General features: G+C 46.5%; 2 protein-coding genes across 3 annotated transcripts in view; one reads left to right on the top strand and one right to left on the bottom strand.

Moving 5' to 3' along the window:
* Positions 1-22,933, top strand: part of ADCY7 (adenylate cyclase 7) — a gene marked incomplete at its 5' end in the record, with an annotated part of 26,165 nt that extends 3,232 nt beyond the window's left edge. Inside the window, 22 exons of one of the 2 annotated variants that reach the window (XM_079722988.1) lie at positions 643-792; positions 1,092-1,240; positions 2,281-2,392; positions 5,701-5,828; positions 7,230-7,388; positions 7,606-7,738; positions 10,862-11,050; positions 11,417-11,451; positions 11,969-12,052; positions 12,196-12,268; positions 13,529-13,626; positions 14,566-14,650; positions 15,046-15,171; positions 16,015-16,113; positions 17,133-17,326; positions 18,695-18,782; positions 19,157-19,312; positions 20,008-20,154; positions 20,718-20,822; positions 21,211-21,325; positions 21,935-22,059; positions 22,261-22,933. In XM_079722988.1, coding sequence (XP_079579114.1) covers positions 643-792; positions 1,092-1,240; positions 2,281-2,392; positions 5,701-5,828; positions 7,230-7,388; positions 7,606-7,738; positions 10,862-11,050; positions 11,417-11,451; positions 11,969-12,052; positions 12,196-12,268; positions 13,529-13,626; positions 14,566-14,650; positions 15,046-15,171; positions 16,015-16,113; positions 17,133-17,326; positions 18,695-18,782; positions 19,157-19,312; positions 20,008-20,154; positions 20,718-20,822; positions 21,211-21,325; positions 21,935-22,059; positions 22,261-22,407 — 2,697 coding nt within the window. In that variant the 3' untranslated portion in view covers positions 22,408-22,933. Of the gene's footprint in view, positions 1-642; positions 793-1,091; positions 1,241-2,280; positions 2,393-5,700; positions 5,829-7,229; positions 7,389-7,605; positions 7,739-10,861; positions 11,051-11,416; positions 11,452-11,968; positions 12,053-12,195; positions 12,269-13,528; positions 13,627-14,565; positions 14,651-15,045; positions 15,172-16,014; positions 16,114-17,132; positions 17,380-18,657; positions 18,783-19,156; positions 19,313-20,007; positions 20,155-20,717; positions 20,823-21,210; positions 21,326-21,934; positions 22,060-22,260 lie in introns of both variants that reach the window. The other variant, XM_079722987.1, reaches the window with a different exon arrangement.
* Positions 22,934-28,133: 5,200 nt separating this feature from the next.
* BRD7 (bromodomain containing 7) lies at positions 28,134-66,507 on the bottom strand. The gene is made up of 17 exons (XM_079723895.1): positions 66,238-66,507; positions 65,636-65,844; positions 53,095-53,224; positions 52,691-52,748; positions 49,427-49,571; positions 45,494-45,604; positions 40,876-41,060; positions 39,756-39,879; positions 39,021-39,096; positions 36,427-36,534; positions 35,542-35,677; positions 33,310-33,421; positions 31,666-31,722; positions 29,481-29,592; positions 29,036-29,179; positions 28,682-28,825; positions 28,134-28,371 (listed from the first exon to the last, which is right to left on the bottom strand). Exons 1-17 carry the CDS (start codon positions 66,284-66,286, stop codon positions 28,316-28,318), a joined length of 1,956 nt encoding a protein of 651 aa, XP_079580021.1. The 5' UTR covers positions 66,287-66,507; the 3' UTR covers positions 28,134-28,315.
* Between the last annotated feature and the right edge of the window lie 3,807 nt (positions 66,508-70,314).

The raw sequence follows: 70,314 nt of genomic DNA, 5'->3' as shown, positions 1-70,314 counted from the left end.
TTTCTTTGCTGGCCTGGGGTACCCCGGAGGCTCAGCCCCTCCCTCGAGCCCTGACCCCCGGGCCTCCTTCCTGGGTCCAGAGCTCTGCTGCTGGGTGAGGCCCTGTTCCCGAGGTTTCGCTCGTTCAGCCCAGAGCCCCATATGCACCGGGTCGGACGCCCCATCTGGTGTCTTTTGCGTTGAGTGATTATGAAGTTAGTGGTGACGCGCAGATGTGTTTTCCTCCTGACCAGGCCTGGTGTCCGGTCTGGGAGGTGGGGGCCAGAGCTCTGGGCAGCCAGCCTGGCCCTGTGCCTTCCGTGACTGCCCTTGGCGCTCCCTCTGGGCTCTGTGAGGGGATGTGCTCCTGCCGCCCTGGAAGCGGCTGGCTGCTCTGGTCTCTGGGGCCTGAGCCCTTCTGCACCAGGGAATGTCTGGCGGATGCTGAGACAGGCCTGAGTCCTGGTCCTGGGGTCTCAGTGACCTACTAGGAGACCAGTGAGTCTGGACCTGTTTCCCTGCCTGCCCACCCCAGGGAGGCTGCAGCCCAAGTGGGTTGGGCGGCCAGGGATCGGGGAGGGGGTGCTGTCACCAGCCCAAGGGGGCCGATGTCCTGGGGCACGGGCCAGGCCTGATGCTGAGCCCGCCGTGGCCCGCCCGCAGCTGCTGGCCAATGCTGTGGTTTTCCTGTGCGGGAACCTCACGGGCGCCTTCCACAAGCACCAGATGCAGGATGCCTCCCGAGACCTCTTCACCTACACTGTGAAGTGTATCCAGATCCGTCGTAAGCTGCGCATCGAGAAGCGCCAGCAGGTGGGGACCCGCCTGACCCTGCCCGGCCCCCCGGCTGTCTCCCAGGCCCCACGCCCTGCATCCTTTCTCTGAGGATGTGCCCACTGAACAGCACAGTGAGGCACCTGGGGCACCTGGCCAGACACCTGTGCTGGCGTCATCCCGGGGGCTGCTGGGGACACGGGAGGGTGTGTGCCTGCCGGGTTGGTAGCAGGGTGTAGGCCAGCAGCGATGGGGCACGTGGTGGGCAGAGGGGCAGGAGGGCAGAGAGGATGGAGACCCGGGGCCTGATGCCGCCCTGCCTGTGCCCCACGTGCCAGGAGAACCTGCTGCTGTCCGTGCTGCCTGCCCACATCTCCATGGGCATGAAGCTGGCCATCATCGAGCGGCTCAAGGAGGGTGGGGACCGCCGCTACCTGCCTGACAACAACTTCCACAGCCTCTACGTCAAGCGGCACCAGAACGTCAGGTGGGCGGCTGGCCGGGCCTGTATGCACAGTGTCTCCCAGGGCGGCCCCAGCAGGTGGCCCGCTGCCCTCCTACCTGTAGGCCCAGGTCCCAGCCCGCACGGGGACTGGGGAGAGGTAAATCCAGGCCCCTCCCTGGGCCTCAGTCTCCCACTTGTTCCCCCAACGGGTGGGGGCAGATTAGATTTGTACTGGGGGAGATCCACTGCCCCTTAAAATTGTCAAACTCTGTGCACGAACGTGACTGTTGGGAAGAAAGGGGTCTTTTCAGATGATTCTCAAAGGGGCACAGGCCCCCCAAAAGGAGATGAAGCCCCACCCAGGTGACCGCCAGGGGCCCCCTCAGTCCTGACACCTGTCTTTGACTGATTTGAAGGGGCTGCAGAATCTTACTGAGCGGCGCTGACCTGAGTGAAGCATAGATGTGGGCGCTGTGAGCTCCACCCTGGTCCTCTGCCTGCAGGCTCAGCATTACCCCCGAGACTGGCCTGCTGCCTCTGGGTTGTGGATGGTCCAGCACTGTAGACTCAGGGGCGGGGAGATCTGATGCGAAACGCAGCTCTGGCTTCCCAGCAAGTCTTAACCTCCCTGGGACTCAGTTTGCTCATCTGTAGAATGGGGTTCCTACGAGGGCAGCGTGAGGACTAGATGTGTGAAAGCGCTGGGTGTGGAGCTCAGCTGGAAGGAGCGTGCAGTCATATCTTACCAGGGCTTTAGCTCTGAAGTGTGCGCAGAGGTGAAATCCAGGTATAGGGGAGGGGAGAAGTTCCCAGGTGCCCGAGAATCCACCTGTAAGGGCTCCATTCAGTCATCTGTGGTGAGGCTCTAAAGGGGTTGGGGGTTCCGGAGGGCCCCCGCAAACTGGGGCTTTCTTCATTTTGCTTTGATGTGAAGCCTCTGGAACTTTAATTCATCCTTAGGGTGGGGGGTTTCTCTCCCATCCCTGGCGGCAGAGGGCTCGCAGGGGTGCTTGGGTGCGGGGCTGGCAGATGCTCAGGGGCTCTTGGCCCTGACCCTCCTGCTGGCCCCACCCTACCCCCAGCATCCTCTATGCTGACATCGTGGGCTTCACGCAGCTGGCCAGCGACTGCTCCCCAAAAGAGCTGGTGGTGGTGCTGAATGAGCTCTTCGGAAAGTTCGACCAGATCGCCAAGGTGAGCCCACTGGCCTGTGCTGCCTCCCCTCCGCTGATGGTAAAGGCAGGAGCCCTTCCCACTGCATCCACGGGGTGTCCTGTGTCCAGCGCTGTGCTGAGATGGGTGTGGGGAGGCCTGGGCTGAATTTTAGCATTCAGTCAGCAAAGCTTTCAAGTGCCCCATGGTCAAAGTGGAGGTTGAGCCAGGATCCTGTCCCCCAGAGTGTGAGGCCTCTGGGGAGACTGTCAGTGCACACTGGGGAATGCACTGGGCTTCACCAGCTTAGAGGGGGACTCCAGAAGGCTGCCTGGAGGAGGAGACGGCTCCATCCTCACTACGCAAGCTCAGCAGCCTCAGCCTCAGCTTCACCTGGGAGCGTGGGAGGACTGTGGAATGCCAGGCCTCACCCAGAATCTGCCTTTTGACAAGATCCCAGGGTGAATAGTCTGCACATTAAAGTTTGAGAAACCTAAAAAGAAACTGAAGAGGCAAGGGAACCGTGTTATGGGCAGAGGGAACAGCATATGCAAAAACCTAGAGAAGAAAGAAAGCTCTGTGTGCCCATGCAATGCAAGTGGCTCGGTGTGAGTGGGACAGAGTGCGTTGGCGGGGAACATGGTCACAGGGTCAGACGTTCAAGGACTTGAGGGCTGAGGTGAGGAGCGGGATTTGACCTAAGGACCCTGGGGAGCATAGCAGGTGCCAAGCAGGGAGGGCATTGGGCAAGGAGAGCCTCCAGGGTTCAGCCAAGGCGGGAGGGGTCTGGAGACCAAAGAGGGCTGAGCTGAGATCTCACTGTTTTGTCTTCACAAGCAACACCCAGCTCCAGGGGTGTGTGTAGGGGGCTGGGGAGGAGCCTCAGTTGTTCATTAATTTACTACCTGGTCCGGGGACCTGCTGAGTAGCAGCCCTGGGCTGCCCTCAAGTTGCTCCCGGGCTACGTGCTATGTGGTTGGAAGAGGGGTACAGGGGACAGGACTGGGGGGTGCTTATTTAGCCCAGCCTCAGGTGGTCAGGAAGGCTTCCTGGAAGTGGTAGCCGCTGAGTAGAGACCCAAGAGTAAGATTTAGGGCAGTGGCTCTCCGTCCTGGCTGCATGTTTGAATCACATGAAAAGCTTAAGTAACATCCCAGTACCCATGCCCGCACCCATGAGAGTTTTTCAGAGCCTCCCGGGTGACTCCATGTGCAGAGAATCGATGGTTTAGAACTTGATGGGAGCAAGTTCTGGCCTCGCACTCAATCTTGGGAGGGACTGCCTCACCAGGAGCGGGCTCCACCTCAGGAGGTGAGCTTCCCGTCACAGGAGGTAACCAAACTACAGTTGGACACCACTGGCCAGGGGTGCTCTGGAGAACTGTCCCCCCTGGGTACTGTGGACTGCGTGACTCTGAGGGTCTGTTTAGCCAGGAACCTTGCTTTAGGAGCTTCCTTCCTTCATGATTTCTCTGGTGGAGGTTCCTAGAGGTTGGGCCTTACGTGGGCCCAGGCTCCATCCTCACTACACAAGGCCGCAGCGGGCTCTCCCCCTGCCACGAAGCCAAGGACCTGCCCTTGCCCTTTTGGACACAGCCCGCTCTCCATGGCAGGCCCAGGAGGCAGCCTCATTATACAGATGAGAAGAGGGAGGCTATGGCAGGTGCCAGTCTTCAGGCCAGAGTGTCCAGTCCCTGGGCAGACACAGCAGGAAGAGCTGGTCCCAGCCTTTTCTCCTATCAGCAATCAGATTCCAGAGCTGTAACCTCCTCTCGGAGGTGTCCGCATTGCGTCTGGGCTCAGGCACCTTCTGTCCCAGCACACTCACACAACTCCGCCAGTTTGTAAGTCTCAGAGGCGCGGGGAAGAGCAGCCTGGGGAACGTGGCCTCCTGTAAATCCCTGACAGCGGGGCTGGATCCAGACTGTTATCCTGCGCCTGGCCCTGGAGGAGATAAGGGCAACGGTGCCCTGAGCCAGTGCCTGGGTGTCCCAGCCCTCGCCAAGCTTCTGCTGCTTTCTAGGAAAGCACTGTCCTCACCCAACTCCGTTAGGCCATTCAGAACTCAGCATGTGCCAGACCGAGCCCACAGGGAAGCAGCTGGCACACACTCAGATGGGTCATTGGAGGAGGACTTAGGAAGGGGACTGCTCACAAAGGCCTGGCAGGTAGGGGACCTCGAGGGAGGGATGGTGCCTGGCCTGGTCATTGGCGCTGGGTGGTCACCCACAGGCCTGGGGGGCATGCCAGGGAGTGGGCACTGGATCTGCAGACAGAGGGTACCCTGGTTCTAGGGGCCAGCCCTCTGGGAAAAGGCAGGAGGGAGCTGGGGCAAGGCTTCACTGGAGCCCAGTAGGCAGCTTCTCCTTCCTGTTCCCTAAAACCCCACCCTCAAGGCCTTGATATGTATGGCCACCTTTGCTACGGGCTTATGGAGGGTCAAGTAGCTGCAGCACCACCTCAGATGGAACCTCAGACAGCCTACCTGGGCCTCCCCTTCCCCTCCAGGGGCGTTTTTTTTACGTGACCCCACCCTGTCTCCCCACTCCCATCTTTCGTCTCTGTTCTTCCCCCACTCCCCAAACCCTGTATCCCTAGCAGCAGAGTCATCTCTTGGGTTACCTTGACACCTGCTGACCCCATAGCTTATGGCACCTGCTACCTCTCTGTTCTCATCCCCCCTCCTCTCTCCACTCCACCCACACTGACTGCGGCACTATGTCTCAAACACCCTTCTGGCCTCAGGGCCTTTGCACATGCTGCTTCCTTCTGCCCGGATGCTCTTCCTCCAGATCCTGGCATGGCTTGCTCCCTCAGTTCCTTTAGGACTTTGCTCGAATGTTACCTTCACTGGGAGGCCTTTTCTGGCCTCCTGGGAACTTCTTCTTCCTTCCCATTCCTCATTTTTTCTCCATAGCACTTATCATGGGTGTCTACAGATTTTATTTATGTAGCTTAGTGTCCAGCTCTGCCACTGGCTGCAGGGATTGTTTTCTGTTTTGCTCACTGCTGTGTCCCAGTGTCTGGGGCAGGGCAGGGCACTCCGTAGATGCTCAAACATTGCATAGATGAATGAAACAAAGGTAGCACCTCCCTAGAGGCCCTCAGGTGGCCGCCCTTGGTAACACTTGTTTTTATCCCTGACACCTGCTTGGGGTTCCTCCCGCAGACCCCCCGTGTTCCCCGTCCTTTTGCCGGACCCAGAGGCAGCTGCTGGTGGCTGGTGCCCCAGGAAAAAGCCCCTGGCCAGAAGAGAGCCTGGCTGACTCTGGAGGGTGTGGGGAGGTGGCCAGCATGCCTGCTCCCTGGCCCCTGGGCCATCTGCTGACCAGGCCTCCCGTTGCCCTGCAGGCCAATGAATGCATGCGGATCAAGATCCTGGGCGACTGCTACTACTGCGTGTCAGGCTTGCCCGTGTCCCTGCCCAGCCATGCCCGCAACTGTGTGAAGATGGGGCTGGACATGTGTGAGGCCATTAAGTAGGTACCACGCGCAAGCCTGGGGCACTGGGGCCTCTTCCCACGGCGGGCCCCTTCTGCTCCCCAAGGCATGCTGGGGAATGCATTGTCCCCACTTTGCATATGAGGAAACTGAGGCTCCAGGGGCGCAGGAGGCTTACCTGGACCACTCAGCAGTGTGTTTGCATCCCTCCCTCTGGGCGCACCGGGACTCCGAGTTCCAGAGAGGCTCAGAAGCTCAGAGCTGAGGGCCATGAGGACGGGCAGCTGGGCTCCGATTCTCCGGAGGCTGAGCCTTCGCAGCAGCAGAGGAGCTGGCAGCCGCAGGGTTGGACTCCAGGCCTCCGTCTGCTTCCCGTTCCCCCTGTGAAGACCCTAGAGTTGGGGGACTAGCCCTCAGAGCTGCAGGGAGACCCCCAGCCTCCTGCGGCTCCTTGCCACCAACATCCCAACTCCCCACAAGGCTCTCTGGAACCCCGAGCAGCCGTGGTCTGTGGCGGTCAAGCGGGTGGCAGAGGGCCAGGCGGGCTTGGCCAAACGGCCCAGCGTTCGGGGCAGAGACGGGCAGCGCACAGCCTCCACGCCAACCCAGCTCTGGCTTGTCCTCCTCCTGAAGCCTCACCAGAAAAAAACCCAGTCAGGGAGTCGGTCCAGGTCACAGGCTGGCTCTGCGTCACCGCCTGTGTGACCTTGGGCTGGTGCCACAGCCCTGGGGCTTGCTTCCCTCCCTGGAGCATGTGGAGGTTGTGCGGGGCCCTATGCTCCCACTGGCTTTGACCCCGGCAGGCTCGGTCCATCCCTGGCCCGTTGGCAGACACGTGGCACCGGCTGCTCCCCAGGCCCTCACGCACTTATCGAAGGGACCTGGAGGCCTGCTCATGTTGGGGTGCCTTGTGCCCCAGGGAACTCTGAAGTTGGGGCTCCTTGTACTAAGTGGTGCCAGCAACCCCCAGTGCTCCCAGTTCCCAGAGATGGGGGTGTATAAGGCCCCCCAGGGCCGGCCCCATGTTCCTTGTTTCTGCTGGGTTTGGGGCAGTGTCTGGGTCCCTCTGCAGACTCCAGCTGGGGCTGCCAGGCGGGGGTAGCACCCAGTGATAGTATGTTAGGGCCTCCAGCAGGAGCCACAGTGACCAGGGACAGTTGGAATTCCTCCTCCTTTTAACAGCCTTTGAGCTTGGGGCGGCCACATCCATTTGCACACTCCTAGAGATGGGGGGCTCATCCCCTCTCAAGGAGGCAGCCCCCTCAGGCTGAGAACGTTCTCCTCTGTGAGCTGGGCCTGCCCTCTTCCCATACGCTCCCCACACCCTTGCTCTCCTCCCACCCCGTGCCACACCCCCTACCAGGGACCTTGAGCCTGTCCTAGGGTTCAGGGCCCCCCAGCAGCCCTGGCTGGGGTGGGCTGACGGGCCTCTGCCCCAGGCAGGTGCGGGAGGCCACAGGCGTGGACATCAGCATGCGTGTGGGCATACACTCGGGGAACGTGCTGTGCGGTGTCATCGGGCTGCGCAAGTGGCAGTATGATGTGTGGTCCCATGACGTGTCCCTGGCCAACAGGATGGAGGCGGCTGGAGTCCCTGGGTGAGGCTCAGCTGGATGGCGGTGGGGTCAGAGGTCCGGGGCTGACTCTGGGCTGCGGTGGCGGGGTGTCAGCATGGGGTCAGAGAGGGAATCAGTGACCTGAAGGTGGGGGGAGCCAGCCCGGGCTCTGGCCTGCTCAGCCCTGCCTGCTGTGCACCCCCGGGTGGGTGTCTGCCCTCGCTGGGCCCTGCTGCTGTCTGACGCTCGTCTCCCCCAGCCGGGTGCACATCACAGAGGCGACGCTGAACCACCTGGACAAGGCGTATGAGGTGGAGGACGGGCACGGGCAGCAGCGGGACCCCTACCTGAAGGAGATGAACATCCGCACCTACCTGGTCATCGACCCCCGGGTACGAGGCTCAGCTGCGGCAGGCTGGGGGGCGGCGCTGGGGCTGTGCTTGGGAGCAGGGCCCACACCCGGGGCACGGCCCCCATGGAGGGAGAGGTGGGGCCCGCCCGGGGTAGGAGGCAGTGCCCCGTTCCTAGGCATGTTCTAGGCCCCAAGGGACAACTCCTCTGGGCCTCAGTGTTCTGTTCTATGAAACGGGGATAACACGGCGCCTACCTCAAGAGGAGAAAAAGCTAATCTGAGTGAAGCCCTCACCGTCAACTGGGTGCGTCATAAACATTCTAGAAATAATAGTCACTGTGAGTTTATTTTCCATGAGGTTGTCCCTAATTGTCCAGATTTTCAAAAGACACGTTTTAAAAACATGCTTTGGATGGGAGTCAGGGAAGCAAGGAATGGCCGGGGGCCACTAGGCAGGAGCCCCTGTGTGTCCTGGGCTCTGACCCGCCGCGTGCGCCCGGCCGGTGCCTCTAGGTTATCGGTCGGCCCCGCTTCCTTCAGGACCCCGTGGTGGGGAAGGCTGTGAGCCTGCTTCTGGGCCGTGGGCCCCGGGCCTGCCCGCAGCCCGCCTGCGCCGGCAGGGCCCTTTCGTTCCCGCCCGTGGGAGGCCGGCTCGTCTGGGCCCCCGGTGAATCATCCTTGGGGCTTGCTCAGGAATGTCGGCGGTGGCTGGCTCTTTCCAGCTCCCTCTCACTCTGGCCTTTGCCGTCCTCGGGGCTGGCCCGCCTGCCAGTCTCTGGGGCAGCCGCGGGCCAGCCTGTGAGCCTCCCCCGACCCCCTCGGGCTTCATCCTGCCGACGTTCCCCGTGCGCCCTAGGTGGGTCAGCCATGCTGAGCGAGCATCGGGGGAACCCCCCCTGGTACCTTGGGGCTGCTCCCAGCCCACTGTCGTGGTAACCACCCAGCCCCTCACCCTGTCCCTGCAGCTCTGGGCCCCGCCCACTCCTCTGACCACCCCCCCCACCCCGCTTCCTTCCTCCCAGCCCCGTGCCAGCCTCCTGTCCCTCCACTGCCAGGCTGTTTCCACTGCAGAGCCCTTGTCACTGCTGCCCCCTCCGCCCACAGCCCCCTTCCCCCTGTCCCAAATGCTCCTGTTCATCCTTTGTACTGTTTACTGTCAGTGTGAGCTCCACGTGGGCAGGCTCGGGGTGGGGGTCCCTTTTCTCCAGGCTTCAACCCCCGGTCCTAGGACAACACCTGGTACAGAGCAGGGCCCCAGATAGCTTGTGAACGAATGAAGCAGAGCCCTGGACCCTGAGGTGGTGGCAGGCGTAGTCCTGTAACCCACCCCGCAGGGCCGCCGGATCAGCAGGTATGACCGCGGGCACCCAGTCAGACTCGTGTTCTAGATGGAAGGCTTTAGTACGAGTGTCTCATGCAGGGTTTACTGGGCACCCTGTCTTTTATCTGGCAACGTGACCTTCCCACATCTTTGTTTAATTCTATTCATTCCCATAGTTGAAAATTCAAAAAGCATGAAGGGTGTGCTATAGAAAGTTTTCCGTGCATCCCTGTTCGCCGCTGGCACGTCCCCCCTGACGGGGACCCGTGTGGTGAGAGGTGTCTGTGCGCATCTAAGTAGAGGGGGAAAGACTCCTCTGGCCTCTTTGCTGAGCTGGTGGTAGCGCCTCCACCAGTGTGAACTTTGCTTCACCAGCGACGTAACTTGGAGACCTTCCCTTCTGTGCACAGAGACCACCCGTATCTCGTGACTGCTGCACGCACTGCGCCGAGGCGTGGTGGGGAGGTCCTTTCCCAGCTCTGGCTTCTGTAGGCTTACGTGTGTGTGAGGTGCCCCAAGGGATGAGTGTCCAGAGGTGGCTGGTAGGGGGCCCGTGGCCGGTGCAGGTTGCAGGTGCCCTCCCTGGACCCTGCTTCTGAACAGATGCGTTTTTGCTCAGAACTGATGGATCTTCAGGACCCATTTAATTTTTAGGGACAGTGTCTGGCTTCCCTGCCCTAAGAGAGAAGTGGCAGTGACCTCGAACTTGAAGAGCTGGCTGCCGTGTAGGCAGAGTTGCTGACAGTGGAGGGGGAGACAGAGAAATGTGACCTCCCCAGACCCCCAGGGCGCAGCTCACTCTCAGGACCCCGGGACTCTTCACAAGGATTGAATTCCATGCCATTCCCTCTGGCCTGGCAGACAGACATGGCTCAGAGTTTAAGAATGTTTCTAACCTAGGAGGAGGCAAGAAGTTTCCGGGAAAGTTGCTGCCTATGGCTTAACGAGTGTTTGTGGCAGTAGGTGTTGGTCTGTGTGGGTGTTTGTGGGAGCCGCCAGAGACTGGGACTCCTGGAGGGCAGGGCTGTGAGGGGATGAGGGGGACTCAGCAGGCCTCGAGATGGCCCGAGCTTGTCCCTGGTGGCCTTGGGGGTCTTTCTCTTCCCTCCCCCTTTTCCAGTCCTGTCCGGCCTCGCCAGCTGAGGATGGTCCCAGGCGGGTTGTTGTTCTTGGCGGGGGGGTTGGGGGAGGAGGCAGGGCTGGGCCCCTCCTTCAGGGCCTGGCTAAGCCACCATGTCCCTGGCATGGCCGTGGCAGGCTTGTGGCAGATAGTGGACCCATGCTGTGGTCTGGGGGCTGTACGAGTGGAACTCCCTGGAATGCTGCCCCGTGGGGAGCAGCCCTGGGTTGGCCAGCATTCCCCTTCCTCCTGGCTGCTCCCACACGAAGGACGTGTGCTGCCACATGTGGGTGGGCAGGGCAGGATGCCTGTGGCTTCTTCCCTGGGTGCCATCTCCCTGGGGTGCGTCCACCGGGAGGGGCCGATGGGCTTTCAGACCCAGGGAGCTTCAGGGGCCAAGTGGGGCCTTCGGGCTTGGGGCCTGACCCCACCTCTTGCCCTGGGGAGGCAGAGAAGGGCCTGAGGGGCTGTGCACAGTTGTGCCTGTGGCAGGGACAGGGCCCCGAGCTGGGGCCTCCCCGGAGCCCAGCCAGGGAGAGCACTGGGCTTCCGCCAGTCCCCGAGGGGCTGCAGACCCAGCAGCTGTTTTGCCACTTTCCCTTTTCGCCAGATGGGCCAGCGTTCTGGGCAGCATCGCGTTTCTGGGGGAGCGGGATGGGGGCGGGCCGTTCCCGTGCTGAGAGGGGAGGGGTGGGTCAGGCCGTGTCTGTGTCTGCCCGCAGAGCCAGCAGCCGCCCCCGCCCAGCCTACACCTCACCAAGTCCAAGGGGGACGCGACCCTGAAGATGCGGGCCTCCGTGCGCATGACCCGCTACCTCGAGTCCTGGGGGGCGGCGCGTCCCTTCGCACACCTCAACCAACGCGAGAGTGTGAGCAGCGAGACCCCTGTGCCCCACGGGCGGAGGCCCAAGGTAGGACCTCTCCTCCCAGAGAGCTGGGAGCAGGGGCCGCGGGCAGGGGCGGGAGAGCACATGCTAAGGGTGTCCTTCCGTCCAAGCCTCACTTTCCGCATCTGCAGGATGGTTCCGGGCTCTGCCCTCCCTCCCTCCCTCCTGGGGCCCTTGGGGAAGTGAAGGCATTTGGAGAATGCACCAGGGTGGCGGGGGATGTCCCTGGCCTCCTGGTTCTCCAGACCAAGTTCAGTTTCAGTTCCGGGTGCCTGCAGCTTGGACAGTCCTTGCATCCGAGAGTGCCGGAGATGATAGACCCAGTCCGGTGAGGCACATCAGGGCCCCGGGTCCTGGAGAATAACCGTCTCCCCCTCCCTTCCCTTCCAGGCCATTCCCCTACGGCGCCACCGGACCCCTGACAGGTTTGTGCCCTGTCCCCTGCCTCCCTGGCCAAGTCCTGCCCCAGTCACCTCCTCCAGGCAGGCTGCCCTGACCAGTCTCTGTCCAGGAGGGCAGCTCCACAAGGCCCAGCCCTGACTATGGGTTTCGCCATGGCTTGGGTCAGAGTGTTTTTACGAACCAGAACTTCACAATGATCGCGTGGCTGTCGTATACCCACCCTGTAGTGGGGTCAGTGGGGTTGGTGTGATGGAACCCTGGGGTTTAGTGGAAGAGACCTTGGACTGGGGCTTGGGGGGTCTGCCCTTTGCTTCTGGCTGGGCTGCTGGTGGCTGGGTGATGCTGTGTGATGCTGGGCCTTCGCTTGTCCTCTCTGGGCCTCAGTGAGACCCGCCTGTCCCTCCATCCTGCACGAGGCTCTGGGACCTCCTGCAGGCACCTGGGAACCCCACTTGGGTGAGTCATCTCGTCCACACCCCTGCCTCTGGGCAAGTAGATGTAGGTTCCTGGGCTGATGCCGTTGCGGGTGTCTGATTCCAGAAGTGCGTCCCCCAAGGGGCGGTCAGAGGATGACTCATATGATGATGAGATGCTGTCAGCCATCGAGGGCCTCAGCTCCACGAGGTGAGGCTCCGAGACCTGTGCTCGCCGTGCGCCTCATGCCCAGTGGCTGTGTCCGTGGCGCTGCCTCCTGAGGGTGGCCCCTCGCGCCCTCCCCCTGACTCCTCCAGGCGTCACCTCTCACTGCCTGTGTCTCCACCCCACAGACCCTGCTGCTCCAAGTCTGATGACTTCTACACCTTTGGGTCCATCTTCCTGGAGAAGGGCTTCGAGCGAGAGGTGAGGACCTCTGAGCAGCCCCAGGAACAGGGGCTCCAAGGCCTGGGGTGGGGGGCGGGTGCTGGCCACAGGGCAGCCAGCACCCCCAGAGGGTCTGCTCAGGGAGGGCACTGGGGAGTCGCTCCAGCTGCCATTGGGGTGGGGACAGGGCTCAATGCAGCCTGTTTGGGTCTTCTCGCCCCTGCACCTGACACCCCCGTTAGTCATTCCCCGACTTGGGTTTGGGAGACTTTGCTCCCTTCAAATGCCAAACCTCAGCCAGTGCTGATAGGGGCCAGCGCGCACCTTAGGCTCTGCACTTTTTAGGAAAAAGCCCCGAACTCAGTATCAGTTTGACGGTGCCTGACCGGTTCCCCCTTCTGGCTGCTGTAACACCATGCTTGTGTCCACTAGTGACCGTTCACTTATTTTTCGAGGGCCTCCTGGTTCTGGCAACGTCCAAGGCACGCGTGTGGCATTCTGCCCTCGCCTGCAGGCCAAGGTGGGCGACGGTACCCGTTTCACGGACCCCAAGGTTTGGGGCGTCTTGGCCTCAGGTGTGGCCTGAGAGAGTGACCCAGCCCACGGCCCTCTGGTGCTGGGACCTCTCTGCCGCTTCAGCCTCCAGGACTGGGTGGGGGCTCCCTGAGTTGGGGGCTCCCTATGTGGGGAGCTTGGGGTCTGGAGGCAGGTGTGGTCACCAGGAGAGCCGCCTGGCGGGCCACCTGCTGGCTGTGAGACCTGGACAGGCTGCCGGGCTCCCCGAGCCTCGGTTTGCTCATCTGCGGCAGAAGGCCTGTGGGCTGAGATCTTGAGATGGTGCCGGGTGTGGCGGGGCGGGCAGCATGGGCCCCCCGCCCTACGGACTGGGGCTCAGGCCTGGCCGTGCTCCTCGGTTTGGGGTGAGAACAGAACCCCCGCTAGCCCCAGTCGCAGCAGCCCCAGAGCTCCCATTTGGTTCTCGCCCATGGACTTGGGCTACGGGCTTTACAGGGACCTTGGAAATGAAGTCGGAGACCTGGGTGGGGTGGGGGAGGGGAAGGTATTGCCTCTAAATATAAAAGAGAGACTGCAGAATGGAAACATATGAAAAGTGTTTGTTCATGATGATGTAACAGTCAAGGAGGGGAGGAAGTCCAGGAGCGGGTGTAAGGTTTTTCTTAGAGATGATTAATTCGAGCCAGGGTGGAGCCCAGGAAGGGGTCAGACAGAGCAAGTAGCCTGCCCTGCAGGCCGGGCCTCGGCTGCCCGGCCACCCCTCACAGTCTCTGTCGCCCCCAGTACCGCCTGGCACCCATCCCGCGGGCCCGCTACTACTTTGCTTGTGCCAGCCTTGTGTTCATCTGCATCCTGCTCATCCATGCCCTGCTGATGCCCAGGTCAGTCGGGGGGTGGGCCGGATGGTCAGGCACACTGGGGTCAGGCTAGGAGGGGTGGTGACCTTGCAGATCCCACCAGAAGACCTGCAGGAAGGGGCTGGCTGTTAGAGTTAGTACCTTTAGTCCCTTTAGGCGTCAAGAGCCCCAGAAACTGGACCTGGCACCGTGGCCCCCATACCTGGAGTTGCCAACGTTTAGTTTTAGTTTTAGTTGAACGTGCTTGCTCACTCAAGCCGCAGGCCTCCCCACTCCCAGATGCCTCTCGCCTTCAAAGTCACCTGTTTTCTGTATGGCCCTTCAGGCATTTCAGTTTTTTGTGACTGTTGCCTTAGGTGTTTGGAGTCCTAGAAGGGCAGACTCCTAAAACCGTAGCTGCTACCACCTCCCTGTTAGGTGTGGGAAATTGAGGCCCTGGGGGCTTAGTGCCTTATTCAGGGTGTGTGGCCAGTACACAGGAACCACTGAGATTCACGCTTCTGCGAAGGGGCTCTGTTGCTGGGGGCGGGGGCAGGGGGCTGAGGTCACAGGGAGGTAGGAAGGTCAGCCAGTTGGCGGCTTCTGGAAGGATAGTTAGGCCAGAGGATCCACTAGGATCGTGGTTCAGGATGTGCTTAATAAAGACGAAAGGGGGAACGCTTTTAGATGGTGCTTATGTGCCGGGCAAGAGTCTGAAGGCTGTATAATCAGTTGTTTCTTGTATACTTGGCCCGGAAAGCGGGGCGTGATGTTGATCTTGGTCCTCGTGTCTCGGCCAGGCCCTGTGTGTTGTTCGTGGGGCAGCTGGACCACAGTGTGCAGTGTGCCCCTTTGGCTGAGTGCAGAGTAGCCGTTTGGGCGCGGGGGAGAAGGTGAACTGAGGTGCTGGGGGTGGGGAGCATGCCAGTGGCTTGGCCCCGGGCAGAGGGTCCTCCAGAACTTAGGTTTTTCCTTCCTCTCCAGGATGGCGGCTCTGGGTGTGTCCTTTGGGCTGGTGGCCTGCGTGCTCGGGCTGGTACTAGGCTTGTGCTTTGCCCGTGAGCTCTTGGTGAGTGGGGAGGCCCCCGACTGGGTGGCGGGCAGGCCGGGCCCCCCAGGTGTCGGGGCTGTGGTGGTGCGAGCCCCGGCCCCGTGACCCCTTCCCCTCCGGCCTGGAGCACGGTCCGGAGGCTTCTCCCAGGGTTCTCCGTCCTATGTGCTAGTAGTCCGCAAGCGGCTGTGGCTGTCCCCAGCCCCAGGGGTGGGGCTGTCCCTTCTGTCTGCGCACCACACGTGTCCTGAGCTCTGGGCCGGGCGGGCACAGCACCCCCGACTCCCCAGCGGAGCTCTCAGAGGCTCTCGCTCTGCTGGGCCCTTGGGCTGTGGGTCCCCGGGCCAGGCCTCCTGCGGGCTCTCCCTCCACCTCGGGTGTGGGTGCTGGCTGATGACACTGTGATTCCGCAGAGGTGCTGCCCGGCCCGGGGCGCGCTCCGAGCCATCTCCGAGAGGGTGGAGACGCAGCCCCTGCTGCGGGTGTCCCTGGCCGTCCTGACCATCGGCAGCCTGCTCACCGTCGCCGTCATCAACCTGGTGGGTTCTGCGGCGGGGACGGCAGGCCTGGCAAAGACCCCTCGGGCCGTGCACGCTTCCGGGGACGAGGGAGCAGTCTTTGACCCTGGGGACCTCCGGATTCTAGAATCCTATAATCCTGTTGCCTAAAAGCCCATCTGGTGTGACCGTATCCAGAGCCCTGTGAGGTTCCCGTGGCGGCTGTGAGCTCCTCATCCTGTGTTTGTCACATGAGGACTTGGGGGCCCCCAGAGCGTTCATGTGGCCGACCCCACAGGGCCACCACGGCGTCCTTGACGTCCCGGTCTTTCTTTCCAGCCCCTGAGGAGGTCCTGTCTCAGCCTCTCTGAGACCCAGTCTCCTCACTGGGGGTGAGCAGCCCTGGGCACATGCCGGAGGGCACACCTGCTTCTCGGGCCGGGCTCGTGTGCTTTGGGCTCAGACAGCACTCGTCCCGCCCGGTCCTCCCCCGCTCCGACATTTAGAGCCAGAGTCTCTCCCACCTCCGTGTCCCCTGCACTCGGGGCTCTGTGACCACCTCCCTCCGTGTCACCTGCGGAGAAGGGGGCTCACGGAAAACGCTGCTCCCAGCTTCTGGCCCCCGCCCCGAGTCAGGCGCTGGGGCGGCGTCCCTGCGCCTTCCTTGGACTCCCTTTTCCTGCAGTGAAGCTGCCAGCTGCGGTGGGACGTCGGGGGCACAGAGGCTTCGGCCGGGCTGAGAGCCGGGCCTGGCAGGAGATGCCCGTGGTGCTCTCGGAGGCCCCGGCCCTGCCCTCTGTCCCCTACAGGTCCCCAGCCCCGCTCAGCCGGGACAGACCCTGGAGCCCCCGGACCACCCCTCACGGGGACCTGTCTTTTCCGTAGCCGCTGATGCCTTTCCCGGCCCCGGGGCTGCCTGCTGGGAACGAGACGGGCCCGGGGGCCGTGAGCAGCTGGGAGAGGACCCTGTGCAAGCTCCTCCCGGTGAGTGTGTCCCTCGGGGCTCCTGTGCCCTCACTTGGACTGTCCCTGCGTGCTCAGAACACACTGAGCACCGGAGCCCGTGGGCATGGAAGAGCCGAGTCCCCCGCCTCCCAGGCGAGGCGACAGAGCAGGGCCGGATGGGGCTAAGGGGTCCAGGTGCTGGCGCCTGGGTCCAAGGCAAGAGAGTGGGAGCACCCTGCACTGGTGGTTGTCTCCTGACCACGCTCGTCATGATCTCCACTTCATGGATGGGGAAGTGGGCATGGGGAGGCCGACAGTTTGCCTCATAGGCGGCGGAGCCAGGACTGGGCCCAGGTGGGCTGACACCAGAAGCTGTGCCTGGAGCACCCTCCCGGACAGGATGAGGGCTGTGGGACTTGAGGGGGGTGGTGGTGAATTTGAGCTGGTCTCTAAAGGGCAGCAAGGTTATGGGACGGGGGTTGGAAGAGGGGACAGCGAAAAAAAGCCAAGGCAGGTAGTGGGCACAGTAGGTTTCAGGTGGTCGTGTCACGGGGAGGGGTGGGGGAGGATTGGGAGATGAAGCCAGAGGTAGGTTAGATCCAGCTCCAGTGGAGCATGAGTGCCAGGGTGAAGAGCTTGGTCTTTATTCTGGGGGCAGTAGGGAGCCACAGCATGCTCTTGAGCAGGAGAGTAACATGGGCAGAGATGCACTTTGGGAGGGACCAGCTCGTGGCAGAACTCAGATCACTGCCTGGACCTTGTCACAGCCTCCCCAGCACCTGCATTTTTATTCACTGCTTTTCTTTTTCCTTAAGTTCACTTGCCATAAGTGGAAGTAAAAATATAGTAAAAACAACACAATATAGAAAGTTTTAGTTTCCGTTGCCTGCTCTTCATTAAGGGAGGTCAGTGAGGCAAGAGAGTGGTGCTGAAGACACACTGGATCTTCACGGATTCCTCTGTGGCTAAAGGTGTCCCTCCCTTGGGTGACCTCTGATCCGGGACGTGCCTCTTGGTGATGGGAGATGGTGGGGTGACCGACATCCCCATCTCCCCAGTATTACACCTGCAGCTGCATCCTGGCCTTCATCGCCTGCTCTGTCTTCCTGCGGATGAGCCTGGAGCTGAAGGTCGTGCTGTTGACAGTGGCCTTGGTGGCCTACCTGGTGCTCTTCAACATCTCCCCATGCTGGCAATGGGACTGCTGTGGCCACAGCCTGGGCAACCTCACCAAGACCAATGGCACCCTCAGGTGGGGCCCAGACCCCACACTGCCGGGACCCCTGCCCACTGCCTGTCTCGACTGTGGCCCATTGTAGCACTTTTTGTCTTGCCTCAGTGTCATTTCAAACTAAGGTGCTTTTGCATTCACAGTGCCCTCTGGACTGGACACCTTGTGGGCTGGACCGGCAGGTGGCATGGTTTCCGCTTTACAGAAGGGGAAGGGATGGGTTCAGGCCCTGGGTCTGCAGCACTCAGAGCTGAGTGTGACTGATTTGCAGGGGGTGTCCCCGGTCCCAGGAGGCCACCTGGGTGATCCTGTCTCTAGGCCAGTCTGGGGGTGGGGAGGCGGAGGCTTCAGCTCTAGCCCAGTCCCCTGCTTCAAGCCATGTCCTGGGTCTCCAGAGCTCTGGAGAGAGCAGTTGGCTCTGGGCTATTCCCAGACTGATGCGAGGGGCTGGCGTGTGCGTGGCTCTGGGGGCTCTGGGCCTCAAGTGGATTGAGGAGAGCGGGCCTGGCTCCCCTTGAACTAAAAGGCAGGAACCTGGGGACCCAGAACTAGGTGTGCTCCTGTGGACCTGGCTTGCACCTGCACATTGCTTCTGCCGACCTGCAAGCCCTGCTCACCTCGAGGAGCTCTGGCTGCCTTTGGCTGCTCCCCTGCCTGCCTAGGGGGCTTTCCTTCAGACTTCGCCATGAATATCCCTTGAGACCCAGGTGTGAGCTCAGATGTCACCTCCCTGTCAACTGCACGTCCCTCTTTTCTTTACAACCTGAAGCATCCTGGTTTTTTTTTTTTTTTTCACAATCAAAGTCATTTATTTTTAAATTAGCAATAAAATAATCAAGTTTACATTTAAAAAAAAAGTACAAAGAAAGAACAAAAATCCCTTCACTTGTGTTCCAATCTATAAGCCCCAGGCCTCAATCTCAGGACAGCAAAGATCTGTCTGTGATCGAAGCTTGTCTGCCCTCGTTGCCGGAGCCAGGCCTGTTGGACATCACAGCCATAGGCAAGAGGGCGTCCCCTTGGCTCTGTCCAAGTGCTGGGCAATGATTAGGAGTAATCATTCCTTTGCAGAGGAAGCCAATGGACCATGCCTGGGTTAGGGTGCTCGCCTTGTCCTAGAAGGCATTAAAGTCAAAGCCGAAATATCAATCCGGGAGGCTGGCAGAGACCAGCAGGGAATCTAAGGGGCTCACACTGGCTCAGCACAGTCACTACACTTAAAAATTTCCTTGCTTTTGTTTGCTCCATGAGCTCCGAGGGCAGCGATCGCCCATCTTCTTCACTTTCCCGTGGGCTGGCCCTGCATCTGGACCTCATGCCATCCCCTGAATGTGGGGGGCTTTGGGTGGCAGTGGAGATGACGCCTGCCTTTCCCCTCGTATCCGGCAGCACCCCGTCCTGTTCATGGGATCTGAAGACAATGATCAATTTCTACCTGGTCCTGTTTTACACCACCCTCATCATGCTCTCCAGACAGGTACGGCCCAGGAGGCGCCCACCGTGTCCCTAGCTCAACATGGCTGCTTGTACCTCTTTCTGGAGAGGCCGGGGGTGGGGCTGGGGCTGCCTCAGATTTGGAGCAGCACACAGGACTGCAGTCTTTCGGGGAGCTCTGGTCCCTGGGTCGGGGTCCTGGGCAAGGACCCATCAGGACACGAGTGACTTTTAATCCTGTGGGTCACTTGAGAATTAGGAGTCATGGCTGACTGGGGAGTGGCTGTTGAGTTGGGGACGTTTGCCAGGGGCACAGGCTGGAGTGCTGATGGGCCGGCTCCGTAGCCCCCAGGGTTACGAGTGTGCTCTGCCCTCGCTCACGGCTGCCGGGACACCGATGTTCCCTTCTGTCCGCAGATTGACTATTACTGCCGCTTGGACTGTCTGTGGAAGAAGAAGTTCAAGAAGGAACACGAGGAGTTTGAAACCATGGAGAATGTGAACCGCCTTCTTCTAGAGAACGTCCTGCCAGCCCACGTGGCCGCCCACTTCATTGGTGACAAGTTGAATGAGGTGTGGGTGAGAGGGGGCTCAGTCACTAGGACAGGGAGACTGAAGGTACAGGTTCAGTCCCGTGGAGGGACGCGCTATAGCTACAAGGTGCTTTCTGCACTTGGTTTCCATGGCTCTTGGCCTCACTGATGCGCCCAGGAGACAGTGTGTGGTGTTAGCTGTAAGAACACAGGCTTTGGATCAGAGATCAGGGTTCAGGTGTGATTGTGGACATGATCTCTCACTGCCCTGGGCCTTGATTTTCACATCTATAAAATGGGGCTGATAGTACTTGGCTGGCAGGATGGTTGCAAGGATTAAATGTCCAGGTATTTGCAATCTGGACCATCTGTTGGTGAAAACATGCATTTTTACCAATTCTATGTAGCGGAGAGTTTTTTATCTATGGAAACTCAGGCCCAGTGAGCACGGAGCCCAGGCCTCCTGATTGCCAACTTCTGCTACCCACGGGTTCTCAAGCCCAGCTGTACAGACCCAGGGTACTTAAAGGAGACCAAAACCAACCTGAGTCTGACCCTCCCCAACACATTGATTCGGAATCTCCTATTTTGTAACGGCCCCCACGTGAGTCCCATATACAGCCAGCATCTGCTCCTGGAGCGCGAGGAATCGCCTCCCGTCTGCTTCCCCCACCCCCCCGCCCCCAACGAGGTCTGGTGGCCACAGGGTCATGTTTCTTCCCACCCCCAATCCAGGACTGGTACCATCAGTCCTACGACTGCGTGTGTGTCATGTTTGCATCCGTGCCGGACTTCAAAGTATTCTACACGGAGTGCGACGTCAACAAGGAAGGGCTGGAGTGCCTGCGCCTGTTGAACGAGATCATAGCTGACTTTGACGAGGTAAGGCCTCCCTCCACACAGCCTCCTGGAGAGGGCAGGGTGGGGCCGGGGGCACCCTGCGCCCATGTGCTGCGGCGCCCTTGGGGAGAACGCATGGTACACAAATTATAAAAAGTACCTGCGCGTTTGCTTGTTTGTTTTGTCACGATGTAATTTATCTTCTCTGTGAGGGGCAGCTTGCTTAGATTACATTCAGGTTGTAGAATAGTCTGATTTCCTGCTAAGCCCGTGCTAGCAACCTGTTTCAAAGGAAGTCACTCAGTTGGGCTTAACTCTTAGCTGCAAATAATCGACATTCCTGTGTAGATACCGTTGGGCGGGGTGTTTGCTCCTTCCGCAGGAATGAGACCAGATGAGAATGGAGGAGACAGGGAATGTCAGGGAGAGAACCCAGAGGCTGTGTCCCCACCTGTACGGAGGTGTGAACTCAGGTGGGAAGGGTCCTGCGTGAGAAATGTTTGCATTAGGAGTGGTGGTGGGAGAGAATCCTACACCCTTCTCAGAATCTGGCACAGGCCCCGGCTGCAGCTGTGTTGTATGGCCTGCTTCCTTTCGTCTTATAGCTGCTGTTAAAGCCCAAGTTCAGTGGTGTGGAGAAGATCAAGACCATCGGCAGCACGTACATGGCAGCTGCAGGGCTCAGCATCCCCTCAGGGCACGAGAACCAGGTACCCAGGCAATCTGGTGGTCTCATGTCCCAGCCCCAAATGAGGGGAAATTCAAGACAGCCCCAGACCGACACCTCTCCGTGCCCCCTCCTGTGAGGGAAGGGGAGAGGAGCTCATGGCTCAGCCTGAGGGAGCCTTTTGGTGGAGGGGTTGGGGCAGGCGGCCCCTCACCAGGAGGGGAGCTTAGGTGGGGGAGCAGGTCCTAGACCCTCTGTGGAGGAGCCTCGGTACATCTCTGCCCATCAGTGGTCCCCCATGGGTTTCATGCCCAGGCTGGCACACGGCGCTCAGCAGGGCAGGGTGTTCTGGAGCATCCGTCTGACAGCCGGTGGAGGCAGGAAGGCGGGGTGTGATTGGCCCTGGCCCCATGGAGCGCTCTGTCCTGCAGGACCTGGAGCGGCAGCACGCCCACATCGGCATCATGGTGGAGTTCAGCACCGCCCTGATGAGCAAGCTGGATGGCATCAACCGGCACTCCTTCAACTCCTTCCGCCTCCGAGTTGGTGAGGCCCTGGGAAGGCGGCCCCGGGCCTGAGCTCCGGGTGGGACTGTGCAGCTCCCACCTCCTGGCAAACCCACTCTCAAGTCCGGTGTATGTTGCCATCTGCTATGAAAAGTTTTAGAAATCCCTTTCTGATCTTAAAACCCCAGTGACTGGGTAATAAGAATTCTTTGCGTACTATTTATGAAGTTACCTTGGCAAGTTTTAAGTAAACAGGAATATATCACTATGGGGAATGGAAAGCCCAAATCCCTGTAAAGAGGTGACCTTAAATACACCGAGGACAAAGCAAAATCATTAACCTGAGTAGTCACTGTTAGCTAACAGGGTCAGTGCTCAAAGCCCGTTTACTGTTCAAGAGGAGATGAGTAGATACAAGAAGTGTTACCAGTGGACTCAGGTTTCACATCCAGCAGTCTGAAAAAGAGCTGCCCAGGGAGCGCTCTCCTCCCATCCCAAGTACCACCACCCGTCAGACTCAGGAAGCACCCTTCCAACCTTCACTGTAGTTGTTTTGTCAACGCTTTCTGTGGTTGCTGCGTGGATTCTGTGGCCTTATAAGCCTGAGGCTTTGCCTCCATGATCTGCTAACTGCAAACATGTTCTTTAGGCATAAACCATGGGCCCGTGATTGCTGGAGTGATTGGGGCACGAAAACCTCAGTACGACATCTGGGGAAACACGGTCAATGTTGCCAGTCGAATGGAGAGCACCGGAGAACTTGGAAAAATCCAGGTAAAAGCTCACCTGGGGAAACCTGTGCCCAAGGGGGAGAGAACTTCCCAGAGGTGAGGGAGCCCGGGCATCAGTCAGCTGTAGGATTCTAGCCACAGAATTCTTGAGGGAAACCAGACCCTGTCAGCCAATTTCTCTTCATCCCTCCCACAGCAGATTTTCTTTCTGCTTCTGAAGACTTAGGTTTCTTTTCCTTTTCAGGTTACTGAAGAGACATGTACCATCCTCCAGGGACTAGGTTATTCTTGTGAATGCCGCGGACTGATTAACGTCAAAGGGAAAGGCGAACTGCGGACTTACTTTGTCTGTACGGATACTGCCAAGTTTCAAGGGTTGGGGCTGAACTGAGGGCTTTAGGTAGGTGCAGAACATGCTGGAAGCCGATTTCCTTCCCTGAAGCAAGCCAGGGGGAAGGCTCAGCCCCACGTCGGTCACAAAGGCAGTCCAAGGGTTTGGCCATTACCACCCCTAGCAGGTGGTTGTGCATGGCTTCCTTGAACTGGCACTAGAGAATTTCTCAGCTTGAGGTGACCATGAAGCCTTACACACAGGCAGCCAGAACCTCTGTGATGTCAGAGTCTGCAACTCGGCCTCCAGCACAGCAGGGAACGGCTCATTTGTGAGTTTTAGACCCTCATTCCCCCAGGTGCTGTGGATGAGACCCCCGCCCGCCCCTACTCCCCCTTGGCCTGTGAGCTGCACAGGCGAGACTCGTCTTTCTTGTCTTGTCCAGGATGGGTGGAGACTCCTTTCTCCCCAGCAGAACAACTACAAGAGTCCACGTTTCTCATACAGGCATTCTGGTAAAGAGTTGAAAGGGTGTTTGTTTTAAATCTATAAATGGTTTCAAACAATAGGGAGAAAACCCCACAGTGGACACTTCTTACTTCTTGTCATCTTTGGCATGTGTCTGTTTTAAATGGATACATTGTTAATGGAGGTATTTATTATCCTTTAAATGACTTCTGAGATGCTAGACAAATTATCTTCTCTGCAGTGCAGTGTCTGCCTTTGTAACCACTGACACATAAGTGGGACCACTGTCCTGTGTGAGCATATGGGATCAGCTCATCTGTGGGATGGAGCTCAGAGGAATGTGGCTCATAGCAGGAAGGCAAGGAGTGTCACAGCCTTGGCTTTGAATCAAACAACTTTGAAGCCAGAATTTTGAGATTAGGTTTAATAAGAGAAAAGCCTAGAAAATAAGGTATAAGCTCTTAGCCGTTCCTTGGCTCCTCATGCGTTTTTGAGCACCCGCTGCAACCTTCAACTCTGTCTTAGCTTTATACTGGAGAGGAATGGAGTCTGTGTGGAGAGAAGTTGGACGGCCTGTAGTTCTTTCCTTTCCTTCAGTCCTCATAGCTAGCTTTGAAGAGCTTCAAAACTGAGAGGATCTACTCAGCATCAGCATGCGTAGAGGTTCCTGTATCTGGGAAGCCCGCCCTCTCACAGATGCTCAGATGTTCTTGTTCTGAACTGAATGAATCAAGGCAAGTGAAAAAGCCAGGTCTGTGAGGTGGTGTCTTACAGTACTTTAGCTCTAAAAGAATGGAAAGAAGTCTACCTATGTTGTTTCAAGGTGAGAAATAATAACCAAACTGCCCATTCCTTTTTCTGAACTGACGTCATTGCCTCATAACCACAGTATCCCCGGGGTTTCTAATAAATACAGCTGAATTTCACTACCTAGCAGGAATTCTTAGCCAGAAGTCATCCATGAATTCCCCTGAAATTATACAGAAACTCTTGCATACGTGAGGCTTCAAAAGATTACACGTTGCAGACAGGTGACTAAGCAGCCAGGTCTGCCTGGGATGGAGGGCTGTGGGTGAGCTGGCACCCCAGCCACGGGCAGGGAGGGGACTGAAGCCAAAGCTGCTGCCTGCTGGTGCTGTGTCTTGTTGGGGGCTGGGTGGGCTAGTGGCAGCTCTGATGCTCTGCATGAAACTGGAATAGGTAGGAATAAATCACAGGAACTTGCTGGCCTAAAGGAATTTCATTGTGAAAACGCTGGTAAGGGAAATAAGCCGTACTTAAATTGTCTTTTTTACACACCAATTCTTCATCTAAGTACTGTGCTGAAATCTATACCCTTAAAATCAGGAGTGACCAGGGCTGCTCAACAGGGCTCTCCTGGGAAGTCAGGAAGGTTCTGTCACTGATAATGGTGTAGACACACATCAGTGTGCTGGGCCTCTCTGAGGTGGACATACTTCTGCTTGCAATATGCAAATTACTTTTTTCCTCCAGCAAAGAAATCCCAGTTGGGAGTTTTAAAAAATAATTGGTTACCATTCATCATGTATTTTTCTTTCACTGTGCTCAGATAAGAATACTAAGTTTTGAGGGTTTTTTTGCGGTACGCGGGCCTCTCACTGTTGTGGCCTCTCCCGTTGTGGAGCAACAGGCTCCGGACGCGCAGGCTCAGCGGCCATGGCTCACGGGCTTAGTTGCTCCGCGGCATGTGGGATCTTCCCGGACCAGGGCATAAACCTGCGTCCCCTGCATCAGCAGGCGGACTCTCAACCACTGCGCCACCAGGGAAGCCCCTAAGTTTTGAGTTTTTGATGATCAGATAGATCATAGTGTATAACTGACCATAAAAATCACTTAGTTATTTTTCAAAAATTTGTTTTCCAATTACCAAGTCATTTCTTCACAGGTGTCATTTTGCTTTATGACAAGTATCTTTCCTAACACTGACCTTCTCTATGGGTCAGGGACCTGCTTCAAATTTCTACTGAGGTGGCCTCACTGATGCTAGTGAAAAATCACACCTGAAGTTTTCTGGTTTACTTATTAAGAAAATTTCCTAACAGACAAGATCATTAACCACTGTATACATTGTGTATATGTACAGAAATATGCATTGAGAAAGTACATGCAAATGACTAGGGGCTATTCTATATACTGAATATTTATAGACCTGTAACATTTGTTTCAAAATGTTATAATTTCATTTTTATAAAGCACCAGTGTTTCTCCTTTGTTTAGCTTTTCATAGATTAAATTAGCAATTTGGAAAACCTGATGTCCTAAGGTTTTTTTTTTTTTCGTCAGTTTTTTTTTTTAAACATCTTTATTGGAGTGTAACTGCTTTACAATGGTGTGTTAGTTTCTGCTTTATAACAAAGTGAATCAGTTATACATATACATATGTTCCCATATCTCTTCCCTCTTGCGTCTCCCTCCCTCCCACCCTCCCTATCCCACCCCTCCAGGTGGTCACAAAGCACCGAGCTGATGATCTCCCTGTGCTATGTGGCCGTTTCCCACTAGCTATCTATTTTACGTTTGGTAGTGTATATATGTCCATGCCACTCTCTCGCTTTGTCACAGCTTCCCCTTCCCCCTCCCCATATCCTCAAGTCCATTCTCTAGTAGGTCTGTGTCTTTATTCCCGTCTTACCCCTAGGTTCTTCATGACTTTTTTTTTTCTTAGATTCCATACATGTGTTAGCATATGGTATTTTTCTCTTTCTGACTTACTTCACTCTGTATGACAGACTCTAGGTCCATCCACCTCACTGCAAGTAACTCAATTTCCTTTCCTTTTATGGCTGAGTAATATTCCAGTGTATATATGTGCCACATCTTCTTTATCCATTCATCTGTTGATGGACACTTAGGTTGCTTCCACGTCCTGGCTATTGTAAATAGAGCTGCAGTGAATATTTTGGTACATGACTCTTTTTGAATTATGGTTTTCTCAGGGTATATGCCCAGTAGTGGGATTGCTGGGTCATATGGTAATTCTACTTTTAGTTTTTTAAGGAATCTCCATACTGTTCTCCTTAGTGGCTGTATCAATTTACATTCCCACCAGCAGTGCGTGAGTGTTCCCTTTTCTCCATACCCTCTCCAGCATTTATTGTTTCTAGATTTCTCACTGCCGTGGCCTCTCCTGTTGCGGAGCACAGGCTCCGGATGCGCAGGCCCAGCGGCCACGGCTCATGGGCCCAGCCGCTCCACGGCACGCAGGATCCTCCCAGATGGGGGGCATGAACCCATGTCCCCTGCATCAGCAGGTGGACTCTCAACCACTGTGCCACCAGGGCAGCCCCATTTCTAGATTTTTTTGATGATGGCCATTCTGACCAGTGTGAGATGATATCTCATTGTAGCTTTGATTTGCATTTCTCTAATGATTAATGATGTTGAGCATTCTTTCATGTGTTTGTTGGCAACCTGTATATCTTCTTCTTTGGCGAAATGTCTATTTAGGTCTTCTGCCCATTTTTGGATTGGGTTGTTTTTTGTTATTGAGCTGCATAAGCTGCTTGTAAATTTTGGAGATTAATCCTTTGTCAGTTGCTTCTTTTGAGGGTTGTCTTTTGGTCTTGTTTATGGTTTCCTTTGCTGTGCAAAAGCTTTTAAGTTTCATTAGGTCCCATTTGTTGATTTCTGTTTTTATTTCCCTTTCTCTAGAAGGTGGGTCAAAAAGGATCTTGCTATGATTTATGTCATGGAGTGTTCTGCCTATGTTTTCCTCTAAGAGTTTGATAGTTTCTGGCCTTACATTTAGGTCTTTAATCCATTTTGGCTTATTTTTGTGTATGGTGTTAGGGAGTGTTCTGATTTCATACTTTTACATGTACCTGTCCAGTTTTCCTAGCACCACTTATTGAAGAGGCTGTCTTTTCTCCACTGTATATTCTTGCCTCCTTTATCAAAGATAAGGTGACCATATGTGCATGGGTTTATCTCTGGGCTTTCTATCCTGTTCCAAGCTCCCATTGATCTATATTTCTGTTTTTATGCCAGTACCATACTGTCTTGATTACTGTAGCTTTGTAGTATAGTCTGAAGTCAGGGAGCCTGATTCCTAAGGTGTTTTGAATTTAAATGTTTTCTTGGTCTTCAGGAACTTACCTCATTAGCTAAGTAGATCTGAAGTTTGAGTCGGTTACTGCCTGAATTATATTTGAGAGACAAACTCTAAAAAGACTTGATAAATACATATTTGAACTGATTCTTTAATTCTCTTGGCATATGATTTCAAGTATGTTTTTGAAAGATTAGGTCATCTTAACTCTCTTGAGAGATTCAATTCTCCTTCACCCTACTTGCTAAGTGTTAGTTTTCAAAGTCAAGAAAATAATAAAATAGCTTCCTGCCTGGATGTTTTACAGAAGGGCTCCATGCAGTCTGAGTAGGGTCTTAAGCTTAATTTGTTCACTGAACTAGGCTACAGTCTAGTGCCTGGTTATAGAAGAGGACCACATCATCGTCTCGTACTTAAGTAATCAGATTGCTCGGGCACTTGACCTTTGCATTTCAGGTAAAAGTAGATGAGTATTAGTTTAGGGGGCACGGCAGAGGCATAGGTGCCCTGTTAGAAACAGTAAATAGAAAAGTAAACTTTCCTTTAAGCTTGGTGATTTCCTTATGTATTCATGGATGATTTAGTTATCTTATTTGGCTTATCCTTTTACTGTAGTTCCAAATAACCCTCTGACAAATGGCAAAAACAAACCAAAAAGGAACACTAGACAAGTTAGTGCTATGAAACTGCTGATGTTTTGTTTGTTTTGTTTTTGTGGTGGTGGGAAGCCCCTAATCCTTCTACATAAGGACATCATTCCCAACAGGTATACAGGGGACACACTAGTAAATTCTAAAGTTATTTTAAGTGTATTTGTTTTCATGGTATAGCAATGGAAAATCTCATTGGATGGGGATTTTAAAGAAGAGTTTCTCAGTCATGGTCCTGCCTGTGAAACATAAGGAAGCAGCACTATCACTGCTCTGCAAGAACTTTGCCCAGGTCCACTCCCACCCACTTTCTGCTCAGTATGGCAACAGGTCAAAATCATTCATTCCTCACAAGGCCACTTTTTGAATAAATCATCAAGGTGAAATCTGGTAAGTCAGGAACCATTTGGTTATAATTTCCTTAATGAGAAGTATGGCAAATGTGGAAAAATGAGGGATTTCAGTTATTTGGGGAACTTCTTTTAATGGGTGGTCATAAAAAGGCTGTTTTATTTTTTGAGCTTTTCTGTATCATTTCATCCTCAGATTTAGCCCCAGGGAAAGGTGAAGGGGTACTTAGCTGATATGCACAATACAGCTCACAGTCCCAGGTTCAGCTTTATTACCTAACAGCAGTCCAATCTCTGGTACATTAAAATTAATTGTTCCAAAGTTTAATTAAAAACACAATTTACAAATATTTAATATCTTCTGAAAAAGCATTTCCAAGTTAAGAATGAAAAAAATATATACATAACATATAATCAAATACCAGTTAGCTTCAAATCTCATCAGGTCCACACTCAGTAACATCAGTCTTTTTAGGTTCTTCAAAATCTGGAAGAAAAAAACCCGCTTCATTCAGTACTTTTTTCCTTTTAATTAAAAAAGGTATGTGAAGGTAAAAAAAAGAGTGTTGACAGCCCTTCTTTACTATGTTCAAGGTTAAAGACTAGGTGCATCACTGTGGCTTTTTTTGGCAAATGTGTGAAATCTTTATTCCTCAGACAAGATGGAAAGAAAACTAAATAGTTTATACGTTAACAGCAGAGACAAAACCTTTCGGATGTTACTTGGAGGGGGAAGACCAATGTTTACTTTTACTCACACTTAGCCCTCCACTCTCCCGGAGACACAGGGCACGTACCTTCTGTTAAATCTACAAAGTTGTCTTCAACCACCAGGGAGGGGATGGAAATCCCCATTGCTTTTCGGACTCCATACATGCTTACAATATCACCCGGAGTTACTTGCTGTGCAAGTTCTTTAAGGTTATTGGTCACCTGTTCAGCTGGAAAGAAAAATCAACATAAAGACAGTTAAAGGTACTGAAATGTGGTTCCTTTAGATAACTTAAAAAAAAACAAAAGCCCAATAAATATATAAGTGGAAACAAATAAACTGTCCATGGTATTCACTTCAGTGTTACTTTATCGTGGTATCACTACTCAGAAAATTTCCCTTTAAGCACCCTTATTCTCCTCCCAGAGGTACAACATACCAAGATGCATTTCTCTGTATGAGGGACCCAAGAGACAGATCATGTTGGGAGGGGGTCTGGTGCTCAAACGCTCATTCTGGGCTTCCTGGAGCTCTCTGAGCAGTTTGGTGGTCTCATCAAGTTTCCTCTGGAACACTTCAGCTTCTGTGTGGTAAGAAAAATAACTTACTAAGGACAACATGGACATACTTGTATTTGATCTTATGCAATAAATTGAGTACTATGCTCTGGGGTTTTGCTATTTATTGGTTAGTCTTCTCTCCTCAAAAGAGTAATCCCCCTCAAATGAAATCAACACCACAGACACGCTTTACTATGCCAGTGAAGCATGGCCAGTCAAGATGTTCCTGTAGTGAATGGCTATGTTAATCTGTGTTACTGTGACATTAAATCTTGACTGCCTGTGTCATGAAGTATTTCCTTCAAACCCTCTGGAGACACTTACCTTCCGAGTCAAAAACTTCAACTGGAGCTCCAAAGTTTGCTACTGCTTTCAGTGCTGTAAGCCTGTCTTGATTATTGGAGTCTAAATGCCCTGTTGGCTCGATTTCTGTAATCTGCTTTAAGAAAAAAGATTAATTGAGCTTGCTAAGCCCTGACAGTGCTAGAATGAGAAATGAAGAAGATGGCTTGTGTTTGTAAGCCAAGCTATTTCACCTATTTAGAGTTATAATTCTGATGCCTATAAAAACCTTTAAAATGCCATTCCCAAATCCTGGCAAAAGTGTCCATAAATCACACTTCTTGGTAATGGAATGGTGTGTCTTACACAATCTGCATCACTTGTTTCATCACCACTCTAAAGATAAAAGCCTCGTTACTCCCGACACTGTGAAGCGCTTTTGGTGACTGTGACAAGGCTGCAGTTTCTGAGGTTCACAGGCAGTGTTTCAATCTATACACTTGCACTCCCCTGTGGTAGATCTTGAACATAAGATACTTCCTGGGTCTCCTCCAGGACCCAAAGCCAGGCTGTAGTATTGCATGGGAGAAACAAAATCCTAAAAAGGTGTGGAGTTTTATTTTTGGAATCGCAAGACTTGGAGTTTTCCATAACCCCAACACTGCTTTTTAGGAACAGATCAATCCTGACAATGAGTAAACAAAAGTTAATGGTTCCTTTTATACTTTGGTATTGCACTCTGAGCTCGGACAGTCTGAACCTCCTATTTTTCTACCGACATACGGGCTAAAAGTGTGTGGTGGAGAAAACCGTATCAGTACATATTGATACTTATGGTTTGCCATTTTGGCTGGGCCCTTACAGCTCTATTCAATAAACTTCTTACCCAGCTTTCTTTCCCATTCTGAAGTTTTCTTTCATTCTTGCCCGCTCACCAAGTACATGACCTTGCTTGGCTCCTCCTTCTTGGAAAATGACATGATTTGTCAGTACCACCTACACTACCATCTACATTTGCATCTGTCTTTACTTGATCTCACATCATCAAGTTTTCTTTCCCTTCAAAGAGCTTACGTCTCTCTGATCTTCAATTTTTCAATTCTTCAATTTTTCTTCAGTTTTCCTCCAGTCATTTAACTCACGGTACCTTTATCTTGTCCCCACCATTTTACTGAAATTACTCTGATGAAGGTTACAAATGACACCTGCTGGTCTCCTCTTACTGGGCTTCTGTGCAGCAACTGACATTGCTGGACTCTTTCCTGCATCAGTCTTCCATGGTTTTCCAACCTTAACTACTGGTCTCTCCAAGGTTCTGTTCTTTGGCCTTTTCCCAGCCTACGTGTTCTGCCTGGACAATCTCAGTCACCTAATACCTACAATAATTCTACCTTGACACCAATGACTTCCAGATCCACACCTCCACTGATGTCTCAAATCACACTCACCAGCCCTGAAACCAAGTGAAATTTCTTTCCCTGCCAAAGGTGTGCTCCTTTTCCTGTATGTGCAATATGAGCTAACAATACTGATATCTACCTCGTGCAGGTCCTGTCAATTTTAGTTCTACTGTATTTCTCTTTATCGTACATCTTCATTCTCTTCCATTGTATTGTTATCTCAGCAAAAAGTTAACTAGCGTAAGTCCTATAGGTTTACACTGGTCCCCTCCCTCCAGCCCCTCTCGCCTCCACATTTGACCACAGCAGGCTGACTTCTAAAGTAAACTCTCCACTTCTCAAGCACTGCGTATACGACCCGTCCTCACGTGGTCCTCAGCACCCGTCCTCCTCTCTCCAGGTGCCCTGAGGTCACGCACCTTCCGGGTGCTCTGCACACGTGCCTTGCCTGCTCGGATCTGTTCAGGTCATTACACGTGAAGTTCTACCCACCTCACACACCTGGCTCTGTGCTGCGGGAACCCTGTTCATCCGGAAGTCCCTCTGCGAGGATCTCCTCAGCTGTCCAAAGCAGCTGGTTTCCCCAACCTGTGTTCCCACAACATGTACCTTTACTCTGTACGGTGACTGGCTTTGGCTCCCTTGTTTACGTGCGTGCTTATCTACTGCACTCGCTGCTACTACATTCCCCACAGGCAAAAAAAGTTCTTTGATCTCAGGAGACACTCAATAAATATTTTTCTTTTAAAATAAAAGCTTTATCATTTAGGCTTTTTAGCTTATTTGCCATTTAAATATTTCTTATAAAGAGTAAGAAATATAATCACCTCCATTTCTTTTGCTGTGTCAAGTATCCTAGTTTGGCCTTCATCTTCAGGAGATGACTATAAGGATAAAGAAAAACACTTTATTAAAAGATATATAAAAAGGCAAATATCAAGGAAAACAGAAAAACATCAAGAGTTTCACGGCAAGATAAAAGGAATAAGAATATGGATTATCAAAATATAATTTTTTAAACCAAAAATGAATTAGATATAATTACTAGCATTTTGAGAGTATTTTGTGAGTCCAGAGTACATATTACTGGTGACTTTAAGACTGATAGTTCTATGACCAATCAAGAAGCAACATACATGTTTAAGAAGATACTTGGTAAATAGCATACAAGGACCTAAATAAATGGAGTCTTATTTTCAGCAATAGGTGGTTGAAATCTCTGACAAAGAGAAGACAGGAGTACTCCAGGGTGTATTCTGCATGAAAAGAGGCAATACTTGCAGACAGCAGAGAATGTAAAATATTCAAATGCTACAGAGAACGTGAAAACTTCCCATAATCCTAGTCTTCAGAGATACTGCGTATATAAATAATACATGTATCATGCACAAAAATCAATCATGATCTGTTATCTTTTCTTGAAAGGTTATACTGTGATTTACTTAACTGATTCCCAATTTTAAAAAATTATTAACACTGTATCGCTTATATATAACTTCTATCTTAATTTGCTAGTATAAATTCTAAGAGGAACTGCTGGATCAAAGGGCAGAGGAACTTTAAATTTGAAATATATTGCCATATCAACAAAATGAAAGACATGCAATTTTAGTTCAAGACTTTTAATTAATTCAGGTTAACTGCTGGGAAGGGTAGAGTAAAAATATGTTTGAATTGATGTAAAGCTGAATATTTTTTAGGTCATGTGAAGAAAGCACTTTATGTGCTAAGATATAAGACCGTACAGCAGTTCTCACTGAACTTCAGGTGCTGACTCAGCTTTGCTGACAGGTCACCCAAGGACCAGCAGCCACAGGTACAGCGAGGGCAGAGGACAAGGCAACTACAGTCACAGCCACCAGGAAGAGTTAGGACCCCCAGGAGATACAGGGTTCCTCTAACTATGGTGACAAGGACATGCAGGAGACCAACTCTCCTCAACACTGAAGGAACACTTTCTGGTTTTAATCTTTGAGCCAAGTCTCTGAATTATCCCAGATTATGAACTATGTCCAACTGAACTGGAGCTAGTTTACAAGTGTTAATAAAATACAGCAATGAGGAAGCTTTTTACTTTTTTACTTGAGGCCCCACCACTGTATTACTACATAATAAGGAAAAGGACATTCCCTATCATCTTAGTCAACTTAATGTCAAACCAGTGAGCAAGACTTCCTTTTTTTGTTAGGGTACATAACACGAGCTGACTTCTGAGTTATAACCCCCATTTTTGATTCCTACATTTCCAAGATGAGGAGATAATGACAATCATCTGGCCCTCACAGATCCTGGTAGCCGAGTTACTTGTTTCCGTTCATTGTCCTCCACCCATGGTCTCCACCCGGGCTGGGCTGTCTTTTCAGCGGAATGGAGTTCAGCTGTCACACTGGTTAATCCCACGGTTTCATAACACTGATGACTAACACCTGAGGGCCAATGATAAATCACTGTTTCTTTAGCAGCATTCTTACCATCTCCAACTCCTGCAGGGTTCTAGAATGTCCTCCTTTTGTTAAAACATCCAGTAAACTATCTGCCATAACATATGGATAATCTTGGCATGTGGCCAAAAACTCATGGATGCTGAAAGAGAGTGTGTTGGGAAAGTCACTTGCATACAATTCATCTCCACTGGCGTAATCTTCCTATCATAGCCAACTGTTTTCATTAGACGCCCTTAATTTATACCCCATGATGTGAAACTTTCCATCTAGACACAACACTGTATTTACATATTTACCAGTGATCAAGTTATCATCATGAAAGAATTAAACAATACCAAGAACACCATGAAAAGGAAATGCTCCTGGGGAAAACTTCAAAGAAAAACAAGACCTCAGTGATGGAGGGGATCAGGGCTCAGTCTGTGGAATTCTTTGCTTCCCCTCTTCACTTCTTCCCTAAGGTGATCGTATTCACCTCGGGACTCTCACATATACTAAAAGACTCTAAAAGTCACACTTCCAGTTTGGACCACACTCTTTGGACAGCTCCATTTGGAGGTCTAATAGGCTCAAAATGTCCAAAATTGAGTTGCTGGATCTTTCTCCTGAAGTAGTCCTTCTAAAATCTTCCCCTTCTCAGTAAACAGCAATGTCATCCTTTTAGGCTTGGTCTAAAACCCTGGAGTCCTCCTTGACTTTGCTCTCTCACACCCCACTTCAGTGAGTCAAGAAATCCTACTGGCTGACTACTGATCCCTTCTCAGCACCTCAGCCACCACTCCCACGGTCCAGTTCTCATCTGGATTATGACAGCAGTTCCACTGTTTCTTCCCTTGCCCCCCTGCAATCTGTTTTCCACAGAGCAGCCATAGTGATCCTTTTAAAATTATAAGCCAGCCTTGGTCACTACTCTGCTCAAAAGCCACCAATATTTTCCCATCTCACTTAGAATAAAACGCCAAGTCCTTACAAAGATCTACTCCCACCAGTTATTTCCCCTACTCTCCTGTCCCTTACTGCTCTTATTGGTCTCTAAATGTGTCAGGCGGGTTCCCACCTCAGGGCTTTCGCACAGCTATTCCACTGGCTGGAACGTTCTTCTTTCAGATGGCAGCAACGTTTGCTTCTTTGCTGCCTTCAGTTTTGCTCAATGTTCACTTAGCAAAGCCCTCCCTGACTACACAGTGCCCCTCTCCCAATCCTAGCACTCTCTATCTTCCTTTACTTCTTTACTTTTCTTCAGAACACCTGTTACCACCTGACAGGAGGGCATGGGTCTTTGTCAGCATTGTTTCCCAGGGGAATCCCCAGTATCTAGAAGAATGCCTGGAAAATAAGGCACCTGCAATGCCTGTATGTGGAATGCATGGATGAATAATCCAGAAAGAATTTATTCAAGCCTGTGAGAAGAGGTCTAAAGGATATACAAATGGCTTGATCTTAAACCACAGTCACTGACTAAGGACCCCTGCCTTATAAAAACACTGCCACCACTACCACCATACATATATAAAAGTGAACAATCTCCCGTTTGTCAGAACACCAGGAGACTGGTTAATCTATTGGGTTAAATTCTTACATATAACGAAAGTTAACAAAGTGCCAGGGCCATGGAGGAATAACCCAAGCTCAGTGTCCCACCCCAAGTCAGAATCCCAGTAAATCAGGACATTTCATTATGTTGATGGGATGCAAAGTACCCAACATCCTAAATAAGAACACAAAATCATCTTCCCACAGAAACAATAAGGGATAGTTGAGTGTAACTGCAATGGTCTACTGGTATGTGATGGGTCAAACAGGCTTGGATGTGGGTTGCCTTAGGAATCGAATCATATCCTACCTCTTATCTTGGGGAAAATGGGTTGTGGCTTCCCAAACTGATCAAATTTGGAACTCACTGACACACAAAACTGTTACAGTAAAGCAGGTGGCACGTCAACATTTTGAAGCAACAAGCTCCTGAATTTTAGTAAGTGGAGGTACACAGCATTTTAAAAAAGATATTTTTGTAAGAATTAAAATACTAAAGATGCCAACATCAGAAAATATTAGGGAGATACATTCTTTCTTTAAAATATATAGTCTCTATTAAAGAACGATGATAACTAAGGGTCTATTTAATTACTGTCAATTAAAAAAATTACTGAACACATTTTCTACCATTTGAATAACTCTAAGTCTATCAATAGATCACTTATGTATATCAGTATTTTAGGACAATGTAGCACTCAGAATACTGATGAACTGGTGACTCACCTGAAATCACTCGGGAGGTCAGAGTCTTCCCCATAGGTTGAATAGATTAAATCAGAATCGTCCTTGCTGATATTTGCAAATGTGGAGTCATAATGTGGTGCATAAGAACTGTAGGGTCCATAATTCAAGTATAACACTGTTGATAAAAACACACACACACACACACACACACAAAACCACAATACCATTCTTTAACTTGTATGTCAATCTATTTTTTTGTTTATTAAAGATTATTCCCTTCTAACTTTGCTACTTCATTGACTGGCATACAAATCTAGGGTAAACATTTTCTCCAAAACATGTATTTGTGAAGTCACAACTCAGGTGAATCTTTGCCCACAAAGGGGAGAGGAAAAAAAAGAAATAACAAAACTCATTTTGAATACTAATACTGATTTTTCAGGGGCTTCCCTGGTGGCACAGTGGTTAAGAATCCACCTGCCAATGCAGGGGACATGGGTTTGAGCCCTGGTCTGGGAAGATCTCACATGCTGCGGAGCAACTAAGCCCGTGTGCCAGAACTACTGAGCCTGTGCTCTAGAGTCCGCAAGCCACAACTACTGAGCCCACATGCCACAACTACTGAAGCCCGCGCGCCTAGAGCCCGTGCTCCGCAACAAGAGAAGCCACCGCAATGAGAAGCCCACGCACCACAACGAAGAGTAGCCCCCGCTCGCTACAACTAGAGAAAGCCCACGCACAGCAACAAAGACCCAACGCAGCCAAAAATAAATAAATATAGAAAAAAAATACTGATTTTTCAATTTCTTCTTAATAAAATAGCTAATTAATGTTGCAAAAATACCATAAAGAGAGTGCTTCTTTTCCTCAGCTCCTTGAGAAAGAGAGAAGAGAAAAAACTTGACTACCATGTGGGAGCCTTACCTGGAGTTACCTTGTTCCTTTTATCTTCTTTGAACCCCTGCAAAGTATTCACTCCAGACTGAAGTCTTCCAGTTGTCATTCCCAGTCTCACAGGGCAGTAGCCTGGTTCTAAAACATAAGAGTGAGCACGGTGGAGGCAGCTCATGTGGCAGTGATCCAGATGGTGCTCTCACTCAGCGTCTGTGCGCACACTGCTGCATGCCATCCACGTGACTCTGAGCAGCCCTTGCTCTACCCATTTTTAACATAAGAAAATCTGAGCTTAGAAAGGCAGGAATGTATGCGGGACCAAAATCTGGTCCTTTTCATTATAATCTACTGAATCCTGGAATTCTTTATAATCATGTTGCACTTCACTTTAAAAAACATGTTTAAAGTTTTTTAAACATGAACTTAAAAAAAATTTTTCTTTCGGCCGCACCCCGCAGCATGTGGGATCTTAGTTCCCCCACCAGGGATCAAACCTGCGCCCCCTACATTGGGAGCGTGTAGTCTTAACCACTGGACAGCCAGGGAAGTCCTGAAGGTCAGATCTTTTAATGTTAAGATGACGGAAGTAAACCAGTAGAAAAGGTCAAGTAAAAGACTAAGGGAAAATACATGATTAAAGACAAGAACTCATAATATATTCAGGATAAGTTAATCTGAATTAATCTGAGGCAGATTTGCACTGCAGGGAAGAACAACCTTTAAAGATGTGTGTCTGTAAACCAGGAACGAACCCCTGTAATGATGCTAGAAATCTGTGATACAAGCATAAGAACTGAGAAGGATGGTATCAGGAGAAAATGTGGTCTCTAACGAAATCCAACAGAAAGGACATCTTCTCTTGAAGAAGAGATAAGATGATTTTTGTAGCATGACCACCCTGGAATAGAGTCTACTGCCACATGTGATCAGTGTGATAAAATAAAAGCACTTGTGAGAAACTTCAAACACCTAAATCAGATCTTCTGGAATTTGGTGTCCCAACTGGTACTAGTGCCTCCAACCAGGAGGATGGAGCTGAGACAGGGGCATCTTCTGCCTTAAACCAGTAAACTGGCCTCCTGGGGGAGCTGCTGTGTGAGGAGTCAGGTCAGCGTTGGCCACATTTGATAATGCCTACAGAAGTAGGAAATCCAGAAAACCAGACCAAGAGCAGAGACCAGACCCCAGGTACAAAGAAAGGGGCAGATCTTAAGGTGTGACCTAAATCAACTTAGTTGCATCAACAAATTTTCATCACGGCTATACTAGAGAGAGCAATGCCCTCAATCCTGTGGCATTTTCTTTTTTATTTTTCCCCCCTGTGGCATTTTCTTTGACCCAAGACCCTAAAAAATTCTTATGAAAAGTTCATATAAAAGTAAAAAATGAGTTTTGTTTTGAAAACATAGCACCAGTTCCCTTTCTTCTAAGTCAAGGAGGCTATTAATGTTCTCCTTCAGCATTTCAAGAGTGGAATGCAATGCTCAAAGAGAACATTGACAGGCTTGCATCAAATGCATCAAGCTCTTCTCTGCTTCAAGGTGTTTTTTTTTACCTGTTATTCCCCAATCCCTTACTCACCATTTGGGGATCAACCTAAACATCTCTTAAGGAAGCCCTCTCTGACCCCCAGACACTAGGTAGATATATCCTGTTACTACTCTGCTGCTCTGTTCCTCTGACGTACTGATTCATGGTGGACAAGTTGCCATCTCTCTACATGATTCTTTTTGTTTGTGTCCTCCTTTCCCCACTCCACAGAACGTAAGAGGGACTTACTTGTCTCTTCCTGTTTTCCTCCCTTTTTACACCTAGCTCCACCTCAAGCTCCTAAGACAGTGTCTTGCTCATGGCAAACAATACATAATGGAGACTATTTCCTGAAGTGCAGAAATTTTGTCATTATTCATTTTTGAATCTCCAATTAACTCTCTCCTAATGGTAGTATGAAAACAGATATTTATAAAATATTCTCATGCTTATCACATGATTTCCCCCCCTCAGATGAACGACATAAATTTCCCATTCTTACATCAAGGTTTAAAATATTCCCTACACTATTTCCATTAAAATATCATTTGAGAAAATGTAAGTATGACTTGAGTTTCTAAAACAGTGATTCCCAACCTTTATAAACTTTCTATCAACCACAGTGAAAGGTATGTCATTAACTATATATTATTCCATTCCCATTAAGGTACTACATGGCATATATATTCATTTTATTCCCTGAAATTAAAAAGTCAAGTTAAATTTATTATGCCATAGTCTGAGGGTTTTGAGATACTTCAAGAAATAACTGAGCCTTTATACGAGAGTCTCTTAAAACCAGGGCTAGAAATGACTGCCTAATATTTTGGTTTTGTTAATGGTGGGTATGATATTCCAGGCACTTTATATTTTAAAGAAAACTTGATCTGTAGTACTTATTTGGGATGAAATAAAGTTAGGCTAGCTGTTAGCATGAAGTACACGATGCCTAGCCAAGTTCTTTATGGATGATGATACAGTTAGGTTTATCAATATTCAGACTTGTTGCTTTAAAATGTTAACCCAGGTTACTGCTCTTTGCCAAATTAGCATCAAGTTCAAAGTTCATGCACAGTCTAATTCTGTGAACTTACCTCCTACAACAGGATCCACAGGATGGAGAAGTCCCAATGTTGTTGTTCCATCTGGTTTTCTCCTTTCAAATTCACACTGCAATGACCCAAAGTATTCAAATGGCATGAACAGTTTTATATACCATATGTACATATGCTGCTCATCGGAAAACCTTACCTTAGTTTAGTCAAACTAATATTACAGGTAGCGATCATCATTATACTCAGATATCAACTTTCACACCTGTCTCCATGCACACAGGTGTTGATGGGTTAAAGAAATGAAGGTTAGAGAAATCTCAGAATTTTGAAGAGCTGTGTGGGTCCTTAAGGTCACCGAGTTCTGTTCACTCTATTAAAAAAGGATACTGAAGGCCAGGGAAGGGGAGTGACTTGCCCAAAGTCATGTATTAATTCATTTGGTTTTAGAACCAACGTGCTATACAATATGACTTGAGAAGACCAGTACATAAATGTTTTCTTTGTAAGCTCTAAGTCTGTGGTTCATTTTCCAACTTTAGAACACATTAACATCACTTAAAAAAAAAAACAAACCCAAATCCCTTTATCCAGTAACAGAGGATAATACTATGTACTTTACAAACCCAAGTATATTATTACTTTTTCATTTTGTGAGTGTTCTCCTTAAGAACTCTATGGCAGATATGGATTAGAAGTACACAAACAACTTAAAAACTGAAAGTTTCAGACAACCCGAATCAGTAGGTAATGAAAAGAAAGGAAAAGCTTGATCACCTGACTATTAACAAGCCGCCTGGTCAGCTTTCCTCCAGATTCCTTAACAATGCGGTCAATCTGCTCCTGCTCTCTTTCTACGTTATTGCTTTTAAATTTATCTTCAAGTACATCTTTGTCTTTCCTGAAAACACACATTAGTACTAAGTAAAAAAAAAAAAAAAAAAGGTGAAAACATTAAAATGTAATTCCAAATATGAATACAACTAAAGCGGAGAAATTTGTGCTACTGACACCAATGAAAACTTTGTTCCTTAATGACCTGGTAAGGGGCCCTAATAACACACCAAGAGTAAGGCAAACCAAGTAGTTGGTTAGTTCCCTCCCTTTTTGTGTCCAGTGTTACTTGCTTTAAACTTTTTTCGTAGAAGATTCACAAGAATGAAGGTCCACCTCAAATATGTTTTAAAAGGGGAGGGGCGCACAATTTATTAAGTCCAATTTTTAAAATTAAAGTAAATGTACATTTAAAATGTGTAAATCTTAGAAATGTAACAAAAACTTGTCACAAGTTTACTTTCTTTGCATTATGACAGCAGAAATCGCACACTGCTAACTAAACCCTTCTCCCAGAGTTGACAGCGAGGTGCTGGGCATCAGAGTAGGCAGTGGTGTGAGCGGGACATACATGACTGCATCCGGCCATGCCAGCTGCTGCCCGGTAGGACCAGTGGCTCATTACTGCTCCTACCAGCTGACACCGAGTGGAAAACATGCACACATCTCAGTGACAGCCCATCTGTTTAGAAGGTAGCTTTAACTGTGCTTAGGCTTAAGTACGGTCTCAACTCCTTTGTGGAATGAAATAATGAATACACACTTTTTTCTTGAACAAATAGTTCTATTAAAATAAACTCACAGACAATATGAGTCTCTAAAGGCAATTTACTGGTTTTCAAACTACTTTCATACAGAATAGACATTCAGAACTATTTTCTGAACTGTGTTTGGACAATTCCATATCATGCTTTGCATGAGAAGAGGGTATCAAATCATCAAAATGGACTTTCAGGACAAAACCCAACCAACCATGGACCCAAGGCAGGCCCCCAATCAGTATTTTCTCCCAATACTGGTGTGAAAAAGACAGCTTAACCTTAATATTCCAAAGATTCTTTACTTTTTATTTTCCTTATTGGGACTCTTGAAGCCTTGTGCCTCAGGGTCTCCAGAGTCTTCCCTCTCTCTTGGCCAGCAGCCGCTGTCCTCCCCACTCTGCGAGGTGTCTGTTCTATCTTTCTGCTTTCGACTTTTTTGCAAGTCTGCCATGAAGTCTATGCTCTGCTTCAGGCTCTGAATTCTCTCCTAAAAATATTCAAGAATATTCTTATTGAATGTTTGTCATTCATTTTGAAAGTAATGCATTTTTTGCACTTATCCTGTTATTAACTAGGGAAGAAAAACAATTAAATGTAATCATACCAACAGAGTAGAATATTTAGGAACCAGGACAATAAAGTCTATTCCTTCAATGCAGATAATTTCCAACATAAGAGAATGCTTTATAACTTTGCTGCATCATCAGAAAGTTCACAGAAGAGAAAGTGTGAATAAATACTGAGTATTCTTTGCAGTACTAAATTTAAAAAGTAAAATTTAGTTTAATAGGATGTTAAAGTTTTATATTTAACAGAATGGTTTTATCTTCTGAAATTTAAGAATTATCAGGTATTTAAAACCTAGAGCATGTGAACATGTGAAGACCCCTTACATTCTGGTATCCTGGGATGATCAATGATGATTCTGGCATTTTTCTCTGTGTGAAAACATGCCTGAAGGAGAATAAAAAGGCTGCTAGCACAGTTTCTTTTTCAGAGTGCATAATGTTCTAACCAAAGAAGTATTGTTTCTGTTTTGTGAAACGTGCTGAATTTTCCACTGCATTGATATGCTGTGAAATTTTCATGGTGGTTAAGGACTTGAGGTTTCTGGACAAATGTTAAAGAGGAAGATTTGTTCCCAGTGACTATTCTGCCTTTTATTTCTGAGTGTTGTCACTGGATAAAATATGGACTGCAGTCTCCTCAAGCTGCACAGCAACAGCAGGGAAGACTTCTGTGGAATAATAGAAACTAGAACTGGAAAGGACCAGAGGTCATTCAAATAAGAACGGTGTAGCCCAGAAATGCTAAATGACTCACCTAAAGTCACAGAACCAGTGACGAAGACCAGGCCTCTTGTCTCTCACGATGGGGACTTTCCTCATCGTACTCTGCTGTATTAGCAGTACAGACTGAGAGCCTCAAGAAATGAACCCTGCTATTTTTACTGGACTGTAATTTTAAAATAATCTTAAAACTATTTAAGCAATATATTTTATGGTAGACAAAGATACGGGTAGAGGAGAAAATAAATACCTTGTTAATTTATTATCCAGAGAGGAAAAGTGTTAACAGGGTTAACATTCTAGTATTTTCCTAAGCATTACACATATTAGCATATTGGAATTTTGATGAACATTTTGTAACAAGTGAAGTTTTTTCAGTTAATAAATTGCAAGTATCTCCCTTCTGTATCATAAAATATTCTTAACAACTATATAGTATTTCATCCCATGTGCATCTCATGGTTTAATTAACGACCCTTACTGGACATTTAGCTTATTTCCAAGTTTCTCCTATTATAAATAAAAGTCTCCAGGAATCTCTATCTCTTTAGAATGAAGCCTAGGAGTAAAAATACTAGGTCAAAGGGAATGAGTATTTTTAAGGCTTCTGATGTCTACTACCAAACTGCTTTCTAGAAAAACTGTAACAATTAATAGTATTTGAAAGTTTCACCAGTGTTTGAAATTTTATGAATCCCTGGCAAACTGGTTAGAAGCATTAAAAAAAATTACTAATTTCATTTTTAAAAACAGGTTTTATTTTAATACACACTTAAAAAATATTAGTGTGTGATTCTTCTGTGTGCATTTACTGGCCATTTGTGTTTCCCCTTGTGCATGTCACTTAAGCCATTTCTTACTCATCTATTTCTAGCACCTGAAACGGAGGTTGGCACATAGTAGGCACTCAATAAATGCTGGTTAAATGAATGGGCTTAGATCACAAAGTTCTCAGTAACCTTTTAATTTCCATTCTAGAATTTTATAAAGTAGAACCTACATTTAAGAACATATTCAGGTTTTTAGAAAAACATAATATGCATATAATTAAAACAATCCAATTAGAGAAATTTTCTAAATTTCAACACAAGTCATGGAAAAAATTGAGTTTAATTAATTTTAATTTGAAAGCAATGTCTTTTTTGGTAACTAAAATGTCTCCAAATCAGCATACTGTTTATTAATTCTCAATTTTACAAATGTCTAAAGGGTTTGATTCTTTGCCATTAATAACAGCTAACACCTACTGAATGCTCACTCACACAGCAGGTATAATTTTATCAGGTAAGTACTACTGTTATGCCATTTTACATGATGGGAAAAAGGCTGAGAAAGGTTACATGGCCTGCCTAAGATCACACAGAGTCTCAATAACACAGCCAGGGCCTGAATCTTGGTTAGTCTGATCCAAAGCCACTATGCTATGAATAGTACTGTTTATACTATAATGCAGCATTTAGTATTTATTTGGGAGATCAAAAGAATTATTCTGCATATGTCCACTTTTTATAAAAATAACACATCTACTAATAGTCACCTAATAGTCACTACTGGTGTGTAACTGAAAAAATAATGAATGACTGCTCTACAATCTTTACACTGAATTCAAAAACAGTTATCATTGAAAAGACACCATTCACAGAAGGGTGTACTGGGCTCTCTTGGGAGTTGTGCTATTAAAAGAGTAATTCAGAAGGTCTAAATTTAAACATTTAAAAATCACTACTGTAAGGGTCTCTCCCATCTAGGGTGGAGAGAACAGTCAACAGGAAGCTACAACACAGGATGCGTAGGGCTCCTCAACAGGAAGAGATCTGAAAAAAGGGAAGACAACAGAGAGAGAAAAGGGAAAGTGGAAAAGAAAGGTTTTTTTGTGTGTGCTTCCAGCCATCCCATCCCCAATAAAATACAAGAGACACTGGAGTTGTTTACATGTTATATTAACTACATTATTTAAAGATGAGGAAACAGTGGTAGATCAAAGTTGAAAATTTTACTTGGATATGTTATGTTTGTGAATTAAACTTTATTCTAAAAATTCAATGTACATATTTTGGAGTGACTAAACATTGCATTTGTTGGGTGCACTTTTACTTCAAATACAAAAATAGCAAGTATTTGCAGGTTTTTACAACTGGAATATGGCTTGGTTCTGGATTCTGAGTTTTTCTGCGAAGAATGGGATAAACATTTTATATTCCCCTTTCCTCTGCATATTTTGCCAAAGATGGGTAACTGGCTTACATTACAGTTTCCCAAGTCTCTAGGAAAGGGTGGGAATTGATGTTGTCTAAACATTAGGAGTGCAAGAATGAACATCAATCCAAATGTTTTTCTTTCCTCAGTTAAGTGGATACAAGAATCTTTCAGAGCCAAGCACACAGACACTAAGACATGTGCGCACCAAGGCAATTCTTTAAATGTAAAACTGTGATACAAATGATCACCATAAAAATTGGAAAACCATGTGCATCTACACGACTCATTTCTACTATCCTCTAACTCCCTTGAATTTGAACCTGAGCCCTTGATTCTAATTTCTTTCTCCTCATACCCACTCATTTCTTCTTTGCAAAATCCCTCTCACATCTTGTTCTTCTTGATCTCCTCCTTATTCCAGCTCTTTCTAAAATAAGCACGTTAACGCTAGCAATTATCTTTGAGATCTCAGGTTAAACCTTCTTCTCTACAGATGAGAACACTGAGGCCCAGGGTGGTTAATGGGCCCAGGGTGGGCCAAGGTCCACAAGTTAGTGGAAAAGAGCTAAAACTAGAACTCAGTCTTCTGACTTCCCGCTGTGATAAGGTGCCAGGTTTGCCTGTTAATTTTCCGTCCTATGCAGAGTTGTGAGTAAAACCTCGAAAGACGTGATTTATCTTGTGAGCTCTCCTCTTCTCCCAGCAGATGCACATGATCACCTCAATTTGCCCTTCAAGGTCATTCATCAGCCATCGCTCTGAGACGAGACTCCCGTCACTTTCTGCCACTATCTACAGTATCTCTGTTTTGAATAAGTTATCAGTTTAAGCTCCCTCATGAAGCTTGATGATGATGATGATGTGTCTGTGTCTCTGCACACGTTTCTCCCATGTCAAATGCCTTACTATGTGCACCAGTTCTTATCCTTCAAAGGAAAGGCTGCTCCTGCGGGGAGGTGGCTTTGAGACAATTCCAAATTATTGTTCATTTGTGCATTTTGTTTCTTTCTACTCAAAGGAGTTCCTGTGCTTCACCAGAACATTAGATTCCATCCCTACAAAGGGAAATAGAGAGCTTTCCTTCTAAAAGGTCTCATAATGCATGTAATCTATCCTGTCCTGGAATTCATGTTGATGTTTGTTTCACAGCCAATATAAGTCTATCTGGTGGATAGCAACTCAACAGCCTCTTAAGTAAATAATTACAAATGACTGCCAATATTTATTTGTGTCAATTCCAAATGAGAATCTTCCTGCTTTAATTTTCTTTTCTATGTTAAAATTTTTTTTTCATTTAATATTTCCCACTTTTAATATCATCTGCCTATAAAATAAAACCAGTACTGTACTGGATCTGTATCACTATAACCAAAAAACAAAGGGATATAGATTTTTGTAATAATTATTATTTATGACAAAGAATTTCCTTTACCTGGCTAAGAATTTTCATCCCTGAGTGCAACAGCTTCTTTGCAGCTTTATAATAAATGGTCTCTGGTTTGTTGTAAATCATAGCATTAGTACACATTAGTTTGAAGTTATCCTGCAGAGAAAATATTAGGGAGAAATACATTAAAATGAAACAAAGTACCCTCCTGTCCTGTTTGAAATCATGCAGGTCTTCAAGAAATTAAAAAGCAACCACCACCACCAAAAAAACCCACAAAAAGCAAAAACAAACCAACAAAACGCACTCCCATCCTTTTACTGTTTACTAAGCAATATTAATAGCAATTTATTAAGTTTTAAAATTCATTAACAGGGCTTCCCTGGTGGCGCAGTGGTTAAGAATCCACCTGCTAACGCAGGGGACACGGGTTCGAGCCCTGGTACGGGAAGATCCCACATGCCGCGGAGCAACTAAGCCTGTGCGCCACAACTACTGAGCCTGCGCTCTAGAGCCTGCGAGCCACAACTACTGAAGGCCACACACCTAGAGCCCGTGCTGCTCAACAAGAGAAGCCACCACAATGAGAAGCCCGCACATGGCAACGAAGAGTAGCCCTTGCTCACCGCAACTAGAGAAAGCCCGCGCGCAACGAAGACCCAATGCAGCCAAAAAAAAAAAAAAAAAAAGAAAAAGAAAGAAACAATAAAAACTTAAACTTAAAAAAAAATTAAAAAAATAAAATACACTAACAAAACGAATACTGCTAAATTAATTTAAATATCCTACTACATTCCCTTCCAAATTCTTAAACATTCTATAGTAACTATATAAATTTTAGATCCTGAGATAAAATTTTAAAATGGGTTTCTCCAGTACAATCTTATTGCACAAAAAAAGAATTAGAAGAAAATACTTCTATCTTATATTTAATAATTTTAACTGTGTACTTCATTTAATTAAAAAATATTCTTAGTTTTAAAACAAACATCTTAATTCTCCAGTTACGAGTTAAATATTTTACTTCAGATCTTGACTGAAAACTGGGACAATGTTAAATTATCACAATATTTCCTACCAGATTCAAATTAACTGAGCAAAAATGGCAAAACATTTACACTAATTTTCTTTTAAGTGTTTGGATACTATTATAAGCTAAACATAATTTGCAGAATGTTGCAAAATCATGCCAACCTGAAATAAACCATACAACCTCAAAGAGTTACAACATGTAACTGCAGTAGGCAAATTATCAAAACTGTACTTTTGGTTTAAATTTCAAAGTATGCACATGTGCTGGGGAACTCAATCCCACTGCATATTTTCATGGTTAAGTAATTTTCACACTGTATAAATGTGAGAGTGATTATGCCAAGGCCTTACTAAGTTAAAACGATAAAAACCCAACAAAAAATAATCTGAGCCCCAAACTCCTCCTCCGAATTTAAAACGAAACATTCAAGCCCCATTATTTAATAATTAGTGATGACAGCTTAGAACACGTAATGTAATGAAGATAGGTAGACTGAATATTATTTAAAAGCATATGAGAAGACTGTTCAAGGGTCACAATAAATTTGATATTAAATTTAAAGGAGATGAAACGAAGTATATGTGGATCCTCAGTTCTTGGCCAAGTCTCTAATCAGTTAGGATTTTGCTAGGTCCTGGATCCCTAAGGATCTGATGAAAGCTATGGATCCACTCTTCAAGCACACACATGTAATACAAAGGTGAACACAAAATTTTCATGTCATTTTATAAGGTTCCTGGTCCCCCTAAAGGCTCATCCATGGCTACCCAAAGGACCCCAGGTTAAGAACCCTTGTTACAGATATTCTGAAAAGCTCCCATTCCATTAAGAACTATTAAATATTTATTTGGGGGTAGGAGAAGCAAATGAGGGGAGACACTAGATGACTATTACACTAAATGACCATTGGTCTATAACTGGCAAGAGAGTACTGGACTATTCTGATTACAGGTCTGATCTGTTAAGGCAATTTGTAGATTCCATGAATCTTAACTGCCACGTGCTAGGCTTTAACGGACTTTTGTGTAATGGCACTTCATCCTTCATAAAGCTGAATGACCTTTCTGCATACTTTTCATGTAATAATAAAAAAAAACCTTGAACAGCCTAATGAGCTGGATAAGCTAATAAATACTACATTGGGCTATTGAATTTTCCTGAGAAAAAAGTGTAGTAATGTAGGAAACTCCAAAAAGTTAAAAAACACTTGTTCACTTCAATTATGATAAATCTTGACCATTTGCTCAAAAACACTTAGGGGGCATACTTCTACTCCCTCATGTCATCATAAGGGAAAGATCCAAGGAAAACTATTCACAAAAAGGAAAAAAAACTGTGAAAAATTTTCCATTAAGCAATATATAAGGTCCAAAATATGCTGAAATAAACAGTTCTCGCCTAATTTTCACCAGATGAAAAGTTGAGAAAAGTTTCCATTTCTTTGAATACAAGAGAATACAATTCAGGTTTTTCAGAGTGAAATATTATCTATACATTCAAGTTGATAGTAAAGACAGAACTAAATGCTAGTGTTATAAATTTCAGCTGATCAATGTGGATGAAAAAAAAAGAGACCAAGTTTTTTCCTTCTGTAACTGATGAGGGTCTAGCCCTTAGGTCAGGTGAACACTACAATGTTCAACCAGAAAAAACAAAGATACAATAGATATTATCTAAACCAGTTAAGTTCGTAATGGTTTGGTACAGAGCAAATTAAAAAGGAAAACACATGGTTCCTTTTCTTCGGATGACTAAAATGTAAAGTGTAATTCTGAAACCAACATATATACCAAGGCTATTTAAAGATGGAAAAAACTTCAACTATAATATTAGGCATATGTATCATCTCAGTAGCCTGTAGGTTCTGGTAACTTGTAGGTTCTTTACTTGTAATTTATAAATTTCTTTCTTCTTAAAGTTGAAGAAAATATGCGAAACAAGTATAGCTGAAGTGAACGCAGGGAGCAACTGACTTGCATCAAACTAGAAAAATGTAATTAAACTTCTTATTTATTTATTTTTATTTTTGGCTGCTTTGGGTCTTCATTGCTGCACGTGGGCTCCCTCTAGTTGTGGCGAGCGGGGGCTACTCTTTGTTGCGGCAGCTTCTCTTGTTGTGGACCATAGGCTCTAGGCGTGTAAGTTTCAGTAGTTGTGGCACACGGGCTCAGTGGTCGTGGCTTGTGGGGTCTAGAGCACAGGCTCAGTAGTTGTGGCTCACAGGCTTAGCTGCTCTGCGGCACGTGGGATCTTCCTGGACCAGGGCTCGAACCCGTGTCTCCTGAACTGGCAGGCAGATTCTTAGCCACTGCGCCACCAGGGAAGCCCCAAGAAAATGTAATTAAACTTCTGTTTAGTATTTCTAGACAAGCCAATTTATTCTCTATTAGGAAGATGTCTAGAAATAGAAAAAGAAACTACTCTAAATCAACTTCCATTAAAATACTGACTATTCAATATCTTGTTAATAACCTATAATGGAAAATAATCTGAAAAAATATATAACTGAAGCACTTTGCTGTACACCTGAAACTAATACAATATTGTTAATCAACTATACTTCAATTAAAAAATATATCAATTTTACCTGCATTGATGTGAAATTAAAAATCAAATATCTTTTCATTTTAAAGGTTGAGAAAATATTTTATAGAACACATGAAATTCAAAATTTTACCAAAACCCACAAAATAATAAAAGACAGCAGATGGCTTATTTTGTCAGGTTTTTTATCACCAAGCTCAAAGATGTTTTCTAAGACAAAAAAATACAGATTTTAGGTATTAAAATAAACTTGAGAAAGATTCTGAATACCAGACATGCAGATTTCTGCCAGGATTTTGTACATACAGGATCCGAAAGTTTGACTCTCAATTGGATAGATATGTTACTTTGTAGCATAGCTCAGTCTATTTCTCCAACACGAGGTAAGTAACTAGAGTTACCTTTAGTTCTTCTATGGACTGGTAATCATTGTTCTTGATCTTTTCTTTCATGGTACTAAAATCCATTGGGTGTTTAATGATCATGGAGTAGCCGGGAGCAATAAAATCAGTCACAGGAAATGAAAAGAAAGCACTTGGGTCTTTCCTGTGAAGACAGGAAAAAGGCAATTTTATTTCTACCACAAACAAATCTACTGGTCAAGGAGCATGAGTAAGAGGAAACCCTTCAGATGTAGAATTTGTAGTAGGCTAATATGTTTTTCACTGAAAACTGAAGTAACGATTTTAAAGACTAATAACTATTTAACAAGGTTAAGATGCTTTACATACAAATTGTACCCTTAAGACAGAGAATCTTTTAAAATATGCAGCTTAATTAATTCATAGCATCTCCAACACAGGGAAAGATGAAACAAAATAAGAAATCTAGATTAACTAACCAATATCTTGTACTCTGGAAGATTAGTACTATGTATTTTTTTTTTTTTTTTTTTTTTTTTGCGGTACGCAGGCCTCTCACTGCTGTGGCCTCTCCCGTTGCGGAGCACAGGCTCCGGATGTGCAGGCTCAGCGGCCATGGCTCACGAGCCCAGCCGCTCTGCGGCATGTGGGATCTTCCCGGACCGGGGTACGAACCCGTGTCCCCTGCATCGGCAGGCGGACTCTCAACCACTGCGCCACCAGGGAAGCCCCAGTACTATGTATTTTTATCAATCATAGAGGAAAAAGCAGAAATAATAACAATGAATGCACACCTGCAATCTTCCATATTGGTTTCTAATTAGGCTTGGACTCTTGGGCCACAGAGCTGTTGCTTCCTCATGAGTACAGCTAGCCCTCTGTATCCGTGGGTTTCTCAATGTGGATATGGAGGGCTGACTGTATTCACTGGACTGCTGTCATTTTATATAAGGGACCTGAGCATCCTTGGATTCTGGTATCTACGGCGGCTCCTGGAATCAATCCCCTCTGGATACCAAGGGATGACTATATATATTTTCTTAATCAATGGATACAATTTCTATTGTGTGTGTGTGGGGGCGGTCCTCAAAAAACTGACATTAAAAAGGTCCTAATAATACCCACAAACTTGAGACCCAGTGCTTTCCATCATAGGTTCTTAACTCTGGCTGTGCATGAGAATCATTAGAGGAGCTTTAAAAAAATTCCATTGGGGTGGGAGGCTTACCCTAGACCCACTACATGAGAATCTCTTATAAGAGGGTGGTCCAGGGCTTCCCTGGTGGCGCAGTGGTTGAGAGTCCGCCTGCCGATGCAGGGGACACGGGTTCGTGCCCTGGTCCGGGAAGATCCCACATGCCGCGGAGTGACTAGGCCCGTGAGCCATGGACGCTGAGCCTGCGGCGTCCGGAGCCTGTGCTCCGCAACAGGAGAGGCCACAACAGTGAGAGGCCCGCGTACCGCAAAAAAAAAAAAAAAAGAGGGTGGTCCAGGCAATGGTTTTTCTAGGGTTGAATTTTGCTATTTCCAGGATAGACAGGGCTGAGAACCACTGCTCTATAAGATTAGTTCATTAGACTGTTATTTTCCTCTGGAAATCTGGCATATCAAAGCTTTCTTACTCCAAATAATCACATCAATAAAAATGGTTAATTATTAAATAAATATATTTATTATTATTTAAAAATAAGAATAGCAGCAATTTAAAAAATGTATTTACCACATGCCAGGGCCAGCGGTAGGGAATTGAGGTATTTTATATCTAATCCTCACAAAAGCCATCAAGGAGGTGGTATCCTCACTTAGAGATGAGAATACTGAGGCTGAGAGGTCAAATGATTTGTTCTAGGTCATAAATCTGATAAAATACAGAGATGGAATCTGAATTTAGGTGTGTGTGAATCTGCCTTTGTTCTTCCCAGCAGGACGCCTAAGCAGTGAGATTAAAAAGTACCGAGAATAAGCAAAAAAGTCCAGTCTGGAATTTATACATCCAAATGCATATATCCATGAAAGCTACTGTGAATAACACCATGAAGCATCTCTGGAAGGCCTCTTCAGAGCAAATTATCTACACCTCCTAAAATCAGTCATTTTAATATAGAGTCCCACTTGGTTTGACCAAAAATGCTATTATTAAACTTGGGCAATTATATTCTTTACCAGCATTTGCGCTGAGCCTCAAGGATGAAGAATCATTAAGGCTATTCCAAAAAAATGTGGCTCTGGGTTCTAATTCCCAAAATGTTCTGAGCAATGTGAACATCCTTAGACTAAGAGAGACCCTGATAAGTAGATTTCTTTTAAGGAGACGTCGTTACCCTACATGCCGGTCTTACATTGTAAGAAACAAAATTAAAAGGTAGCCAAAATGCTTTATAGTCATACATTCTAATTGAGTTGGAATGCTTAATACTTACCTGTTCACTCCTTTGGGACAAGTAATGAATGATTTACTCAAGTGTAAAGACTTAAGATGTAAATATCTCAATTGTTCTGTAACACCAAAAAGGAAGAGAGGCCACTAATTTCTGATTTTCACTGCAAAGCTGAATAGGTGTTGAATACAGATAGCACTAGAGGCTTTACCTTAAAAAATTATTTATGATATGTTCTGGGGTTGACATATAAGGCCAACATGGTAAGAAGAAAGCTCACTGTTAGAATGCATGCCCTATACCCATGAATCCTCTGCCAATAATGTAAATGTCTTTGAGCTGAGAATTCAAATTCTGAGTAAAGACGGGTATCAAAATAAATATTTTGATGAAGATCATGTTATTCTTTTCTAAGAACTTAACATTAGCGTTACCAAGATATTGTAATTTTTAGAACAAATTTCTGCATTTAAGAGAGGGTCACAAATCTTATTTATGGCATTTTGTCTCTTCTCCCAGACTTGGTAATTGTTGAATATTCACAGCAGTGATAAGCACTGCACAAACATACAGAAGGTGTGTTTATGTATTAGCAAATGGAAGTATCTATATTGTTTAATCCTGGTTTAAAGCTTTAACATCAGAAGTTACTTTAGATTAAGGAGAAATTTGCCATTAAGAGTATTAAGTAACACTCTTCAAGCTGCCATTTAAAATAAACCAAATGAGAACGTCTAGAAGTCAGCCTCTTGGAGTACTTCTATTGCCAGGCAAAATATTTATCATCCACTTTAAAATCAAGTACATTTGGATACAGGCCATAAAATATGGCTTTAACAAATAATAATAATAAAAAGACGTGGTTTTGATCCTGTATTTCCCATTTCAATTTCCATGTTATAAAAATGTTGGAAAAAACATTCACCTCTGCAGTTGTCTCATCAGTTGATTCAAAGCTTCTTGAAGCGGTGTCTGTTCTACTTCTAAAGAAGAAAGGAAAAGAGTGTTTTAAAAAGGAAGATTCTAGAGAGTATTGTTTAGCTTATTTTCTTTCTATATATGACTTATCTCATACCCATCATTAAATATCTCAGAGAAATTCCATTTATCTTTCAAATATGGTGAAGTATGAGAATATCAAGTTCAAAACTGAAGCTAATTTAAAGCTCTTAAGCAGTGATATAAATAAGAAAACTTAAAAAAATTTTTAATTGAACAGCTTTTAAACTTTAACTTAAAAGCTAAAAACCCAGTCACTTTCCCTGGCTACCATCTTTAAAATAATTTCAGCCTCCTCATTCAGGACAGTTAATTCAGATTTATTCCAACCTTCTTGTTTGGCTAAAGAGCTTGCAAGAGGCTTCTCAGGAGGCAAGTCTAATCCTACAGGGGCCTGACACTGGAGGTCTTTTTCTGCCTCGTTGTCCACGCGGTCCCGATCTCGCTTCTTTTTATCTTCCTAAATGGAACAAAGGGAGATAATTTAGAAATACTCCAGAATCAATACCGCTAAAACAAATCATTTTAATTTCAGTGGAAAAAATGAAGACACCACTGAAAAGATTATTAATAATGAAATCTTAATGTATTTTACTGCCATCTACTGGAAAATGAGAGAATAATAATGTTCATAAAGGGGGGAAAAAAGTGCTTCTATATGGTAGAAATAACCAATTAGAAAAATAATACTATTCACAAAAGCAAGATAATATACCTAGGAGTAAATCTAATAGAAGATGACCAATACCTTTTAGGAAAAATTATGAAACATTACTGAAAGGCCACTGTGGAAGATCTGAAAAAAGGAGATATACCATGTTCATGAACTGAAAGATAGTCAATTTGCTCCAAAGTAATCTATAAATAAAATGAAATGCCTATCAAAATTGTAAGACAGGATTTTTCATGAAATTTGATAAGCCAATTGTATAATCTATCTTGAAGAGTGAATAATCAAGAACAGTCAGAACAGTTTTGAAAAAGGTCACAATAAAATGTCTTAGCAGATATTAAGTATTTGTATAAAGTGATAATTAAGACAATGTGGGTCTGACACAGGCACAAATGGACCTATAGAATGTATCATAGAGCCCAGAAACAGACCCATGCACATAGAAAAGTCTTGATATATCACAGATTGGCATTATACATCAATGACAAAAGGGTAGTGCTGGGACAACTGTTTATCTACATTTAAAAAGAATATGAAATTAGATCCCCACCTCATACCACATGCAAAAGTAAATTTCAGATAAATTAAAGACTTAATTTTAAAACTTGTGATAAAGTAAAAGAATCTTTATGACTCAAGAGGAGGGATTTTCTTACCTATAAAGCTAAAAGACTAGCCTATTGACTGAGAAACACAAATAACTCAAAGTATTAGCAAAGGGCTTCCCTGGTGGTGCAGTGGTTGAGAGTCTGCCTGCCGATGCAGGGGACACGGGTTCGTGCCCCGGTCTGGGAAGATCCTACATGCCGTGAAGCGGCTAGGCCCGTGAGCCATGGCCGCTGAGCCTGAGCATCCGGAGCCTGTGCTCCGCAACGGAAGAGGCCACAACAGTGAGAGGCCTGCGTACCGCAAAAAAAAAAAAAAAAAAAAAGTATTAGCAAAGATTACATAAAGAGCACCTACAGATTCATGTAAAAAGGTAAATAACCCAATAGAAAATGGGTAAAGGGTATCATAAGTAATTCCCAGAAAAAAAAACTGGAAATGTTAAGAAACATGAAAACTAGCTTCAGGCTTCCTGGAACTCTGGGAATTATGAATTTAAAAACTGGAAGGCATTTCACATCTCTATGATTGGTAAAAATTAAAATGTCTAAAAATGTCAAGTTTTGATGCAAATGTGGAGAAATGGGGCTCTCATACCTTGCAGATGGGTGAGTAAATAGGTACAACCATTAGGAGAACAATAAACAAAATCTAATGAAGCTGAAGCTACCTTTATCCTACTTCTCAGCTATTCTACTCCTGGGCATATACCCTAGAGAAACTTCCTTTCACAAGTGTACATGTAGACATGTGCAAGTTTATTACAGGACTCTGAAATAGTAAAAAGTTAGGAACAACCTACTAAAAGGAAAATGGATTAATAAATTATGGCATATTTACATAGCAGGTAAAATTAATAGTCTAAAGTTACACTGTATCAGCATGTATTATATTCAGAAACATAATTTCTGGAGGAAAAAGTTGAGAATTATTACAAGATCAGTTATGCAAGTTTTGAAAATATATTAGTGTATTTTACAAACGTATGCAGAAGGAGTAAAATTATAAAAACAAGTTTTCATGTGATGCACACCAAATTCATGGTCCTCTGTAGGGAATGAGGAAGAGGAATGGATTCTGGGAGGGTACACAGAAAGTTTCATCTGTGTCTGTACTCTAATTTCTTAAAAAAACCAAAACCCAAAAATACGAGCAAAAGGCAAAATGTTATGATTTGTTAAAGCTGAATGGTTGGTATCCAGGTGGTAGTTGCTTTTTGTTTTTTTAATTCTCTGTTCTTTGAATTTAAAAAATTAAATTTTATAGTAAAATTGTCCAAAGATGTCTATTTTATGCTCAAGATTCTCAATAGGATCTTAATTTTCTTGGCCCATGTCCAAATTTCTTGTTCTGGTATCTAGAGCAGTGGTTCTCAAAGTGTGGTTCCCAGACCAGCAACATCAGCATCATCTGGGAAATTGCTAGAAATGCAAACTCTGAGGTCTCATTATGGTTCTCAAGCTTCAGTGTGCATCAGAATCACCTGAAGGTCTTGTTAAAACACCAATGACTAGGCCCTGTCCCCATCACGGATCCAGTAGGTCTAGAGTAGAGCCTGTGAATCTGCATTACTAACAAGTTTCTAGGCTATGTGAGTGTTGCCGGTGCAGTGATCACACTTTGAGTATCACTGATACAGAACTTCACATTCTATTCTCAGAGTCCAAAGCATCTAATACAGAATATATGACTGACTGAAGCTCCAGAGAACAATGTTATAAACTGTACTCATTGTGCACTTGATGTCAGTTTCCATTAAGTTGACTGCTGTCTTTTTTATGGCCTCATATTTTGGAGCAGCAATTTTTGACTCAGGAAAATTCTGTATCTTTTCCCCAGAAAAACTAGTATAAATCTTTTATAGGTTGGCAGGTTTAGAACAACAACTGTTCAATGGAAAAAAGACCCTCAGAGACAAGAACTCTTCCTATTAAACGTAAATTGTGGATAGAGGACAGCCTGAAAGGCAGTAAGCACTCTCCTAGGTGGAAAGAACTAAGGCCATAGTACAAGAAGGCTGGAGTAGGGGTTGGCAAACTTTTTTTTTGGTGAACGGCCAGGGAGCATAATTTATGCTCTGTGGTCCATAATGTCTGTCGCAACTACTAACTTTGCTGGTATAGCAAGAAAGTAGCCACAGACAATATGTAAATGAATGGGTGTGGCTATGTTCTAATAAAACTATTTACAGAATCAGGTGGTGTTGGCTCTAGTTTGCTGACACATGGTCTAGAGGCTCAAGTTCTTGCTCTAGCTTCATCCTTAACACACTCTGACCTTCTTAGGCACTCATTTACTCTCACTAGGCCTCTTTATCACCTGCAAGATAGATTCAACTGTTGATTCTTATTTTAGAGTTTATGAGATGGTGAAATGACCATGGAACAGAAAAGCTGAAAAAGTACCAAAGGAAGGTATAATGTCTCTGAACTACCCCTATCTGGTAACTTTATCTAGTTAGACTGGTCTACAGTGACCACTTTACTATTTGGTATGGCAAAAGAACACTGCCTTCTGGGCCAGAGTCCAAAAGAAAAAAAGAATATAAAAAACATATACTTGGAAACTACCCTAAAGTGAAAGGAGATATTGTAACATGTTATTGCCAGACTAGAAATTAGGAGATCTAGCTTCTAATTTACCAGAATGTAAACCTGAACAAGTTATTCCACTGTTTTAGTCTCAGTTTCACCTGTAAAACAAGAGGCTTTGATCTCTATAGTTCTCTCTCCACCTAACATTCTGATTCCTACCTTCCAATTTTTTTTTTTATGATTCCAAAATACTATAGAACCCTACTGTTAACGTCACTTACTAAAAGTAATAGATACGTAAAACCGGAAGTTAACACAGTTCTGGTTAAGAGCGGTTTATTTTTCTAATTACATAGAGAAAACTGAACAAAAATACTAAAGCCATTTAACTTCAGGTAGGAGGGTTTATAATTTCAGTTTATAAAATGGGTTCAAATTCCGGCTTTGCCACTTATTAGCTATGAGATCATGGATCAACTACATAATTTTTGTGGGGGGACTAATTTCCTCATCCCTAAAATAGACACAACAATACCTACCTCAGAAGAGTGTTTTGAGGATTAAATAAGATAGTGTATGTGAATGTTTAGCACAGTGCCTACCTAGCACATGGTGAATACTCATTCATTCATGCATTCAATAAATAAATGAGGTTCTGCTGTGTGGATATTTACTGGTGGATAAACAAACACAGCCCCGCCCTTAGGAAGCCAACAGTGTAAAAAGCCACAGACATCAAACAACTTAGTAAAAGAAACCCAAACAGATTTCAAGGAGAGAATAACTGTTGGGTGAATCTAATTTAGACTGGAGAAGTATGGGAAGGCTTCTATGAAGAAGTAACATCTGAAGGAGAGAAAATTTAGCCAGGTTGGGGGTGGGAACAGAATTCCGGGGAGAGTAAATATCCTGTGTGTATGAAGGTCTGAGGCAGGAGAGAAAACCAGTGGCTATTTCCATAACTACAAACACATTGCATTTATGTCAGACTAGATTCTAATTTATCCATGACTCAATGGCAAGTTATTTTATTAATTCATAACACCTCTGAAGTAAATCTTTGCTCATATTATTAATATTATAACACTCATTGCATGTCATAGACACATTTGCCTCTTTCTGGAGTTCTTGGTGGGCAGAGGCCCAAGTCTTATTCAGCTCTGTACCCCCAAGCTCAATAATGCCTAATACATAATATTTGTAGAATTAATTAATCACAAGAGACAGTGTGAAATGGTAACGTGAAAGCATGAGAAGTAACAGCTGAAGTTCTAGGTACTATCCTTCAGATTGGTTACTTTTGTAGGAGAGATATATATACATAGATATCTATGTCTATATGCAAATAATGCTTCCAGTGTACAAAACAATTTCAGAACTTTGCTTTGTTTTAACAGCTGATTTTAGAATTCAACTGAAAAAATCAGTTTTATTACTTTGAAGCTACACCTCATCTTTGGCCCTCGGTTGAGAACTGCATCTGCCACATAATTTATCTCTTACCTCTATGATGCTTTCCCCTACTTCCCCAAGGCATAATGAGAAACACTTTCCTCTGGACTCCCAGAACACTTTATTCATACCTCTATTAGAATTTACCAGGCCATAAAGTTTATTTATCCTTTTGGGTCTGATTTCCCAGCCTAACTTGGAGCTCCTGCAGAGTAGGAACTGTATTTTATTTATCATTTGAGTCCAGTGCATCACAGGTTTCTGGTAGATATTTGTTGAATAAACAAACAAATAAATAATCCTTCTATCAGAGGACCAACACTACTCTTATGCCCTTAGTCAGTGTCCTTTCTTCTCTGGGAAGATCTTCTGTGATTAAGAGGACCACCTCAGGGGGCTTCCCTGGTGGTGCAGTGGTTGAGAATCCGCCCGTCAAGGCAGAGGACACGGGTTCGAGCCCTGGTCCAGGAAGATCCCACATGCCACGGAGCAACTAAGCCCGTGCGCCACAGCTACTGAGCCTACGCTCTAGAGCCTGCAAGCCACAACTACTGAAGCCCGTGCGCCTAGAGCTGTGCCAGCAACAAGAGAAGCCACTGCAATGAGAAGCCTGCGCACCACAACGAAGAGTAGCCCCTGCTTGCTGCAACTAGAGAAAGCCCGCGGGTAGCAACGAAGACCCAATGCAGCCAAAAAAATAAATAAATAAATTTATTAAAAAAAAGAAAGAAAGAAAGAAAGAGGACCACCTCAGGAGGGAACAGCAGAATGGGAAAAAGCGGGGAGGATTTTCTGCTAGCCCAAATAAGCCATAGCAGCCCTGAGACCTTGGGTGTGGCAGATTCATACGAAAGAAGTCAATGCATTGTGTTTTGAGAGAATACACACTTTGCTCAACAATTACAGTCATTCATTTCTCCTCTTTAGTTATAAGCTACTTTACAGTTAACTCAGCAACAAAATGAGATACTAATAGTACCTACCCCATAAAGCTATTAAGTATTAAAATAGTAAATATAAAGAAGTCAGAACAATGCCTAGCATATAGTAAACACTCAAATGTTAGTTTTTATGAGTATGTATGCCCCTTGGGACCTAGTATAGTGTTTAATAAAAATGGGAATTTATTGTATATGAATAAGTTTTAAATTTTCATTAAAAGTCTTACTTACATTGGGACTTCTCTGGTGTCCAGTGGTTAAGACACCACACTTCCACTGTAGGGGACGCGGGCTCTATCCCTGGTCGGGGAACTAAGATCCCACATTCCACATGCCGCCCGGCGCGGCCGAAAAAAGTAAATAAATAAAAAATTTTAAAGTTGTACTTAATTTGAAGATATAGGCACTCCTATGTTCAGTGCAGCATTATTTATAATAGCCAAGATATGGAAACAATCTGAGTGCCTATCAATGGATGAATGGAAAAAAAAGATGCATATATACACACACACGTGTGTGTGCGTATATATACATATGTATACGTACACGATGAAATATTACTCAGCCATAAAAAAAGACGAAATCTTGCCATTTGCAACAACATGGACGGAACTTGAGGATATTATGCTAAGTCAAACAAGTCAGACGGAGAAAGACAAATATTGTTATGATGCCACCCATATGTGGAATATAAAAAACAAACAAGAAAACAAAATAAATGAACAAATCAAACAAAAAACCCCTGAACACATGGATACAAAGCACAGAGTAGTGGTTACCAGAGGGGAAGCAGGGGGAGGGTGAAATGGGTAAAAGGAATCAACTGTATGGTGATGGATGGAAACTAATTTTTGGTGGTGGGCGTGCTGTACTGTATACAAAAGTAGAAATATAATGCTGTACACATGAAACTGATATAATGTTATAAACTAATGTTACATCAATAAAAAATAAAACAAAATTTTACTTAACTCTAGCATTGTGAATAATATCCTATATATTTAATGCTCATGATTTTAAAAAATTTAAAGAAAAACACCTGTCATTTTATTCTGATAACATCCCTAGTAACGGGACTAGCCTAACTTCTTTGAGCATCTAAACCTGAAGCTGACTCGCAAAGTTGTTAAGACAGAATTCAGGTTAGGATTATGCTTTTCTGAAGAACAGGTTTGAGTTTCAATGAAAGAACTTAGACCTCTCATCTGAGCTATTTCAATGAAAAGCCTTCTAAGTAGGTTTCCTTACACCCAGTCTCTACTCTCTTCAATATCTGCTAGATACTGTTAACAGATTACCGTTACTAAGGCTCAACTTTTTATTATTCTTCCACTCAGAAAGTTTTTGACTCTACTGCTTACATATTCAAGTTCAAACTCCCTACTCTGACATCTCAACTGCCTCTCAGATCTTATCCCATACTCCTCTTCACGTATTCTGTGCTTCAAAAAGAGAACTACTTTATGTCCCTTGTACACACCCTCACATCTGCCCACTTTCATGCTATTGTTCTTAGTTCTCCACACGGTGTGCAAGCTTCCTTACTTCTGCAGTAATGTACCATTCTGTTCAGGGATCAGCTTCTCAAGTCAGCATATAAATGAAAAGTGGGTTGTCAGGTTACCTTTGAAAATATCTGAAGTAGCCCATAAAGTATAATACTCATGGCTTTATACATATGATCCTTTATGTTTAATAGTATGATATGAAAAGAATATTTCTACTATTCTACAGTAATAGCTCAGAATATACAGTTGACCCCATGTTGACTATAGTGTTAACATCACTGCACTCTGATTTCTAAAGACTAGAGTTACGCCAGCAGGCAAATTCTCTGCCAACTGCTTGGCATTCAAATGTTTAAGGAAAAAAAAAAGCCAACACACTTCGGTGTTGTGCAGATTATGGTCTGATTAAAACTAAAGCATGGGGACTTCCCCGGCAGTCCAGTGGTTAAGACATCGCCTTCCAATGCAGGGCGTACGGGTTCGATCCCTGGTCAGGGAGCTAAGATCCCACATGCCTCGTGGCCAAAAAACCAAAACATAAAACAGAAGCAATATTGTAAAAAATTCAATAAAGACGTTAAAAAATGGTCCACATCAAAAAAATCTTAAAAAAACAAAAAACAACACCCCACCCCCCGCCAAAAAAAAAAAAAAAACACTAACGCATGGTGTGCTCTTAATGCTGTGGTTGGTATTAAATACCACTGCTCTACAGGGAGAAACAATACTGATCCTATCTGTTGGGGCATTTTAAACTAGTATAATCAGAGCCTTCCTACTCAAAAGAAGAATATTACTTAACTTTATATGACATCTTTGAGAAATTACAGGGTTTTGTGTTGTAAACGTCTGTGCTTCCCCCAAACTTTATCTTCTCCTTATTTTCCTAAGTAAAAGATTCCTGATTTTTATTAGGATATACTGCCCCCAACCCCTTCCCTAAACTAAAAGACATCTCCCAGCCTCCCTAGCAGCAAGGGTGGCTAAGTGATTAAGTTCTGGCTAATGAAATGTAAGCAGAAGTTATGAATGCCTTTTAGAAAAACACTTTAAAAGGGAAACGGCATGTTTTATCTTCTTCTTGTGCCCTTCCCCCTTCCCGCTACATGAACTGACAGAAGAGTCACCAGTCCCTCAGAACCACACATACTCTAGCCCCTTTCAGGCCCACAGGTGTCACATGGCTGACCTTCCCCAAGCAAAGACCAGAAGCAACTGCTGTTCCTAAAACTCCCTGGAGATCCAGAGTACAGCTCAGAGAACAGTGTCCTTCTGAAGTCTCCCTAGCAAAGGAACCCCTCTTCCCCCTCCCCAGTCCAGCCTGGAAAAAGGGATAACCCAAACAGGCTCTACAGAACCAGTGACACCCCAGAAGTATCCCACAGTCCCTAGCCCTGAGTCCTGGGGAAGTGGGACCTTGGGCAAATTCACTTCAATTCTGAGTTTCCACTTTACCTTCTGTACAATGGAAATCATCCACCTCCCTGCCCTACTTTGGGTGTTATTTCCAAATGAAACTGTGGATGTGAAAACATGTTAATTTGCAATGAAATAAAAATATATAGGTGGCTAATGATACTTAGAGCCACTGTCAAGAAAGGGCAGAGGGGGAGACTTCCAGGAACCTATCCTGAAGATATCCTTATAAAAGTGTACAAAGCGATGTGAACAATGAGGTTCAATGCAGCATTATTTGTAACATTCAAAAGTTATATAAAATAAAATATGGTACAGCAATATAACCAAATATAATGTAGTTAATAAAAAGATGAGATAATTGATAAAACAAGAAATGAGGAGTACGAGTATATCAGCTGGCATAATGGTAGTAACTGCCAGAACTAAAACCAGGAGTGGTTAAAAGGGGTTACCTCAACTTCCAGTTAAACGAGATGATGGCGGTAAAAAAGAGTACAGAAGAGATGACAGTGGGTGAAAGATATCTACACACTTGGGAGATGAAAGGCAAGTGGAGGAGTCTGCAGATCAGAGAAAGCAAGATACCTCCTGCATGCAAGGAGGGAGACACCTCTGAGAAAAGTTCTAACCCCAGAAACCTGGAAAAGCACAAAACTTTGGCGGCTCCCAACCAAAATGATCAGGTCTCTGTTTAGTGATGCCCACAGTGAAGTCCATCAGCTGACAAACTTTGTCGAGGCAAAAAGCATATAATCAGCCTTTTTGTGCTTCACATTTAAATACAAATAGATTACAAACGCTCGATAGATAACTAAATGATGCTTTTAACACAAAAGGAAGAGACCAAATAAAATGAAGAACTTGAGGAGAAATAAGAGACAGTGCAAGGAGCAAAAAAAAAAAAAAAAAATTAAAAGAAAAATATCAAAAAAACTCATCAATTAATATTTCAGAGAAATAAAAAGATCCTGCATGTAAAAACAAGAACAGGATGTTATTAAAACAAGAACAGTTAGAAAACATGAAAAAGTTCTTGGAAGTTCAAAGTACAAGGTCTGAAATAAAATTCAAGAGCAGAGCCAGAAGACAAAGTGTAGGAACACTCTGTGAAGGAAGAACACAAATAACAAAGAGGAAAAAGAGGAGAAAAAAACATAAGAAAATTAGAGAATCAGTCCAGAAGTCCAACATCTAAATGGCAGGGGTTCTAGAAAGAGAGAAGAGAGAGAACGGAGGGAAGGAAACTATCACAGAAATACTTCAAGCAAACATCTCAGACCTGAAGGCAAGAATATCCATTGTGCAACAGACCACTGAAGATAAAGGGGAAGATTCTAAACATTTTGAGAGAGCACATACTGGTCATGTACAAAGGACTAAGAATCAGAAGGCGACAGACTTCTCAATAACAAATCTAGAAGTCAGAAAACAACACGCCATGCTTTCAAAATTCTGGGAGAAAATACTTTCCAGTTTGGAGTTCCATGCTGAGTCAAACCATCAATCTACATGAGGAGAGTATATGGGAGTAGAATAAAGATTTTCAAACATGTAAGAAACTTACAAAAATCTACCTCCTATGAATGCTTTCTTAGGAAGTTCGCAGAGTTAAGACTCCAGCAGAACAAAGGAGTAAATCAAGAAGAAGACATGGGATCCAGAAAGAATGCAAAGGAGGCCTAGAGAACAACTAGTCCAGATGAGAGCAGGAGGGGACAGAGGGCTGCAGGATGGATGTCCCCAAAAAGGGGACGTGTCTGACCACGTGAAGAACAGAAATCAGATGGGCTTTACAAACCTGTTAGAAGTTTGGGAAGAATCAGTACATGATAACTAAACAAATGAAAGCAATTAATTAACTGGTCAGGATCAGATCTGTATTTGTATATTCCACGTGTCTCCAGTGAACAATAATGAGAAATAAACACTGAATACTGAGCTGTATCTACACTGGGAGAATGCAGGAAGGGAAACTGGGGGCGTGGAGCAATATAAGGATGCTAATTTAAATTCTCATCTTCTGCAACATGATGTCAGTCAAAGATGTACACATAAATCAGTAAACAGCAATATAAACCTACATTTAGAAATGGAGATAAACATCCAAAGAAAAAAAAAGTTTGGGAAGTGAAACTCCAGGACGGAGCAGGACACCGCTTTTATGTTAAAAGCCTTGTAGTACTCTTGACATTTTTTTTAATATAATTTTTTTTCAATTGGAGTATAACTGCTTTACAATGCTGTGTTAGTTTCTGCTGTACAACAAAGTGACTCAGCTATATGTCTACATATATCCCCTCCCTCTTGGTCCTCCCTCCCTCTCTCCCCCCCATCTAGGTCATCACAGAGCACCGAAGTGAGCTCCCTGTGCTATACCGCAGGTTCCCACTAGCTATCTATTTCACACGTGGTAGTGTATTTATGTCAAACCTACTCATGAATTACCTTACTCCTAATAGTAAATAATTTAAAAAAAACGAAACAAAACTGGTTACCTCTGAAGAGGAAGACTAAATGAGGTACCTGAGTGAGCAAAACATTTTTCCCTTCCATTTTGTTCACTTCTGTATTACTTGAATTTCTTTAAAAAAAGAAAAAATCATAGGCATATATGGGTCACTTCGTGACAGGTTAAATTTGGGAAGTGCAGAAGAAGTCTAGGACAATTCCAGGTATGTATGTGATCATCCTTGGAAGGAAAGTGAATTATTATTACTATTTAAATAAAGATGGCAGCTACTTTCTTTTTTACTTTCTATTAGCTGCAAGTGGTTAAGAAAATGCTTATTTTTATCACTGGTGTCATATCCCTTAAAGGTCTCTGATCAAATTATCTCATCAATAGACTCAAACTTTGTTCTAAAATATGAAAGTTGTTCATTATGTATTTGGCATTGTAGTATTTATTTCAGAACAAAACATGAATCCCAATAGATCCCACTTACTTTTTTTTTTTTTTTTTTTTTTTTGTGGTACGCGGGCCTCTCACTGTTGTGGCCTCTCCCGTTGCGGAGCACAGGCTCCAGACGCGCAGGCTCAGCGGCCATGGCTCACGGGCCCAGCCGCTCTGCGGCATGTGGGATCTTCCCAGACCGGGGCACGAACCTGTGTCCCCTGCATCGGCAGGCGGACTCTCAACCACTGCGCCACCAGGGAAGCCCCCCATTTACTTTTTTTTTTTTTTTTTTTTTTTGCAGTACGCGGGCCTCTCACTGCTGTGGCCTCTCCCGTTGTGGAGCACAGGCTCCGGACGCGCAGGCTCAGCGGCCATGGCTCACGGGCCCAGCCGCTCCGCGGCACGTGGGATCCTCCTGGACCGGGGCACGAACCAGTGTCCCCTGCATCGGCAGGCAGACTCTCAACCACTGCGCCACCAGGGAAGCCCCCATTTACTTTTGAAATGACTATTTTTCACAAACCTTGAACACCGAGGCTTTCTTGAGCATGACTTTTACCTTTCCTAGATGGTACGAAGCAGCTCCTGAAAATCAGGACCTAGCTGCTCAGTCACCCGATGTGTGAGTACAACTAAGAGTATAATTAAAGAAAGAGTTGTTGAAACTCACAGATGATTCATGTTTCTATTCTGCCCTGCTCCTGCTCAAGGCAAGTCCGATTTTACAAGCGTTTCAGCATCTCACTAGACACAAAGAAAATAAAGCAAGGTTGACAGCAGGAGGCGGCAACCCTCAGAAACTGGTACCACCTGCAAACCTGAAGCAACGCAACGACCTTTACCTTTATTCGTCTCCGTTTTCTCCCCTTTTCCTCCCCTGGAACCTGCTTCTCTCCTTTCTTTCTCTTTTTCCGCTTTCGGTCCTTGTGTTTGTCATGGTCGTTTTTGTCTTCTAAGAGGCTGGAGTCGTGCCCGGAGCTGCCCGTGGAGAGCTCGGTGACTTCGTTCCCTCCCACTTTGAGGACCAGCTTCAAGGGCTTCTCTACATACTCTTAAATGAAAGGAAAGGGCTTCAATTAAAGGAGGCCCTCGCGGGGCAGTATCCACAACGAAGAGTGACCGCTGGACGGGAGAGAAGGAGGCGCACAGGCCGAGGCGGCCCTGGGCACGCAGTGGGCGCCCCACGAAGCACCTGTTGAATGACGGGCCGCCTCATACCTCTCAACAAGAGGCCCGCCCGGGCCGGGGGTCCCGGGCTCGAATGCCGCCCTCGCCTGGGGTCTGCGCGCCTCAGACGGGCCCGCGCGCCCTTCGCGGGTCCGGTCCTGCCTGCGGGAGGTGTGGCCCCCGGCCCGCCTCGGACGCTCGAGGGTAGTCTCGAAGGCACGAAAACCCCACCAAGCCGCCGCGGGCTCGCCGCCCCCCACCGCGGCCCACTCCTTACCCTCGTAGAGGTGTTTGTCCGACTTGTGCTTCTTGTGCTTCTTGCCCATGTCCGACCGGGCCCCGGTGCCCGCCCCCCGCGCCAGGCCCAGGCCGTGCGGCGCCGCTTCCGGTCCGGGCCAGGCGAGCGGAGGGCGGGAGCGGGGCCCACGAGACCCCGCGCCTCGAGGCAGGGGTACGGCGTGCGCCGAAAGGCGCGAGGCCTCTCACGAAGAGACCCAGCAGCGCCCGAGCGCGCGAGACCCAGCCGGAGCCCGAGAGCGGCTGCGGGTCGGCGAGCGGCCGGCGGAGGCGGGAGAGAGGGCCTGCCGCGCGCGCAGAGAGCGGCCGGCTGCGCGTGGCGGCCCCTGGCGGCTGGAGGTGGCGCTGCAGCCTGCGGCCCGGGGGCGGAGTCCGGCCCGGGGGCGGGGCCAGGGAGGGATCCACCATTCTGAAACTTTTTTCTCCGTCACTCTACCTTCCTTCCTCTTCATCTCTCTCTCTTCCTTCCCTCCCTTGATGCCTTCCCTCCCTCCCTCCTCCTCGCCCCCTCCTTCCTTTCTTCCTTTTTCTTTTCATCACCCTTCCTCCTTTCCTGAATCCTCCCTTTTATCCCACTTTCCCTAGCTTCTATCTTCCCTTTAACAGTATTTGTTGAACCCTGTGCTGGATGCCAGATCCAGCAAATCCAGCACCTTGGTAACTGAAGGATTGTAACTTAAAAAACAACAACAACAGAAAACTGATGATATGTAAAGGCCTCCAAGACCTTAATTAAAACAACATCAACAAAGTATGGAGCAGAGTGTATTTGGTAAGATGCATTTATGGAAATAAATGTTGTCATCTGGATTAAAAGGCTGTGATGGATACACAAGAACTGTTAACAGTGGTTATCTCAGGTGAATAGGACTGGAGGTGGAGTGGATTGGTTTAGTTTTATGCTTCTCTGTATGGTTTGAAAATTTTCTTATGTGCATGTTTAATTTTTTTGAAAAAAAAAGAAAGAAACTTTAGAAATTAGATTGAAAAAATGATGAAAATATATCTGGATCCACACCAAGTGGGGTCCAGACTAACACTATTGCTCTGTAGATGGATGTTCACTCCTCAATCCTGTTTTGAGCCCTTCTTCTCATCCACTTTTTTTTTTTTTTTTTTTTTTAATTTTTATTTATTGATTGGTTGATTGCTGTGTTGGCTCTTCGTTTCTGTGCGAGGGCTTTCTCTAGTTGCGGCAAGTGGGGGCCACTCCTCATCGCGGTGCGCGGGCCTCTCACTATCGCGGCCTCTCTTGTTGCGGAGCACAGGCTCCAGACGCGCAGGCTCAGTAATTGTGGCTCACGGGGCTAGTTGCTCCGCGGCATGTGGGATCTTCCCAGACCAGGGCTCGAACTTGTGTCCCCTGCATTGGCAGGCAGATTTTCAACCACTGCGCCACCAGGGAAGCCCCCTTCTCATCCACTTTTATCCTTCGATGCTGAGCCTTACTGGTGAGATGAATTATTCACATTTTTGTTCACTGGCATTTACCTAAATAAAATGTTTAGGTGTGATTAAGATAGCACATCCAGGGATTATGGCTGCAGGGAAACAAAATGATGTTGATATTTTTCTACATGACAACCTTGTAAGGTAGGAAGGGCAGAAATATTCTTATTCCCATTTTACAGATGAGGAAGTGGATACCCAGAGAAATTAAGTAAGTTGCCAGTTAGTGGTAGAGCCAGGCTTCAAACCCAGGTTTTCTGAATCTGAAGCATAAGCTTGTGAACCTGATGAAGGAGGTCTTGATTGTCTCTACCTTTAGAGTTACAATGCCCTGTTTGTTTTCAGATAAACCTATAATCACAGCTTGCTCTCAAGAAAGGAGTTGACATTAGTCATTTATACTTGAGTAAGAGTTTGGACCTCTGGATTACTTCTCCCAGGAAGATCTGTAGCTTTAACTTGAACTGCAGTGGTGAAATGGTAGACTTGTAATTCAGAGCCCTATGGTTGGATAATGACAGAAATCCAGTTTGAATTATTTCAAGTAAATAAAGAGATGTATTGGGTCACACGTCCAGGAAGGACAGGAGTAAAGGTCGCCTGAAGAAAGATGGGAACCAGGGATTTGATGCTGTGACGTCTCTCTCTCTTTCTTTGTCTCATCCCTTGGGCTCCATTTTTTTGGGCTCCATTTTTTTTCCCCTACATGGCTGAAAACACTGTTACCAGCAGCTGTAACCTGACCAATTGGGAAACGGGTCTCTTTCTTCCCTATCAGCTTCATCCAGGAAAAAATTTCAGGGGAGGGCTCTGACTGGCTTGGCTTGGGTCACCTGTTTTATAGGCAAGGGAATGGGAGATTGATCCAGCTTGGATACCAAGTGATCCAGCTTGGATACCAAGTCCACCCCTATGGCCAAGAGGAGTTAGAGTCTATGACTGGCAGTCCCCACCAGACCCCAGTGATTACTCAGTGAAGATGAGGTTCCTTTAGAGGAAGGGAGCTGCTTTTTCGCAAAGGCTAAGAGTTTGTGTCTGTTAGCTCCCTGTAACACGCCTCTCTGGCATCTGTGAGGTGGATGTCAGAGTGGAGCAAGAGAGGTGTTGGCGAGGGGAACCTCTGTTCCTCTGAAATCAAGCCACCAAAGCCCCCTAAGTGTAGAGCAAAGCTTGGTTTCAGCTTTTCAGCTACTGGCTATAGCTGTTTTTGCTTTAAGGAGAACTGCTATGCCAGCTCCCCCTATGGGTCTGGCCGCCACTGTGAAGTGGGTCTGGCCTCACTCCAGGCTGAACCTATGAGTTTTCCTGCCTTCTCCTCATCACCCAGTATGCTCCCCCAGGGCAGGGTTTGGTCTGGGGAGCACAGGACCTTTGTGTCCATAGCACCCAGCACAGTGACCACTACTCTGCAAAGGCCCCTCAGAACTAGCTGTGTGTGTGTGTGTGTGTGTGTGTGTGTGTCTTCCCTCTGAGCACCCTGTGATGGAGGGAAAGGGTCCAGTTAGCTCATTTACATTAGGGACTTAGTAATTTCCCTCCTTTCCTCAACAAAGATCTTACCTAGGTCCCAAAGTATTCACAGCAGTGAAAAGTGAGTAAGAACCTGAAGCAGAGAACACTTCACAGAAAAAAAGTTCCTGGGAGATAGAAACCTCAACTCATCTACTTTTTTATTCCCAGCCCAAGGTTACTGCCTGGCACCTAAGAGGCACCAGAAAATTCTAGTTGAAATGAACATTTTAGAGTCAGGCAGAGTCTAAAATGACCCTTAAAGATTCCTGCCTCCTGGTGTCACTTCCTCCAGTTGACCGTGGACTGGCCTAGAGACTTACTTCTGACCACAGAATATGGCAAAAGTGATGAGATGTCACTTCTGTGATTTGGTTCCAGAAGATTGTGACTTTCGTCTTGTTAGCCAACTCTATTGTCTTCTTGGCTTGCCTGCTTCAGTGAAGCAAGCTGCCATTTTGGATAGGCTCATGTGCAAGGAATGGAGGGCAGCCTCTAACCAACACCCCGCAAGAGCTGAGGCTGTCAGTCCAGCAGCCCTTGAGACATTGGTCCTGCCAACAACCACCTGAGCTTCAAAGTGAATCCTTCCTCAGTGGAGCATTCAGATGAGACCTCAGCCCTGGCTCACACCTTGACTACAGACTTGGAGAGACCCCAAAGCAGAAGACCTAGGGGAACTATGCTCAGACTCATGACCCACAGGAAATGTAAGATAATAAATGTATGTTTACTTAAACCACCAAGTCTTAGTGTAATTTGTTATATAGTATTTGTATAAAAAGTTTATACAAATAAGCTTTCTGAGCCTATTACATATGTCAATAAGAAGGACTGAAATGACAGAAACTGAGCAATTGCCTGTGCAGGGGACTTGGCTGGAGTGTTGCCCATGCTGCCATCCCCTTTTATCCTCTTCTAGGTAGGTGAGAAAAGCACTCTCATCCCTGTCCCACAGGTGAGGAAACTGAGGCCTGGAGAAGTCAGGTGGTTTATGCAAGGTCACACAGCTTGCCTGTCTGGGATCTGAATCCTTGTCTGCCTACCTCCAAACCCCACATTCTAACCATTAGGTCACACTGCTCTTCAAAAAGAGGGT

Source organism: Hyperoodon ampullatus (assembly GCF_949752795.1).
Source record: "Hyperoodon ampullatus genome assembly, chromosome: 18".
In the NCBI taxonomy this organism is placed as follows: domain Eukaryota; kingdom Metazoa; phylum Chordata; class Mammalia; order Artiodactyla; family Ziphiidae; genus Hyperoodon; species Hyperoodon ampullatus.
This window is presented reverse-complemented; position numbering and strand designations above follow the sequence as displayed.

Excerpts from the sequence above, each read along its gene's own strand:
- BRD7 (XM_079723895.1), bottom strand. The coding sequence starts at position 66,286 with ATGGGCAAGAAGCACAAGAAGCACAAGTCGGACAAACACCTCTACGAG. Across the intron at positions 52,749-53,094 it reads CTCTTTAGCCAAACAAGAAG|AAGTAGAACAGACACCGCTT; the intron begins GTTGGAATAAAT and ends TTTCTTCTTTAG. Across the intron at positions 35,678-36,426 it reads AAGGAACAAGGTAACTCCAG|TGTTATACTTGAATTATGGA; the intron begins GTAAGGCTCCCA and ends TTTTATCAACAG.